This window comes from Quercus lobata, chromosome 4 (genome assembly GCF_001633185.2).
Source record: "Quercus lobata isolate SW786 chromosome 4, ValleyOak3.0 Primary Assembly, whole genome shotgun sequence".
In the NCBI taxonomy this organism is placed as follows: Eukaryota; Viridiplantae; Streptophyta; class Magnoliopsida; order Fagales; family Fagaceae; genus Quercus; species Quercus lobata.
The window spans coordinates 35,457,173-35,528,401 of record NC_044907.1 but is presented as its reverse complement, the minus strand read 5'-3'; the positions used below and the strand labels follow the sequence as shown (position 1 = coordinate 35,528,401).

Here is a 71,229-nt window from a genome sequence, read left to right as displayed (position 1 = left end):
ATTTTATATGGATTGTAAATAATATAAAATGTCTTTTTTAATGAATGTTTTGTGAATTATTATTTATATTAGTTTAAAATATTATTGATTGATGATTGTGAAAGGGGGTTTTTATTTTTGCTTTGTTTTGTGCTTTGTCAATGGGTATCATGGCAACAATCTAAAATCAACCTACCTTTGCAAGTAGAAAATTTAAATGGAAAAAGATTTGTTTTCCAAATATAAATAAATGAATATAATCTCAAGTTTGGATGGAAATTCTACGTAGTTAAGAAAGTTTTTTGACCCTGTTATAGAAACTGACATTAAAATTTAGCTTGAGAAGTGCATATTTTTTTAATATAGCAAAATTACAAATTTGATATCTAACTACTACATGTCGTAATACATTTCTTAATGTGTTTTATTGACAAGCTTATATTAGTGGTACTTCAAATGAATGTAAGAACAGCAAAGGAAGAAGATACAAAAGGTACTTCAAAGTTGTCTTTCAATTTATTGGAAAATGATATTTTAGCATTTATTGGATATATGTAAAGGATTCAAATCCTAATTTTAATTTTAATTTAATTTTGATTTATATTTTCCATTTCGTAATTTAATGTTTCATATCAAGGATAGGAATCCTAATGTGAAATCAAAGATGAAGAAACAAAGAATTATTTAAATCTTCTTACACAATAGCTTTCCCGTGTATTGCACGGGTTAGCGACTAGCGTAATATTTAAAAGCTGAAGCATAGCATTTTTACGCTCTTTTTGAGCCACATGATTGTAGTATAGTATTTCAGTCCATTGGGTCCATTTTAGTCCATTCGGTCCAATTCAATCTACTTGATCCATTTGATCTACTTTAGTCCATTTGGTCCCATTCAGTTCACTTCTGTCCATTTTGTCCACTTTGGTCCATTCAACCCATTATGCTCTCTCTCTCTCTCTCTCTCTCTACTTTAGTTTGATGATTTTTGTGTTAGTTAATATCTCTACTTTAGGTTGATACATTTTAGTATTGTATTTTTTGAGTTCCTCATCACAAGTCCTCTTTCTACCTCTTATAGTTTTGGATTGATTTTTGTTTGAGTCTATCTTTAGTTTGGAAGTGAGAATTTTAGTTTATAGCAAAATACAATCTTCATGGCTATATATTTAAATGTGCTTATAAATTATTTGAGTAATTTCAGTTGTAATTATGTGATAAGTTTTGATCATCACGATAATCTCCTTAAGAGAATGAGAAATTTGAAACTTAAAAATTTTGGTTGTACCAAAAGAAATTAGGAAAATATAGTGTATAATAATAATAGTTAGAAAAATATGGACCACTTCAAAAAAGAACAATATCAATAAAAACACAAAAAATAATAAAACCATATATTTGTAAAAATAGAGAGACAGAAATTACTTTTAAAAATTGTTTAATTTTTAGGGAGAACAAATTATTTACAATAAAATTTAGAGAATAAATTATACATTATACTACATTTCAAAATAATTATATATTTCCACACATCCCATGGGTCTGCGACTTTTAAATAAATAAAATCGCAACGACACATCTTGTTATGCCATTTTTCCAAAGCTAGTAACTGACAGATAAAAGTTGTACATAAAGTAAGAATGGAAATTGGAACTCCTTTTTTTCTTTTCATGTATTTATTGAGTCTTCTTCATTATTCTCCAAGAAAAGATGGGTTCATTGTTAGTCTAGGCATGACTTGGCCATTGATATTTCTTCCTGGAGATCCTTTGCTGCTAAAACCATCTTTTCCCTTGTAAGCGCATCGATTGTGAGCCCAACCATTGCATAAATAAGTTCCAAACATTGAATGCACTTTTTTTCTTCCTATTGATTTGATAGTTATAATAGGAGAGAAGGAATTTGAACCCTGAATGTTTCAATTGAAAACACCAAAAAATGCTAGTTGAGCTATAAGGCTCCTTGACAACATTGAGGCATTGAAGCAAGTAATAACATAAAATCAGGACCATTTCCCAAACATTTTGGAATAAAAAATGTTAACACAAAAGTGCAGTAGGTTCTCATAGTTATAAATACTCGTTCATGAATCTTCAATTATTGTACTTAGCCTCGTTTTAATCATCATTTTTTGTTAGAAGAATCGATTTAATCATCATTGATTGCTCATTGGTGATTGGGAACTCTGAGCTCTATGCATTCATTGTTTTAGTCCATAGTATTCAAAAAATATATCCTCCTATCTTCAACAACTACGTACGTTTGCTAAAACCATTACTTAGATCTAAGAAATAATTGACAAACAACATATGTTCCTCCATGCAGGTTATAGTGATTTCTAGCTTCTGAAACATTGGAAGTAAAAGTTCAACTCTCAAGGAAAGAAGATGTAACATTTACAACATATAGAAGCCACAGAACTTACCCTGCACAATTGACCATTTCCCTTTCTCACATTTAACAAGAAAAGAGTGAATAATATCCTTTGGGATCCCATAAGAACCATCAGAATACACTCCCATGGAAACCCATTTTCCCTGAATTTCAAAGACAAAAGGAAAATTAGAAAAGTTAATAACTAATAAAATAAAATAAAAATAAATAAATTTAAAACAGAATATAAAAGCAAATAAGTTCTGCTCGATCAAATGCTATTTGAGATGAAGGAGAATCAACCTTGGGAGTCCCGTAAACCCAATCATGTATATGATCACAAGCTGCACTTGCACAAGACAGTGCACTGTTTTTTGCTTTTTGAGATCTATTCAAGGCTGAGCCACGCTGCTGCACATTGGTGATGAACTCGGTTTTTAACCTATGACAAACGAAAAAAATGGAGACTTATTGGGAGTGAAGCGAAGTAAATAGAAGACAAGGATGCATAAAGATGTGAAGATTGTCAACATCACCCTGCAAAGGGTTGCAACCTAAAATTTCAACATGGAAACTACTGTACCCTACTTCAATCTAAAACATTGGAGTTTAATAACTCTTCAATGTCAAAGCTAGGTCCTAACAGGGTTCAAGACCAGGTCAAGTATAAAAAAATATCGGAATCCTTGGGCACATGAGATTTTTAACTTTTTAAACAGAATGTAGAGTGGAGATAGTGTCCAAACTCCTAACCATTTGCTTTGATGCTACGATAAATTACCAATTTTATTAAAAGTTTAAGCTATTAAGAAATGATGAGTTTAATCATTTAACCATAATTCTAACATGTATAAACTACTTAATAGACTATTTCCTAAAATATGAATGATAACTTAAGGAGAACCATAATTTCCTTGGGGCACTTTTTGTCTTTGTAGATGATCAATCACTACTAATCTTGAAGAGGATATTGAGTAAAAGGGAGCAACACGTGATAAAAGTACCCAGAGAAAAACTTCTAATTAGACTTCTACAATCTTACCATACCATGCCTTTAGCACTCATTAAATTCGTAAAGAGCTTTCCTTAACTTACATACATAGTTTGGTTGGACTTTGCTCTCAAATCCTTTTGGTTACTTCATTTAATTTCTCAATCCAATTTTTCATGTAGGAAAACATTCTTTACATCTGTCTACCTTAGCTTCCAAGATTTACTTGTTGTCAAGTGCTAACAGGACACTTACAATGGTTGTCCTTGCCACTGGGCTAAACGTTTCATCATAGTCTAGCCCATATTATCGAGAGAATCCTCAAAATACAAGTTGAGCCTTGTATCTCCCTACCAATCCATATGCATGAGACTTTACCTTTTACACCATTTGCAAGAAATGAGTTTCACATCTTTAAGCTTTAGCACAATGTCTCAAGTTTGATTCTTCTTTAGTACGTGAATTTTTTCTTCCATTGCTTTTATCCATTGTTCACTTTAAGATGCTTCTTCATATGTTGACAGCTCTTTTATGTTGTCATCCTCCGTAATTGATGCATTTGCACACTTGGAATATAGTTTTTGTTACCTTGTTGGCCTTTGTAGTTATGAGATTTCTTCCTTCTCTATTCTAGACCAATCCTCCTCTAGTGTCCTATGGTTGTACACTAGTTTGCCAAGGACCTTGAGTAACTTCTCTAGACTGTGGCTCACCTTCATCTTCAAAAAAGTTTTCATATCAGTTGCCGTAAACTGATCTTTCACTGATTGCTCCCTCCTACTCTCAATCATTTTATCTTCAATCTCCCTTGAGATTGGCAATGATGTAATCTCTTTTTACCACAACGAAGATGCTTCATCAAATTTCACATTCTTCAAGGTGTAACAACGATTGTTAGGTCACAGCATCTTTAACATTTTCTTTGGCTATCGTAGCCCATGAAGATGCAACAGTTTCTTTTTAACATACTGCAGAGATGAATAGGCACAAATGCATATCAAACACAATTAAAGACTTTAAAAGGAGAAGCATTCCTACAATTACCAAAATTATGAATGTTAATAATTTTATGCATTTGAATTAGCAATCAACTATGGCTGAATAATGGTTAAATAATTAAATTCATCATTTTCTAATATCTTAAGTTTTTGGGACAAGTGCTAGTTTATTATAGCATTAGAGAAATGGCCTGATTTCTAACCCGTGTCTGCTGTACCTCCCATTTAGAAAGTTAAAAAAGGTAGTTTATCAACCTATGTCTGCTAATAATTTAAACATGTGAAAGTGGCAATAAGTAAAAATGTTGGGTATCTTGAGCTACCAATGATCGTCACCAATGCGTTCTTTAACAGGTTTCTCTTCATTTTTGATGGTGACAGTTGCATGATTGATGTCCGGATATCGATGTAAATAGTGATTGCCCCATATGATTATGTTCTTGACATCGCTAACAGGAACCTTTATCTTCTCAGCTATTAGGCTTAATGCTATGTTATGATCAAGTCGTGTTAGACATGTGATATTTTTCTCTGGAATTGAAGGAGCAAAATCTTTCAAGATGAGTGCATTGGTGTTTGCTGGGTTGGTAACAACTAGCACCTGCATAATAAAAGCAATGAAAAGGCATAAACATTTAGAAATCTGGTTTCCCTTGATTTAATTATAAATAAGTTGGAAACAAACTCAAAAAGGCACAATTGTACTGTCATTTAGTTGGATAGTTCCCTTACTGACAGATGCAATTTGGAACCATCCATGTTAAATCATTTTAGCACCTTTCTCCAATTAATTTTCCTAATCTTGTTATAATAGTTTTGCATCTTTATTCGTTATAACTTTTATTCCCAACACGTTGGTTGTTGCATCTTTATTCATTATAACTTTATTTTCATCATCATAACTGGAAAGTTTCTTGCTAACAATGTGTCCACATATAATGATAATATTGTTAATTTTTTCTTGCACCTCCATATATAAGCACAATGATCTAACGGACTCATTTTGAAACCAATCTCTTATTTTTTTGGAAAAAGAAGTAGGCTTTTTTTTTTTTTTCTCTCTCTAGATGGTGAAAAATATATGCATTAATATGATGCTGATCTTGCAACTCAAACCCTTCGCTAAACTCTCAAGCACTTTGTGCATGGATAAGTACCATCCCACCTACAAGGATAGAAAGTATTTTTACTTCAAAACATCTTGAACATCCGATTTCATGACTTTTAAAGTAAATGGAGCTACAGATGCAAATAATTCAAATCTATGTAATGTGAACAAATAAGATTCTAAACCAGTGTCATTCAGCAAAAAATATTAAAAAAATCAAACCAGTGTCAGAGATGGGTGCCCCAAGAATCTTATACACAAACATTGAAGCTCATTTATGGGGTTTCTTACCTTGCAATCCGCAGCAGCATGCTGCTCCAAGACCGAAGCTACATCCTTGTAAATAGATACATTTTTAGACATCAAATCCTTGGTGTCCAAACCATCCTTTCGTGAGTGTCCAGCAATCATAATAGCAATATTGACATCTTTACAGGCTTCAACATTGTCGTTGGTAGCAACAACTTGTTGAAACATATTCATCACAAGATTTAAGAAACCTCAAGGGAAAGAATAATTCTATCTACCTCAGTATAGCTCTCACAGATAAGAGACATACGTTTCAAAAGAGGAAAGGCAGAACCAAGCAATTCCATTTTTAGTGAATTCAAGGCTTCATTTGTCTATTCAGTATCAAGCAAGTGCAGAATCACAGGCTGATTAGGGCCCAGCATGATTCCACTTGCAATCATTGGAACAATGGCATAACCTATTTACCCTGTTGAGCAAAATCAAAATTTTGAGCTACAGATACACAAACTTTTATCATGTCTAGAAGAAAGAAATTGCCAACTTATATAATTGAAAATAAAATTAGCTTGCTCCTTGACATGTAAAAACAGTCATATTGATATTATGTTTTATATTTAGCAGATATTAATCAAGCTTTTCTTTTAATTATCATTCTTTTCCAACTATTTGGAAGAGCACAATGTATAAGATAATAATGATTTAACATCAACAAAGAACTTATAGTTTTAAGGATTTCTTTGGATAATTTACAGAAATGGCATTTATACTCATTTTCAAAGAAAGCCACAGATTTAAACAGTTTCATTGAAGAATTATATAACAGAACAGTATTGCAGGAAGTCATGAACCAAATAGATATATGGTTTTCAAGTGAAGTAAAGGATAAATTTAAAGAGAAATAATTAAAATACTCTGTTTAGATAACTTTTGACAACAATTGAGACAAAAATCATGAAAACTTTTACAAATTTTAATGAAAATTGAACTTCCGCAGCAATTGGGGTCGATTTGACCTTCATTCCCATCAAAGAAAACTTGATAAATTGCCACTTTTCCTAAAAACTTAAATTGTTAGGAAATGGGAAATGAAATATGTATGAGCTAATGATGCCAAAAGAAGAAACCAGAAAACGACTAGTATCCACAAGCATACAAGAAAATTTAAATTAAGCAATTATGTAAAATTGGGAAATTTTGAGGTTTGACATTTGGAGAACAATCATTTTTGTCAATTTGAATGAAAATCTAGATGACTGGTTCAGAAATTCAGCCAAAAAAAAAAAAAAAAAAAAAAAACTGAAAACTGAAAATTTCGAGATTCAACTATATCAATGTTGGGGACATAATAATATAACAGGTCAATCAAATATTTCTAGCAATGACCAAGATTAACCAAATAGGATATCAGATTGAGCTAGCATGCATGCCTGTAGCACCCTTAACCAACACTTTCATTGGTTCCTTCTCTCTCTTAAAGAAGCTCCAAATGTATCTAATAAGCCACCAATAAAATGCAATATAAACCAAAACAATGTGACCCTTGTGAAGCAATTCAAGATATTTAAATTTTCCTGAAAACAGACAGATCAATAATCAGTTCCATCTGGATTTCTTCACAAAGCAAGCCCAACTTGCATCATGTATATGTATATATACGAATGATATTAAAGGTCCGTACAATAAAGCTTTTCAGATGCTAAAGAAAATTGCATAGCAGCATAAGAGATGCAAAAGTAAAATAGTTCTCCCCAATCCAAAGAAAACAACATATCCTTCTTTTTGTTTTCCAATCGAACTAAGGAAAAAGATAAGAATATAGAATTAAGTTATAAAAGTTCCCATGAACGCAAAATTCACTTTTATCAAAGCACCTCAACCAAGCAAAATGATTGTGCTACACTTAGTTTAGAGGAGGCTTTTACTCAGGGGCGGAGCCACATAGTGGCTTGGGGGGGCCGAGGCCCCTGCAAAAAAAAAAATTTTCCCATTAGCCTATGAAGAAAAAATAATTAGGCCCCCCCAACCTTAGGCAGCCGGCCCCCCCTACCAATTTCTCACCCATTCTCCCAGGCCCCAATCAAAACTTAGTAACATACTCAAATTAAAAAAAAAAAAATCTGTTCTACTTTCAAGCAAAAAAAAAAAAAAAAAAGCCCAAAAAAAAATTGAACTAAAATCTGAAGAAAAATAAAAAATTTACAGAGAAGCCCACGGCAAGCTAAGCTAAGCCCACGGTGAGCCCAGTAGCTCGCTCACGGCAAGCCCATGCATTCTCAACCGAAAAAAAAAAAAATATATATATATATATATATATATATTACAAAGAATCAGAAAATCCAACCATCACGTCGCTGGCAGAGAGAAATCAAATCGGTGACAGCATACCACAATGCCCGATACTGCCTATACAGAGCAAATCAAGCTCAACAGCAAACCAAACTCAACAAACAGCAAACCAAACACAGAGAACACAGAGAGAAACTCAGAGAACACAGAGAGACTGAGGTTTTTATCTAAAAAAAAAAAATCCCCAATACACAGATAAAAACCAAACCCCAGCAAACCCACGGTCACGTCGCCGCGACGCCGCAGCTCGCTCGTCGTCGCCGTCGTCGCTCGCCCCTCATCGCAGATCGGAGATCGGCCTCTGCTCCGGTGCTCCCTCCGGCCCTCCCTCAAGGTATTTCTCTCTTTTTCTCTCTCTCTCTCACTGTCACTAAAATGAAACGAAATCTTTGTTACTTTGTAGATCGTCGACGCCGGAGGGTTTTTCTTTGTAAATCTTTGTAGATCATCGTTGCTTCCTCCGCTCCGGTTCCGGCTCCGGCAGACCGCCCCTCCCTCAAGGTTTTTCTCTCTAACTCTCTCTCTCTCTCTCTCTCTCTCTATCTGAATGACCAAATGGTTTAGACGTTTAGTGGAAATGAATTCTGCCTGACTGCCTGAGCCTTTTTATTCTTTTAACATTAATAGCATCTCACTCTTTTTTTTTTTTTTGCTGAATACATCTCAATCATTCATTGGTTGATTTTTTCCCCTTTTTTTTTTTTTTTTTCCTGTTTGTCTTTATCTTATGCGGTTATTCCTCTTTGTTGGTCAATGGTTAGTGTGTTGGTTTTTAGTGTAAACCAACATTATTAAATAATAATTAATATTTATTCAAAAGTTAATAATTAAATTATTAGCTATTATTTATTGTAATTTTTTAAGAATTGTTTAATTGTTTATTGCTATATTTTTGGAATTGTAACAAAGAATATGTGTTTACTCTTTTAAGGCTATTTCTTAGGAATTGTTTAATCATTTATTACTGTAGTTGACTTCAACTTTATCTCTTTAGTATTTTATAGCCCATATGTTTTCGCAATTTATAACTTTTGTGTGTTACAAACCGGAATGAAACTCTCATTCCAAAATAATGCGTAATTTACTGTACAATTAGAAACAAATTGGCAAACGAGAGTTTTATTAATTGTTATGTATGTACGCGTATTTTACGTGTAACATACGCGTAATTACCAACTAGGATTAAAGCATTATAATTAATGACAAATAAATTAAAGCAATATAGTTTATTGTTATGCTAAACAATAATAATTAAAGTTATATAATTAAATTAACCAATACATTATAAAAGATAAATTAATTAAATTATTTGAGAGGTTATTATTAATTAAAGTTGTATTAAAAATGGGTTGACTGTTTAAATTATAGTAAAAATTTTGTTTTTTCCTTGAGTATGAATAATTTTCATATAACTAAGCAAAAATTTCTAATTAAAATTTTATTTTTTAAAATTCTTTTCAGGTTAATTGAGTCATATTCTTAAAGCTAAAAGAATTATGAGCAAACGAAAAACAATTGATGCATTCTTTAAGAAAAAAGATGTTAGCAATTCAGAAATTAGGACACCTGTGGCTGTAGAAACAAATGTTAATACTTCGATGCTTGATGAACACATTGCAATTTTCTTTGATAATAGTGAAATTCCTGCAACTCTGTGAACGTAGGCAAATTGCCGAACCACGTAAATATTGTCTTGTGTGTGTGATTGTTTTACTTTTGGCATTTTGTTTTCTCTATTTTTTTTGTTTCTCACAGGTTTGAAATTTCGGTTGAATTCCCAACATGTTCAAGTATATAATAATATATGAAAGTTGATAATTTTGTATCCAATAGACTTAAAAATTATATTTGGTATATCTCTGTTACAACCCGGCCCCCCCAAGTATATATTCCTAGCTACGCCCCTGCTTTTACTTTCCTTTCCTCATTATTGACAATCACATTGTGTCATTTTCCTGCACTTTCTAAGCTTCCCAAAAAAAAAAAAAAGAGAGAGAGAAAATATTGAAAATAAAGTCACGTAATAAGAAAAGAATGGTAAGTTGTGCCATGCAGTTTTTTTTTTTTTTTTTTTTGTGTGCCTGTTAGGCTAATTTCCCAAACATATTAGTTATGTGCCCAATTTTAAAATATTTTTGTTATGTGACCACTTTTGAAACTCAAGTACTTGAGTTTCACAAAGAAAATCATAAAATGATATATATTTTTTAAAGTTTTTAGAGACTCGAGTTCCAAACAAAAATGTTTCAAAATCAACCTCTCAAAAAAAAAAAAAAAAAAAACTAATATGTTTGGGAAATTAGCCTAACAGGCCTGCCATGCACTAACTAGAACTGTAACTGGGTTTTAGGCCACTGTTTCAAAGTGTGGTTCTTTAAGCTAGAGAAAGAGATAGAGACAAAAAAAAGGAGAAGTTGAAATATGGTTGTATATAAAGAGAGAGAAAATTGGGATGAGGAAGCAGAATGGAAGAGTGACGGTAATCGAGGACGGAAATTAAAGAGTGATGACTAATAATGATGATGATTAAAACAATTAAATTGAAGAGGTGCTATGTCTACAACATTTTTATAACATTTTCACAACAAATCATAAGTGGTTAATTGTTATTGGTTCAAATTTAAAACTAACACTAAGATTACTTTTTTGCCCCAATAATAACAATCAGTAACAACCTACCACTTAAGATTTGTTATAAAAATATTGTGAAAATGTTGTGGACATATCATTTCTCATTAAATTGCGATTGTTTAAGATTTTAGTGGGTATGGTACTCTAAAAAAAAACACATAGAGGAACCGTTGAATAAGTGTAACTCATATATGTTTTTTTTTTTTTTTTGGATAAAAAGTATGACCCATATACGTTGATAATATAAATTGGATTAAATTGTAATTTACATAGTAAAAATTAATGTAATTTTGTTTTGCCTCCTAAAATTTTTAAAATTTGAGTTCATTATCCTAATGTCATATGGCGTTTAGATTTAAACCCTTCCGTCTTATAGGTTGATGTACTTTCCGTTGAATGATAGTTAAGGTTAAGCTTGTATCCAGTGCATCTGTGCACTACACACATTATGATGTGGATACATGTCCAGTGCACTGATGCACAGGAAAAAGCCGTGTCTTGTTAGTTAAACTCAAAGCAACATAGTTAAATTGTTAGTCACATGACCTATAATAATTTAGCATTTTTTATGACTTCAAAATTTCATATTTTATAGGATTTTTGAAATAATTAATAGAAACTTGAAATGACTAATTAGAAAGTGAATAAAAACATATGATTAGCGACATAGGACTGATTATTGAATTGGGGGAGGGGCTAGGTGAAGTCGTCTACACTTTCGTTAACACATGAAAAAAAGATAAATCAGAAGGGCACATCTTGTTCTGTCATTGTTCCAAAGCTTACAAGTGATGGATAAAATTTGTACATAAAGTTAGAATAGAAATTGGAAATCCTTTTTTATTTTCATATATTTATCAAGTCTTCTTCATTCTCCAAGGAAAGATGGTTTATTGTTCGTTGAGGCATGACTTGGCTAATGATGCTTCCTTGATGAGTTCTTTTGCCATTGCATCCATCTTTGCCCTTGAGAACTCATCGATCTTGAGCCCTGCCAATGCATAAACAAGTTCCAAACACGGAATGCACTGAAATGATCTTATGCAAGTAATAATAAAAAATAATAAAAATTGAACCATTTCACAACATTTTGGAAAATAAAATGCAGACACAAAAGTATAGTAAGCTCTCATAATTATAATTATTCATTCATGAATCCTCAATTATATAACTCTCTACGCTCATTTTAATCATCATTGCTCATCAGTAATTGGGAGTTCTGAGCTTTGTGCATTTCATTGTTGCAGTCCACACTACTCCAAATAACCTTTGCTCTAAACCATTATTTAGATCTAAGACATAATTGACAGACATCATATATTCCTCTAGGCAGATTATAGTGATTTGTAGTTTCAGAAATATTAGAAGTTCAACTCTTAAGGAAGGAAGATGTAACATTTACAACATTTAGAAGCCCCACAGAACTTACCCTGCACAATTGACCATTTTCCATTCTCACATTTAACAGGAAAAGAGTAAGTAAGGCCAGGTTCGATCCCATAAGAACCATCAGAACAAACTCCCATGGAAACCCACGTTCCTTGAATTACAAAGTCAAAGGAAAAATTACAAAAGAATGTAAAAGCAAATAAGCTCTACATGATCAAATGCTATTTAAGATGAAAGAGAATCAACCTTGGGAGTCTTGAAAACCCAATCAAGTATGTGATCACAGGCAGCACTTGCAGCAGACAATGCACTTGATGCTTTTCGAGCTTTGATAATGGCTAAACCACAATGCTGTACAGTGTTGATGAACTCGGTTTTTAACCTATGACAAACAATTTTTTTTTTTTTTTTGAAAAAAGAGGACAGTTGTTAAAGACCCTACAAAGGGTTGCAACCTTAAATTAAAACATGCACACCGCTGTACCCCACGCCAACCTAAAACTTTGGAGTTTAATAATTTTTCAATATCAAAGCTACGTCCTAACAAGACTCAAGAAAAATTCAAGCGTGTGTGTGTATATACCTACACCCTGAAGATTTGAATCCCTGGGTTACGTAATTGGTATGTAGAAACTACTTGACAATACACCCCAAGCTATTACCTAAAAGAAGCATGATAGTCTAAGGAGAGCATAATTTCACTGGGGCATTTTTGTTTTCATAGATGATAAATCACTAATATCTCAAAGGGGTGGGGGGGGGGGGGGGGGGGGGGTGGCTACAACTACCAAAGTCCTGAATGTTAATAACATTATGCATTTGACTCAGCAACAAGTAATGCTATAATAATGGTTAAATAATTATTAAATTTATCATTTCTTAATAGTTTAAGCTTTTAGGAGAAGTAGTAGTTTAATTATCGTGGTATCAGAGGAAGTTTGATGCAGTTTATCAACCTATGCCTCCAAATAATTTAAACATGCAAAAGTGGAAACGAATAAACACGTTGGATACTTTGAGATACGAATGATCGTCTGCAACATGTTCTCGGACTAGTCTCTCTCCATTTTTAGTGGTGAAAGTCGCATGATTGACATCTGGATAATGAAGTGGAAGAGTGATTGCCCCAAATGATTATGTTCTTGACATCACTAGCATGAACCTTTAGCCTCTTAGCTATCTGGCTCAATGCTCTGTTATGATCAAGTCGTGTTAGGCATGTGATGTTTTTCTCTGGGATTGAAGGAGCAAATTCTTTCAAGATGAGTGCATTAGTGTTTGATGGCTTAGCAAAAACTAGCACCTGCATAATAAAAGCAATGAAAAGGCATCAAGTTATGAAACAATATCAAGTCCAAAAATTAACTGCATGAAGTGAAGATTAAGGGAAAAAAACACTAAAAATTTCCAACATTTGAAATAGTTAGAAATCTGGTTTTCACTAAATATGTTCATAAATAAGTTGGAAACTAGACTTGAAAATGCATAATTATCATGACCTAAAGAGGGCATCTCAATAGAAAGGAGGGATAGAACTTAGGAATCAACACTTACAGCTGCCTGGAATTAGTACCAAGCAAAGTAACAGAGATAAGAACCTAGGTTCACTGCCTAGGATTGCTTGTACTAAACATCAAGCGTTGGAAGAAAAACATCCAATAAAATTCTATTTATTCATAATCAACTTGTCTTCTATAGTGAAATTAAAGGAAATAACTTCATAACAAATACATTAAATACTGAAAAAAAAAAATTCTGAAAAATTAACTCATAACAAGTTTTGTTCATAATAAGGAACAAAACGTGTTTATTTAGGAAAAATAACCTAGGTTCCTTGAATTCACAAGAATGGTTATTGGAATCTACCATAAAATTGGGAGACAAAAGTTTGAATATTTATGAATTGCGTTTAAATAGTGAAGCAGTCCTAGGGCTGCTAGGAGACCCTTAGAAACCTTAAAGCACTCCTAAGACGGCTAGGAAAACACCCTAAAACCCTAATTCGCATTAAGTACAAAATTAGGTGACAAAATAAGAAAACAAATACCCAAAAATTGCAAAACTGAGATAATTGCAAAATCAAACTCTACTATCTCTAGTAGACATCCCAAAATAGATGGGACATTATTTTGAATTTTAAATGAAAAGTTGTAACCAAATAAAATTAATAAAATTACTAAAAATGGCAAAAATGAAAATTTCAGGGACTAAATGAAAGAGTTTTCTTGAAAAGTGGCTTTGGTTGTGGTCAGAGACTCGGAGGTGATGAGTTTAGCTCCTAGCATTGTTTCCCTTATAATTTTTAGGGAATTCTATTGCCATCACCAATGAATTTTATTTTTATTTATTTTTTTATACAAGATAGAAATTCTACTAACATAATCTAAGTACAAGTGTGTAAAACTCTCTCCTGGAGAATTGAACTCCGGCCCTTACCCCCCCCACCTCACAAGAACTTTGTACTTGTGAAGTGACTATCATATCAAGGGTGCATAGTGGTCATCACCAAAGATTTCTACTAGTACTTTTCTACTTCCTAGATTTCTTGCACAATAACTTCTGGTTGTCTCTCTACTTAAGGAAAGCCTATGTTGTATGTTCTACATCAATAATCAGCACCAATAAGTCCAATATGGTGTCCGCACCAAAAGGTCTCTGATTTTAAAACTTCAAATCATCTTAGAGCATCCAAATTCATGACTTTTAAAGTAGGATACATATACAAACAATACAAATCTATATAGGAGAATTTATAATATTGTAAACTAGCGTGGGTGTCTCTAAAATCTTATATGAGTTATATCATATCTACACACTCAAGTGCATTTTTGAGGTCACCTTGCAATCCGCAGCAGCATGCTTGCCCAAGGCCAAAGCTTGAGCCATGTACATAGACACATTTTTAGACATCATATCCGTCCTTTCCATACCTTCCTTCCGTGGGAATCCACCAAGCATAACAGCAATATTGACATCTTTACAAGCTTCAACAATGTCCGTGGTAGAAATCACACCTATCCAAACATATTCATGACAGTTTAAGAAACCTCAAGGGAGAGAATAATTCTATCTACTTAGAATTATCTCTCGAGACAAGAGACATACCTTTCAAAAGAGGAAAGGCAGCATCAATCAATTCCATTTTTATCCCATTCAAGGCTTCATCTACCTGCTTGATATTATCAAACAAGTGCAGAGTCACAAGCTAATCAGGACCTAACATGACTCCCCTTGCAATCAATGGAAGGATGGCATAACCTATTTGCCTTGTTGAACAAAATCAAACTTTTGAGATACACACTACACAATTGAAAATCAAATACACCTGGTCCTTGATATAGTGACATGTAAAAACAGTCATCTTGATATAATAAGACACTCTTTTCTTTCAATTCTCATTCTTTCCAACTATTTGGAAAATATATATATATATATATATATATATTTTGGAGAATCTAGAAAAGACTTCAATGTATAAGATAATAATGACTGTAACAACAGCACAACAGTTAAAATTTGAAAGATTTCTTTAGATTATCTACAAAAAAGTAATTTAAACTCATTTTCAAATAAAAATAGTGGCATTATTTAAGCGCTACATTTTCAAAAACAAATAGTAATTATTTAACCATTATTCTAACAAAAGAAATAAATGAAATATGTATATATATGAGCTAAAGATACCAAAAGAAGGAAAAAAGAAAACAAGTATCCACAAGCATACAAGCAGATTTGGATTAAGCAATCATGCAAAAAAGGAACTTTTGAGGTTTCACATTAGGAGAACATTCATTTTTGTCAATTAGAATAAAATCTAGGTAAATATGGTTCAGAAATTCAGCAAAAATAAATAAAGTTCTAGGTTCAGCTATCTAAGTTGGAGATATAATAATATTTCTAGCAAGGACCAAGAAAAGCCAATAGAATATCATATTGAACTAGCATGCCTACAACACCAGTGACCAATACTTTCGTTTGCTCCTTCTCTATCTTCCGGAAGCTCCACTTGTATGTAATAAGCATCCAATAGAAAGCAATAGGACACGAAACAACGAGACCCTTCAGAAGCAATTCAAGATACTCCATGAATACAAACAGATCCTAAGAAGGTTCTATATATGGAATGAGCTTTCAAAATAAAGCAATAGAAAATAAAACAATGAGGCCCTTCTTAAGCAAGTCAAGATACTCCATTTTCTCAAAAACAAACAGATCAATAAACAGTTTTTTGGTAGATTTCTTCACAAAACAATCCTAACTTGCAGCGCATATATATATATATATATGTGTGTGTGTGTGATACATCAATAAAAAATATATGAATGAAAGCAAAGCATATAAAAAGATACTTTTACAACAAGGCATTAATTTTAGATGCCAAAGCAACTTGCATAAGAGATGCAGAAGTATAATAAGAGATCTCCCCAATGAAAGAAAATAACCTATCCATCTGTTTGTTTTTGAATCAAACTAAGGAGAAAAATAAGAATATAGAATTACGTTATGAAATAATTCCATTGAATGCAACACCCACTTCGAACCACCTCAGCCAAGCTAAATACTTTTTTTATCATATGATACAAGTCGCATAGTGCGGGATATGTAATTAATTTGCAACGGTCTAGACTTATTTTTCTTTACAATTTATGCAAGTTAATATATTAGAATTAGGGTCCGTTTGGATACAGCTGAAAACTGAAAACTGAAAAACACTGTAGCAAAATAATTTTTAAATGTGTGAATAGTACCATGGGACCCATTTTTAATAAAAAAGTTGCTGAAAAATGTAATTTGAGGGTCCGTGAACAGTGCACACTGTGCACTGTTCACAGGAAAAAGTCAAATATTACTGCGCAACAGTGAATGAACAGTTAAAAAAGGGCCAGAAACACACGCAAAAAAAAAAAAAAAAAAGAGTTGAAAACGCAAAACGTGCGCTTGGGAAATGCAAACGCGCTTCCCAAACGCACACTTAATCATCTTTTACAAATTATTTATGCTAAAAGAATATTTCATTTTAGCTAGATTTGATAGAACAAACTTGAGTGTATTTACAGCAATGTTATAGGACTACAAGTTTTACTACATCAGTTTATAGTAAAACACTAAAACTCCTAGTGCTTTTAACATTTTCCTTATATTTATATTAGTTTTTGTTTGGGGCTCCAACCATCAACAGGAAGATGACATTTATGCATGACTTACTTAGTCCAACTAATCAAGTGAGTTATGTGCATACAATGTCATTTTTCTATTTGAGCTTGGAGCCAAACCTTTTTCGTTTGTTTACGAGAATCATTTGTGTTTCTGAGGCATTTAAGGAGAAGTCTAAATCTTCTATCCCACTCTTTCTATTCCATTATATACTCCACAAATAAAAACATGCCACATGTCCATTTCTTTTATTAAATGCTAAATTTATATCTTCTATTATTTCAATTACTTAAATATGATAAGTTATTAATTTATTTACTTTAGGAAATTAAAATAATAGAAGGTATAAATTTAGCATTTAATAAAATAGATGAACATGTGGTATGTTTTTATTTTGTGGAGTATACAGTGAAACAGGAAGAATGTGACAGAAGATTTGGACTCTTTAAGGAGAGGTATTGGAAATAAGGAAGCAGGGAACATGAGGAGTCATTCAACAGAAGGAATAAATGAAAGAAGATAAGAAAATAAAAATATGATGTTATTAGGTTTGATGGAGAACTAATACATGGTTGGTAAGAGGAAAATAAAAGAGAGATAACAGATTTTTTTTTGGGGGGGGGGGGGGGGGAATAGGAGGAAACAATAAAAGAGAACGAAGAAGGAAAAAGAAAATAATTTAATGAAAAGCATGAAAACAAGGTTAAAAGAAATAATGCTATACTAATGAAGAAGACTAAAAAATAAGGTAAAAAAATTTAATGTCATGAGGCAAATAAACCGGATTGATGGAGAGGTGTTAAAGAGGAAGGTCTAACATCATGGAAGCATTAAATATATAAGAATGCTTTTAAAAAACTCACATCCATGGACCCACCACACTTATAGCGAAGATAATCAATTTGCGGACCCTTTGGCCAAGGAAGGATAGTCTCTAAGTGATAGTTTTGTTTTGTATTAGCATCCTCCTCCTTGTATTTTGTACTGGTTATCAACTGATGCTTGGTATGTTTCTTATTTTAGACTTTGTAATCTTTAATTCTATTTAATTTAAGCTCAATTTCACCAAAAATAATTTTTTGAAGAACATTGAAAAGAGTGTAATTTTTTTAATTATTAAAGAGGTAAATAAAGCGGTTTGATGGAGAGAGGAATAACTTAATGGGGGAGGAGAATTGATTGGGGTGTTACCTCATTAAGGAGGGAAACCAAAAAATTGTGGACAAATCAAATTATTAAGAATATATATTTTTTATACTTGAGATAGAAATTCTACTCTAGTCTAAGATTGATTTTTTATTGATTAGAGTGATAGAAGTTATCAAATTTATACTCGTATTGACCCCATGCCAGTGAGCCTCCAAGCATTCTTAAAGCCTTTATCTAGAATAACAGCTATATGATTCAAATGAGTAGGAATCAACAAAGGTAGAGAGGGGAGATTTCATTTCAAGAGAACCGGACCTCCTCCTCAAGTCTCACACTTAACTACAAACTTTCCATCAAAACCCAACCAGCACCTTATTCTTTCTAACCATGCTTCATTTGGCCAAGTCTCTGCCAAGAACTCGATCATGGGATCTTTTCCTCGTAAAAAAGTAACGAGCTATTGAACTATTTGCATGGGTTCCCAAGCTCATGACAATCCCAAGCTAGACAATTCCTTGTTCTAGGTGGGGCTAGTAACTGGCCTCCACCGATGTAGCTTCTATAGTCTTGCAATCATATTGCATTGTCCTTCTCCTGCTATCCCCTTCCTCTACCAAATTGTAGATTGTTGATCCTTTGTTTTCAAAGAACCTTTACTCTTAACCCATAATTCACTTTTTTTTTTTTCTTTTTATGGGTAGGTTATCACGTGACTAGTTGTGAGTGATGGAATAAAAATGGTGGGTTGGTTATTATAACACCAATAGCATATAAATAATGCTAGCACCACAACTTCAATCACTCACAACTTGCCATGTGAGCAAGTTGTAACAAAAGTTGTGGATCACGAACATGGAACCCTCTATGAGTTCTCCACGGTGGCTTAAACGTTCTAGCCCCCGCCTCTATGTATAAGGACACGCTGAGTGAAGATTTTTGCCTTTAAGGTTTATTACTCACATCCACCTTAACACCCTCTTTTTCAGATAAGGAGAATTTCACTCGAAGACTTGAGATGAACTACAGTCACCCTCTTCTCCTTCACTCAAAGAACTAGCATAGTTTCGTCTTCTCGTACTAAGGGTTTGTTTGGTTGGAGGTGGAATAGAGGGGATAGAAAAAAAAATGAAAGAAAAGTAGCAAGAAAATGTTTTTAGTGGGTGTTTGGTTGAAAGTAGAAGAGTAAAAAAAATTGGTGGGGCCCGAGTGTTTTCTTCCCGAGCCCACCAAAATGAGCCTACCAAAATGTTTTCTCCCAAACTGGGGAGAAAACATGTTAGAAAATGTATGGACTAAAGCACCCATGTACTACAACGTGCTAGGTTTTCTACTTTTCATGGTTTCTATTTTTTTTTTTCCCTTTCCTTTGCTTCTTTTCTGTTTTGTCATTTTTTTTTTACATGTCAACTGTATCCTTTTATTTATTTATTTTAAATTTCCTTCTTTAGTTTTTTTTTATAGTCCTTTTTTATACTTTTCAGTCGGTTGGTGTTTTTTTTTGGTTCATTTGTTTTTTTTTTTTCCCTCTAATTTGTTACTTTTTTATCTATTAGGGCATGAAAGTAAATTTATACAAACTACATTTTCTATCCCTCAACTTTAACTTGTTATACTTGCCTAATATTAGAATGTATAATTTCACATACAACAAGCATAATCATAACAAATGCCTACTAGTAACTATTAGGGTAAACTACGTATTTGCTCCATATACTTTATACCATATTTCAATTTGGTCCATATCCTTTCAATTGTGTTAATTTGGTCTTTAACCTTTCAATGTCATATCAATTTAGTCTTTACCACTATCTCTCGAAGGGAAATTGCTAATGTGGCTAACGGCCAAAGTAAAAAAATTAGTTTAATAGAAAGACATAATTAAACCAATTGTAAACTTTTTTTTTAGAGAGAGTTTCAATTTATGGCATCCACTCCCGCTGATAGCTTTTTTTTCATCAGACCAAGATACCAATTAGTTTTTGGTGTAGGCAAGAATTGAACCCCAGATCTCTTATTTAACTATCAGAGACTTTACCAGTTGAACTAATTAGAATAAAAAAATCAATTGTAAAATAAAATGCCTTGCTTGAATAATACTTAGTACTTACAATTTCAATTTTTTTTTTTTTTTTTAACAATTTCTTATCATCGAACATAGTTTAGATTTTATTTAGATAAGATCAAACATAATTTAATCAAAATTTGTTGGCTACTCTAGCCGAGCATAATGGTAAGTGAATTCAAATTCTTAGTCATATGACTTATAATAATTCTTGGTCTTTTTCTGTTGCATCCATCTTTGCCCTTGAGAAGTCATTGATCTTGAGCCCTACCAATGCATAAACAAGTTCCAAACACTAAATGCACTGAAATAGTCTCATGCAAGTAGTATTAAAACATTTTGACCATTTTTCACAGCATTTTGGAATATATAACATGCTAAATGCTAACACAAAAGTATAGTAGGCTATCATAATTATAGCCATTCATTCATGAATCCTCGATTGTGTTACTCTTATGCCTCATTTTATATCATCAGTAACTGGGAGTTCTAAGCTTTGTGCATTTCATTGTTATAGACTTATAGTCCATATATTCCAAATATATATCCTTGCTCTCTTCAACAACTACCTTTGCTCTGAAACCATTACTTAGATCTAAGACATAATTGACAAATAGCATATATTCCTCTATGTAAATTATAGTGATTTGTAGCTTCAGAAACATTAGCAGTTCAACTCTTAAGGAAAGAAGAAGTAACATTTACAACATATAGAAGCCATACAACTTACCCTTCACAATTGACCATTTTCCTTTCTCACATTTAATAGGAAAAGAGAATAATATCCTTTGGGATCCCATAAGAACCATCAGAATACACTCCCATGGAAACCCACGTTCCTTGAATTACAAAGCCAAAGGCAAATTTACAAAAGATAATAATAATTTTTTTTTTTTAAAAAAGAAGAATATAAAAGCAAAAAAGTTCTGCATAATCAAATGCTATTTGAGATGAAAGAGAATCAACCTTGGGAGTCCCAAGAACCCAATCATGCATATGATTACAAGTAGCACTTGTAGCAGACAATGCACTTGATGCTTTCTGAGCCTTGATAATGGCTGCGCCACGCTGCTGTATAGTGTTGATGAACTCGTTTTTTAACCCATGACAGACAAAATTTAAATAAATAAATAACAAAAAGGGAAGCAAAGTAAATAGCCTGACAAGGATGCATAGAGATGTGAAGATGGTCAACATAACTATGTTGTTGAAGACCCTACAAAGAGTTGCAACCTAAATATTCAACATGCACCCAAATGTACCCAACACCAACCTAAAACTTTGGAGTTCAATAACTTTTCAAAAATATAAAGCCAGGTCCTAATATAGAAGGACTGATGTGGGTAGTTTTGGAGCTTAAATGTGTAAATTTCACATCTTTTTCTATTATACACCAACTGGTGCGGATGCTTTAATAGGGTGAAAGACAAATTTAAGAATAAATTTGTTTTTTGATAAGTACAAACTCAGGTATAAAAGTTGTTACCACCTACACCCTAAAGATTGGGATCCCTAGGTTAGGTAAATGGCATGTATGTACTAATTGACAGTGCACCCCAAGCTATTGATTAAAAGAAGCATGGTAATCTAAGGAGAGCCATAAATTCACTGGAGCAATTTTGTCTTCAAAGATGATCAATCACTATTTATCTTGAGGAAAGGGATTGCTACAATTACTAGAATCCATAATTTTTTTTTCCCAAAAAAAATTGTTAAATAATTAAATTCACCATTTCCTAAGAACTTAATCTTTTAGGACAAATAGTATCATGGTATGTAGGTGGTCTAAATTTGGAGGATTGAATCGTATGCCTGCTCTACCTCCCATTTAAATACTTAAAGGTACTTTATCAACTTATGTCTCTAAATAATTTAAACATGTGAAAGTGGCAAAAAATAAACATGTTGGATATTTTGAGATACCAATGATCTTCAGTATCAAGTTCTTTGACTGGTCTCTCTCCATTTGTGGTGGTGACAATTGCATGATTGACGTCTGGATATTGAGTTGAAGAGTGATTGCCCCAGATGATTACGTTCTTGACATCAGTAACATAAACCTTTAGTCTCTCAGCTATTTGACTTAATGCTCTATTATGATCAAGTCGTGTTAGGCACGTGATGTTTTCCTCTAGGATTGAAGGAGCAAATTCTTTCAAGATGAGAGCATTGGTGTTTGCAGGGTTGGCAACAACTAGCAATTGCATAATAAAGAAATGAAAGGGCATCAACGTAGGAAACAATATTCTTCTAAAAAAAAAAAAAAGAAGAAGAAGAAGAAAACACTTAGGAAAAAATATTAATTCAAAAACTTAGCTGCAAAATAGTGAAGATTAAAAAAAAATAAAAAAAGAACTCTTTAAAGATTTCAATCTTTCAACATTTGTAATTGTTAGAAATCTGACAATATGATTGATTATAAATAAGTTGGAAATAGACATATAGGAAATCTGATTTTCACTGAATATGTTCATTAATAAGTTGGAAGCTATTAAACTACCGATTGTCCTAAAAGCTTAAACTTTTGTAAAGAGATTATGTAGGCTTATTGGACTTGCTACATTTTATCCAAGTTTCACTTCACGCTTCCTTTTTTCTCTCTTCTTTCACTTTTAGGCCACCTAGGTTACTGTTCTTGTTCCCCTTATAGGTATTGTTCCTAATTATATGCTACATCAAGCTTATGTGATCTCTCCTTTTTACCCTTGTTCTTGACCAAACACTCTTGTCTATTGCAGACACTTATTGGGTTAAGAGAGCGTCCATTGCCTTTTGGTCATTTTTTAAAGATAAAGCTTCTGATGAAAGCTTATGTTAAAAAGTTATCAAATATCTGTTTTTATGAAACCTTAAGTTTTGTGACTCTGAAAGGTATTATATTTTATAAAAAGTTTCTGATTTATGTCAAAGTTACCAATTATCTAATTTAAGTCAAAATGATTATTTTGTAATAAGAATATATATATAAATATATATATATATATTTATGATTTTAAACAGTCAATATTATATTTGGTGACTTTGTAAGAAATGAAAGAAATTTTGTTTGAAAGATTTTGTAATATTATTTTGATAAGAAAAAGGAGAAAAATTAATTTCTTATGAAAGGTGTATAAGTTAAAATTATAAAGAGTATAAAATACTATGCATGAAATATGTTCTCCTATTTGAATAATCATAAAATGAAATGATTTGATTTACATGCATTCTTACTAAATTCTCGTGTAATTTACCCTTATTGAGTTGTGAGGGTGTAGCTCACCCCTTTCACTTTTTCAATCAACAGTATTTATTGTAGAGCAGAGGGAGCCTTAGTTGAGTTTTGGGAGAAGATAGTTTAGTTTTGAAAGTATAGACCCTAATTTGGCAATTTGATGATTAGTTTTGTAATATTATGTATTTTAGGATCTAATGGAAGTTTTGTACCTTAAACTCTTAAAGTATTAAGAAATGTATTATGTGAAATTCAGAATTTGAATAACTGGTGGATTGTGTTATCTCTTAAAGTACATTATAGATGCTCTGAATATCAAGTGAAAAATTATATCAAGGAGTAAAGAAACAAGAATGAAAAGAAAGGGAAGCTTTTGTAGAAAGTTTAGTTGATTCTTGTTAATATCAAGTTTAAGCCATGGTTTTTAGACCCGGACCGTTCAATGAACCGTAAAAGGGAGAAGTTCAAGATTTTCAACGTCAGACCGAGGTCGAATCGTGATAATGTCATAATTATTTTAATAATTTATTAATATAAAAATAATAAAATACATATACAAAATTTAACAATTTTAATTAAAATAATATATAAAGAGGTTAAAATATATTTTAATTAAAGAAAAGATGATATTTTTTGTAATTTATTATAAACTAGTTAGGTCAGCACGTGCTTGCCGTCGAACAAAAGTATTGTAATAATTAAAGTCAATTCTAGATTTTATTTGTATTACAAAACAAAGATATGAATCATTTGATTTTTAAAGTATATAGAGATTTACATAAATCAAAAGTGACATTTTTTTTAGGGTAAATAAAAAGAGATATTAATTTTAAGAATTTTGATAATTATGTCGTAAAAAGTTAATCTCATTCGTTTAAGAATTTTGATCAACCACAAAGTTAGGATAGCTATTTAACATATAAATATTTATTTAACTATAATATTTTTTTAGTACCTACTTGCTAAAGACAATATAACTATTCTCTAAAAACTTCTAAGAATGATAACAAATATCATCATCTTTTAACAATAAATAACTGAGTTTTTCTAAGAAATTTAAAAAAAAAAAAAAAAAAGGATAACAAAAGGCTTGTGTCATCGAATATCATCATTCTAACTTTCTAAAAAATTTTATCATTTAAACTCAAAATACGTAAGGAAAATTTTTAGGATGTTAAAATTTAGCAGGAGTAATTTAGACATTACACAATAAAATATTTTAAGAATCATAAACTCTCATTAAGGTTTAACTGAGAGAATAACAATATGACATATTTGCACTTTTCCAAAATATTAAGGGAAAAATTGCTTGATTTTAAAGTTTAAGGAAGAATTGTAAACTACCCCAAACATAAATGATGAAAAATGTTTTTTTCCTTAGTTTTTGTTTTTGTTTTTGTTTTTGTGTGCAAAACTATGTGTTTTTACTTAAAATAGTGTGTAAAGAAAAAAAAATATACAAAAAGCTAACCCAAGAAAATTGTATGTGGAATAGTGAATTTTGGCTTAACAAAGTTGATTAAACCAACAAAAAATTTCTAAAAACACAACAGAATGACGCAACATTTTCATAATACCTTTATAATTTTGTTATATTTTATTTTAACTTGTAAAGAATTCACAGCTCAGAAGTTTTAAAAATATTGTGACAACATTAAGATGTCTTAACATTTTTCATACAAAAAAATATTATATCCATGACATTTTCACAACAAATAATAAGTAGTAGGTTACTACAAGTTGTTATTGGTGGGCAAAAAAGTAGTTTCATTGGCAAGTTTAAATTAGAACCAATAACAATTTACTATATTTGATTTGTTATGAAAGTTTTGTGAAAATTATTGTGGACAAACCAAAAATAATATAGCAAATATACTACAACTTTATGTATTCACAAAAAAAAAAAAAAAAAAAAGGCCAGCAAAACAGTGAAAGTTAATCAAACAAAAACTATTGTTGCGAAATTACTGTAACTTTTTCCATTCACTCTTTTTTATATATATATATGGAAATATACATTGCACTTACAATGTAAATTTATATTGTAAACACATAAAAATTAGTAAATGTTGCACATATTTGCAAAATTTGTACAATTTTTTTTTTTGCAAATGTATATAATATTTGCTACTTTTTATGTGTATACTATGTAAGCTTACATTATAAGTAAAAAGTAAATATATAAAGATCCTTTAAAAAAAAAAAAACTCAAACCAAGTTGGTGAATTTGAAGGAAAAAAAATGGAGGAAAAAGGAACTAAACCAAAAATACTGTTCATAACACCATTCATGAGCCTATTCGCTCTTTTTATATATAGAAAAAAAGAGCACGAATCGATGACTGAAAAAAAAATAATAATAAAAAAGCGATGAACAGTATATATTGAACAAACCAAAAGTATTGTAGCTTTTACACATTCTTTCAACAAGTGTCACAATATTTTCAAAAAACATTTATTTTCAGTTGTAGTTGGTCACATTTTCATATTTTATTATTTTATTTTGACTTATAAGAAATTGACACCTCAATAATTGTGAAAATATTGTGAAATTTGTTGTGTCAGTATAACAATATATATGCAGGTTCTTATAAATATTTAAAAGAAAAAAAAGTACAAAGAGAAGACTAAAAAAAAAAAAGAAAAACGTTGTAGCTACTGTAGCCATAATGTCACTTGAACAAACCAAAGTGGCACTACAGCAACTATTCAAAACTTGGGTCACTACACCAAAAGGGGCACTATAGAGGTATTGCTTCTTTTTATATAGTTAGTAGAAAAAAGAGTACAAATGGATGACTGTAACTTTTACACATTTACCTAACAAGTGTCACAATATTTTTACAAAATATTTATTTTCAGTTATGGTTGGTCATAATTTCATATTTTATTATTTTTAAATTCTCAGAGTAGCACTATTTTTTCTCAATAAATTGTTAAAGTTGTTAATTTTATCCTTAGTGCTTTTGAACTGGTTGTTTTCCTTGTATCTGCACCAGGATGATCTAGTTGTAAAATGATGTGTTCTGTTATATAAAAAAAAAAAAATATATATATATATATATATATATATATAATGAAATTATATGTTTTTGAACGTGAAGCTCAGACCAACACTATATGACTTCTTTTGTCCACTATCACTTCAAGCTTGGTTATGTTATTTTTCATATAAAAGTTAACATTACAGTTGATGGATGAGTTAGCATATTTGTTGATGCTGGTTAGTTGTCTGAATTTGTCAGGAGGCACTGCTTGCTGCTTATGTGTATCTGAACAGGAAATTTAGATTATTAGTTTTTATAAATTGTTATTTTTTGTTACTTATGAAAAATTAAAAAAATTGTTACTTTTTGTTGTTTTGCTCCCCTCTCTTATCAAACGTTTTGTTGTTGATCAGTGAAAAACAACCTTTGCGATTGAATCCTGCTGAGGTATGCGACGTTATTGCTGCAGTTTGCTCAGAGACATCTTCAACAAATCTAATGACACTATCTTCTAAAGTAAGTAATAACAGTCGAAAGCCGTCCATGGATGTGGCTGTGAGCGTCTTGTCAAACTTGTCATTGACATGTATGTTCCAATGCATTGGTTGGCTGGTATTGTTCAATATGTTCTTGATGTTTGACCTATGCTATGCCTGGATAATTGATGGATTTATCCTGTATCCTGCTGTGTACTTATGAAATTTGGTTGACCATCATCATTTTTTTGCATTTTTTGGAGAGTGACCCTTTGTGAAGCTTATTTCCAGATGATAACTTTGTTTTGCAGAGAATGTACAACTTCGAATATTTATAGACTGAATTTTGCAAGCTTAGCTATAATTATATCTGTAGGGCCTATTGTAAATTGCAAGCTTCAAATGGAATGGACACATAGTCAAGAAGCAAGAGACAGTAGACACACCAAGTGTGGAACTAAATGAGTGCATGCGATTTTTGATTACAATTGAGCAAGGTCACAATGCTTAAGATTTTTGAAGCATTTGATCTTGAAGTATGCAAGACTCTTTTTTTGGTTATTATGTGGGAATTAGGTAATATGATGGTGGAAAAAAATTGTCTATGTATCGTGTTATTATGGCCTTTTAATTGAAGAATATAATTTAATACAATTTAGTTTATTTTTTGGATCAAGCTTCTTTTTTTCTTTTTTTTTCTAGCTTACTTCCGTCTTGGATCCATTGATTTTAAAATATGCTAAGCATCCTTCAAGACTCTTGTTGTGTAATTCCTGTTTTCAAGAGAACATATTGAGCATTAAGTTGTTGTAATCTGACAGAATTAGATTACCAATAGTATTTCCAAGAAATCCCATCATGTAGATTGTCTTTTTGGTGAAGAGCAAGAATAAGACTGTATATAATTTATATAATTGGCTTTTTGCAAATGTATTTAATATTTGCTATTTTTTTGTGTATATAATGTAAGCTTACATTACAAGAAAAAGTAAACATATAAAGATCTTTAAAAAGAAAAAGCTAAATCCAAATTGGTGAACTTGAAGGAAAAAAATGGAAGAAAAAGGCAAGTCATAACACTATTCATGAGTTTATTCGTTCTTTTTATATATAGAAAAAAAGAGCACAAATTAATGACTAAAAAAAAAAAAAAAAACGATGAACAGTATATATTGAACAAATCAAAATTACTATAATTTTTACACATTTATCAATAAGTATCACAACATTTTCACAAAACATTTATTTTCAGTTGTGGTTGATCACAGTTTTATATTTTATTATTTTATTTTGACTTATAAGAAATTGACTTTAGCAAAAGTTCAAAACTTGGGAGAAAAAATGGCTCACTACACCAAAAGGGGCACTGTAGAGGTATTGTCTTTTTTTTTAGTTAGTTAGTAGATAAAAGAGTACAAATGGATGATTAAAAAAAAAAATACATATTGAACAAATAAAAATACTGTAATTTTTACACATTTACCTAATAAGTGTCACAACATTTTTACAAAATATTTATTTTCAGTTATGGTTAGTCACAGTTTCATATTTTATTATTTTATTTTGATTTATAAGAAATTGACACCTTAATAATTATGAAAATATTGTTAAATTTGTTGTGTCAGTATAACAATATATATAAAAGAAAAAAAAAGTACAAACGAAAGACTTGAAGAAAACAAAGCTGTAAACTACTATAGCTACCGTGCCGCTTGGTACCGTTCAAAACTTAAATAAAACCAAAAGACAAAGTAGCTCAATAAACCAAAATGGCACTGTCTTTTATTTTGACTTATAAGAAATTAACATCTTAATAACTGTGAAAATATTATAAAATTTGTTGTGTAGAAAAAAAAGTACAAATAGAAGACCTGAAAAAAAAAAAAAAAAAAAAAAAAAAAAAAAAAAAAAAAAAAAAAAAAAAAAAAACTGTAACTACTGTGGCTACAGTGTCACTTATACTGTAGCTACTGTTTAAAACTAAAAAAAAAAAAAAAACACAATAAACCAAAATAGCACTATAAAGACATTGACTCTTTTTATATAATTAATAGAAATGATAAAATATCTCTTATATTATTTAAAAATTTTCAGAATTTTTTATCTTACTTTTACTTGTTTTCAATTTTCATTCATTTTATCTACCCGACTCCACTCCCCAATATTTTTTTCTTCTCATTCTTATCTCATTCACGTGTTCCCCTCTCTTGCCTTACTCTCTCTAGTTTTTATTTTTTTATTTTTTATAAATTGTTCTCTCTAGTCTTACCAATTAACAAATCCCAATATTCTTACATTCAAAACTTCATCTTCACCGTCAATTCAAAATGATGTCTTCAACTTTCTATCTTCTCTCTTCTAGCCTTCCTAATAGTCTGATACTTTGTTCCTTCTTCTTTTCTCCAAGAATGCCTACAAAACATCTCTGTGAAAATGCATGATTCAACTTCTATTCCTGAAAATCTAATGCCAGCGTAAGTTTTCTCTCCATTTTCCATTACTATATTACTTCATTCTCTCTAATCTCTATTACTCTCGCCTTTTTCTCTCTCCCTCCCCTCTTTTGGTCTCTCATTAAACGCTAGAAAGCATGGACGCGGCTGGGAGGGTGGCGCACCCGAGTTCGACGCGGCGCGACGCGGGACGCGGCGTCCGACGCGGTTGACCGCGAGTCCGGCCGCGTCTGAGTTTTTTTTTTTTTTTTTTTTTTTTTCTCGGATTCGAGCCGAATCGGCTGGATTCGTGCCGACGTGGCTCGATTCGCGCCGAATCGGCTTCGATTCGCGCCGAATCGGGTTGATTTGGCCAGAATCGGGCCGTATTGGCCATATCGGGTCGTATCGGCCGGCGGCCGATACGGTCGAAACAGGCCGGAAACGGCCAAAACGGCTGAAATTGGCCTTAAAACTCGCCGGAGCAGCCGAAATTCTGACCTCAGATGTGTTTTTTGCCTTCTTCTTTCTTTGTTTTATGAATCAAGTATATTAATGTGTTTTTTAAGAATATTTTAATAGTAAAAATATATAGAAAATATAAATAAAAATATTTTTAATAATTTTTTAATCGCCGAGTCCCGCAGCACCCGCACCCTACTTTTTCAAAAATTGCCGAGTCCCGCACCCGCACCCACACCCGCACCCGCACTCGCACCCGAGTCCCAAAACGCACCCGTGCTTCATAGATTAAACGGTGAAATCCAGTGATGTAGTTGACAAATGAGATGAAAGCTGGAGATTTTTAGCAAAATTATGTGAGGGAAAAAACCTAAAAGCCCATACCCAATTCCACAAACCGGATGGTTTGAACGGGGTTTGAACAGTTGCCATGGTCACAAATCTAGGCATCGGTTTGGGACGTGACATTTCTTTTTACTTTTATTAAGTCTGAGTTTTCTCACCTGTGTTTCTTTTGCATAGAGATGATGTGGGCTGATTAGGCTGGCTACTTTTCATCTGGGTTGAGCCCATTGGCTCTTGATGTCCTCATTTCTTGCTTCCCATAAGTTTCTGCTAGGCCGGCCTATTGGACCTTATTCTTTCTTTGTTGGGCATTTTTAAGGCCCATTCTTATTCTTTAAGGAGGGCCATCCCACTGTGGCATTCTCCTATACACTGCCCATATCGTAAAGTGGGCGTTGTAGCTCTTGTTCCTCATGGGTATTTTCTTTCTTGGGGCTTTTGTTTGGGCCAAGCTTGCTTATTTCCTGGGCTTGTGGGGCATAGACCAATTGCCTTTCTTTTTCAGTTATTAGTCTCTTTTTTGGGCTGGTTTGGGCTTTTCCAGCCTTGGGCCTCGGGTCCATATTAGCATAAATGGGTATTAATAAGTGTTAACATGGTTTTTTTTTTTATTATATGAATCTTGATCATGGAAATAAAATATAGGAGCATATTGTTCTTGTCCGTGCAATTTATTTGGTACCAATAAAAAGAGACATCAGGGAGCGAGTAGTTCTAGGGTGGGTCTACGAAGTATTTGTTAGTAATTAGTTATGTGATTATCACAGTCAGGTTCAAAGCTCATTAAATACTTATCCAATCAGTAAGCATACAATAAATTGCCTCCACAGTGACGAGTAGTTATTGGGTGGGTTTACAAAGTAGTTGTTAGTTATAAGTTATTAGTTATGTGATTTGAGCCCCGCCAGCCAGATTCAAAGCTCATTAAATACTAATCCCATCAGTAAGCATATAATAAATTGCCTTCACAGTCATTAGATTGTGTTACTCCCAGAGTTTTGTGTTGTAAAAATGCAAAAAAGTCAACAATATGGGGGATGTTTTTGAAGTTGATTGCTATTGGCAAAGAACTGAGTCAATTTTGTCAAGTAGGATAGGATAAGTGGCAATGTAACCCTGTAGATATTTATCTTGTTTACTATTTCTAAGGAAAATGCTAATATGTGTTCGATTGATTTGCACATCTGGGGTCTACTCCCATAATTAATAGTAGTGATCAAACAGAGACGCTACTGTCCTATCCTTTAATGGTTCTTGGAGGGTTCTTGGTTTTGAGAATGGGTCAAATCTCTTTATGCCATTTTCCTATATAGAGCGAGAACAAGTCCATTTGTCAAGCAGGATAGGATAAGTGGCAATATAACCCTACACATATTTATCTTGTTTACTATTTCTAAGGAAAGGGTGAATGTTCTGAAGCCTGTGCTGTGAATGATGTGTGTATGGTCAGAAGGGCAGAAAAAATATGAGAATTCGTGGGTTTGGTATTTGGTTTTTTATTAACTTGTTCTGGGGATTATCAAAATTGGATGAATGTCTTAGTTGAGTAGGCAAAATAGTTGTGTTAGGCCCAATTTTGCATATGTTTTTCTATTTGGGATTCCTAACTATGAATATTAGGACTCTAGGAGAAGTTTTAAATGCTTCATAATTTGGGAGGGAGTGGTGCAATGATTCGTAAGTGGTAAGGTAGTTGAGAAGATTTAGATTCAGAAATCTACCTTTTTGAAATGTAAATTTATGTTGTTCAGTTTTAGTTCAGGGTTTTATTATATATAACTGAATATACATTTGGCAGTCAAACAAATTCATTGAGAAATTGAATTAATTATTTGATTTTCATTGTTTTCAAGTAGAATCGTGCAGAACACCGAGCTACAGGATGGAAAAAGCTCCATTTTTTGTCCAACAATACTCCTATTTCTTATACCCATCTATTTGGCACACACTACTCAACTTGTCATCACTCAAAATTTTCAACTTTTTGTAGGCCCCATACCTGTAACTTGGTCAGAGCAAAGCTGTTAGCCTACTCGCGGAAGGTTTCACCCCCATTTTTTCTCTTTTCCCATTTCCCGTTCCCTCTTTGTCGTTGTTTTTCCCTGTTGTTTGGTTGGTGAGAAAATAATAAAGGAGAAGTTCAAAATAATTTCTCCTCACTACTACTCTGTTCTTACAAAAAAAAACATCACACAAAATACATCAAAATAATTTCTTTCTTTTCTTTGAAACAAAAACAAACAATTTTGTTGATGACAGATTTCACCACAAACCCATCGGAAACCCTCAGCCAGTACAAACCCCTAAACAACCACCGAATCAACCCAACGCATCAAACCCCAAACCCACGGCCAAACCAAAACTTACAGACACCATCACACCACCATAATCACACCCATTTCTAAAATCTCAAACCAAATACCAAACCCACACCAGTGACCACCACAATCATATCCACTTCTCAAATCACAAACCAGATATGACCACAATCAAACCCACGGCCCACGCCCACCAGAAACCCACAACTTGAAACCCGATTTGAAACCCACGGCCATGACCCAAACCCATAGATGAGACCCACCCCTGTTGAAACAGACCCATAGACGAGACCCACCACCGAAACGCCAGCTATTAATTCAACTCCAGCCACCGATTCAACTTCACCACTGAAATCCACCACCGAAACGCCACACATCAATACCCAACTCCACCATTGAAATGCCACCATAGACGAGAAGAGATAGATTAGAGAAAAACAATGAGAATAGAGAGAAGAGTAAGGAAACGAGGAAGAGAGAAATAGAGAGTAAAGGCAAAAAGACCTATTGGAGCTGCGCAGGGATGGGACGAGATACTGGCAGTGGGACCCGTTTGTGCTGAAGAATTACGAAATTGCCACTGATATCCCATAACTCATAACTCGAAAACAAGCTTCCCTTGTTTCCGAAGTTGGTAACTCAACTCTCAAAAAACTCAGTTTTGTTAACTGAGTTAACAACACAATAATAAGTCAAACAAGCATCCCTACCTGTAGGGTCCAGTGATTTTGGATTATGAGTTAACAAAACCCAGTTTTGTTAACTGAGCTAACAAAATCCAAACAAGGCTTGTCATCCACTATGATGCACATTAAATTAAGCAAGTTTTATTTAGATTGGGAGATGATGAAATATTCTTGAGGTTGGTTTGTATTTTTATAATTAAAATTGTCTTATCAAAGTTAGTGTTAAATTTGATGTCTAAATCTCCTTGATTTTTTTTTCCTGTTAAACTTAGGTTCATGGGTTCAATTTCTTTAGCTGAAGAAGCATTAAGATAAAGGATGTGAAATGGACAACTATCTTGCTTCTCCACCAATTTGCTTCCAAGGAAGGATGATCACACCATTCTCTTTAGCCAGATTTTTTTTTTAATTGCTAGAAATATTTTTCTCTCCATCATAGTGGATGTTACAATTTTAGTTGTTTAGAATAGGCTTAAAAGAAAATCTATTTGTAAGACAACACATATTTTTATGGATAGCATACTGAGTGTTATATACATTTTAAATTTGAAATTCATACCAAGTGTTATTTTTTAAAATATATAAATTCATATGCATTAGCTACATACTTATTTAATTAAATTTATTTAAGTACGACTTTTAAAACAAAATGTTTCTCCAAATATTTACCTAAAATTATTTGAATATATTTGCTTTCTCGGATTCTAATTATTTTTACGTACAAAAATTTATTTGTAGACTCTTACAAAATTTTCATTATTTTTATTTCTATTTTGTTGAAAATAGACATATTTGTTTTTTCCAAGAACCCGAAAATACATGTACTTATGTGATTCCCATGCATTTGCACAGGTTTAAAAGCTAGTATATATAATGAGTGAGGATCAGTTTTCATTGCTTGAGTGGGAGACTTGAACTAATAATGGGTCTTCTTTTCTTTCAACCAAAAAATTTTAATGGAAATGGAAGACTTTTATTAATGGATGAGGATCAGTTTTCATTGCTTGAGTGGGAGACTTGGACTAATCATGGGTCTTCTTTTCTTTCAATCAAAAAATTTTAATGGAAATGGAAGACTTTTATTAATGGGTGGGATCAGTTTTCATTGCTTGAGTGGGAGACTTGGACTAATAATGGGTCTTCTTTTCTTTCAATCAAAAATTTTTAATGGAAATGGAAGACTTTTATTAATGGGTGAGGATCAGTTTTCATTGCTTGAGTGGGAGACTTGGACTAATCATGGGTCTTCTTTTCTTTCAATCAAAAAATTTTAATGGAAATGGAAAACTTATTTGAGTCACATATATATCTTTAACAATTCATAAAATAGAAAGAAAAAAGCATTTTGATTATATCAAAGTTCGGGGTAACAATTTTCAATTTATCATGGATAAAGACACTATTGCTGATATAATTTCTATACGCAACGCTGAAATGAATGGAAAGGGAACAATTCGAATACCATCTACTAGCATCATTGAAAACCTTGTTAAAATACTGTTAAAAGAAGGTTTTATTGAAAAAGTGAGAAAGCATCAGGAAAACAACAATTTTTTTTTTTTTTTTTTTGTTTTAACACTACGACATAAAAGGAATAGGAAAAATCCATGTTGATTTTATTACATAATACAAAACACAACCACAATCACTACAAATATTATTGTATATCATTCAATAACAAATTTCATGAACAATAAATATGTAAATTATATAACACCGCAATAATATACCTCAGACCCAACCAGCCAACAAAAAAAAAAAAAAAAAAAAAAAAAAAAAGCAGTCACAAACCCATTCTCAGCAATATATCACATTCTACAAAGTTTGGTTATTATTTCATTCAATATATTTTTATTGGATGTGAATTTTGATAAATTCATCATTTGATTCGTTTTCTTCTTATATCCTCTATGCTTGCAAAATTTTGATAAGATCAATAATCAATAACCATGTCATCAATTGGTTGTTTAATTTTAAGTTTTTATAACCTAAAATTATGGATAAAAAATAAGTTTATAAATCATATAATAAATAGCATCCAATTAGCAAAGAAATTTACGTGTATTAAAAACGTAAAAAACTTACAAATTCTTTTAATTTTATTAATACATTGAAATAAATGCATTTACCATTACTTAATAGTTTGACATAAATGCTAAATTTAGATGAGGTGGAAGTCTAAATAAAAATGATGTCATACAATGTGCCACTTGACAAAATCTCATACTTTCCCACATTAGTCTTATGTAAAAAAATTGAAAAGTTTTTTTGATTCCTACCTTTCTCATGACTTTTTAGATCCATCTGTATTAATTCAAAGCGTTTAAAGTTATAAATGTATACAATGTGCCATTGATATTGATCTTTTTTTGATAAATGCCATTGATATTGATCTTGAAGTTTACTTTTCAAGTTAGACTGAAATTATTCTTTGTGAGTAACCAATTAATTATACATTTTTTTCCCACGAGACAAAGACCTAGACTTTTTTAGGTAGTATATGGTTGATGACTAACTTTGTTACCCATGTGCCGTTGATTATTGACCTTGAAGGTATCTATGAGGTTGAACTTGAACTGTAATCACGATTTTTACTAGAATTTTCTCCCATTCATTTTTATTGATGATAATTAACGGGTTAATTATTAGAGGAATTGGGTGCCCTGCGATCCCCATGGAAACATTACTATTTCATTGTTTGTACTTTCAGAACATTTGAATTTTGGAAGTACACAACTACATGCTACAGCATTCAAATTTCATAATTATACCAGAAAAAGTAAATAATTGCATGCGGAAACAAGCGTATTTTGCTACACATTTTTTTTTACTAGATAGAATTTCTACTCTAACCTAACCTAAGTGTATATATGTGTGAAGTTCCCTTCTGGAAACTTGAACTCCGACTTTTACCCCCCACACCCCCTACACAATTTGAAAAATGGACTCTTTGGCTACATAGTTAAAAAATTAAGGCTAAACAACCATTTTTCCCAAGAAATTATGCATGATTGCATGACACTTGAATAGAACTTAAGCCACCGGAACATTATATGCATCTCATGAGTCATGACGGAGCCAGCCCAGGCAGCCTAGGTGTACGCGTGTAACCACCTCATAGTTTGGACATGAAATTTGTTAGTTTACAAAGGAAAAATAAACATAAAATTTATTTCAAAATTACTTTTTTCAATTGCTGCTCTTACAAATTTATGACGCAATGTTCTGACGATGGGGAGTGTGATTACAAGGGTAAGTCATATTAGAATTAATTTAAAATAAAATATTTAACAACGTAAAATTAGTATGATTTAATTCAACACATTCTAATATTAGCTATTGGTTGGTTGATCATTTTATTTTAAGCATTGATAATACAAATACATGATAGCTATTCATGTGTTTGTGTGTGTATATATATTTTCCATTCTAATCAAGAAAAAACGTTTTTTTCCATCTTCTCACAATTTTCTCATTTTTATCACACACTACACACATGAAGTAAAATAATTGGATAGAGAAAGAAGTTCAAACAATATTTTAATTGCAATGTGTTCGATTTATACGATGTAATCTTAATTCTATCTTAAAAAAATAAAAAGATATCATCTTAATTAAATTGGCAAATATTCTTTTTTACATACAATGGATAAGTAGTGAAAATAATAGAATAATTATGGGAAAAAGTTTGGCTACTATTTCATTCAATATATTTTTTTTAATGTGAATTTTGATAAATCCATCATTGGATTCATTTTCTTCTTATATCTTCTATGTTTGCAAAATTTTGATAAGATCAATGATTAATAGCTATGTCATAAATTGGTTGTTTAAATTTCAATTTTTATAATCTAAAATTATGGATAAAAAATAAGATTATAAATCATATAATAAATAGCATCCAATTGGCAAAAAAATTTATATGTATTAAAAGCGTAAAAAACTTAAAAATTCTTTGAATTTTATTAATACATTGAAATAAATGCATTTGCCATTATTTAATAATTTAACATAAATGCTAAATTTAGATGAGGTGGAAGCTTAAATGAGAAGGATGTCATACAATGTGCCACTTGGCAAACCTCATACTTTCTCATATGAGGTCTCGCATATATATATATATATATATTGATATGGAGATAAATAATATTTGTCCAATTCACTGAATTTGACTCTTGCAATTATGCATTGAAGTTAGTCTTATGTAGAAAATTGAAAAGTTTTTTTGATTCCTAACTTTCCCATGACTTTTTAGATACATCCATATCAATTCAAAACATGTAAAGTTATAAATGAATACAAATTCTTTGAATTTTATTCTTACATTTTTCATGACTTTTTAGATACATCCGTATCAATTCAAAGCATGTAAAGTTATAAATATATACAGATTCTTTGAATTTTATTAATACATCTGAATAAATGCTTTTGTCATTACATAATAGCTTAACAAAAATGCAAAATTTAGATGAGGTGGAAGCCAAAATGAGAATGACATCATACAATGTGCCACTTGGCAGAACCTCATACTTTCCCACATGAGGTCTCTACTTTTATATATATATATATATATATTGATTGATTGATTGATGTGTCGACTTTAATGTATAACTCTTAATCTAAAGAGTAAATTTCCAAAGTCAAATCACCATTTTAAGAGACACTATATATGGTCTCACTCATTCACATGGATTTAGTCCAATAAAACAAATTAGATGTGTTATAAAATTTGTATTACAATCTTTGATGTGACTGACTTGATCAAAGATTGAAGAAGGGTAATCTAATTAATTAGGAAAACTCTAGAAATACACTTATTTTCACTCCCAAACCTACAATATGCTTTAGTCTTAGCTTATTGTAGTGCACTCAAATTTACTTTTTCATCAATTATCTATGGTAGTCTCATTTGTATGTGCTGATATCCAATAACAAGTTACACCCAGTACTGAATTACTAGTTAATATGAGCAAAACTCATTCACTATTCCAATGACTATAAATTTAGATATATAACCACTTAACGCCCAAAGAATATTATATATTATATAAACTATAAACTATAAATTATGTAGCAATAAATTTCTTATATAAAAAAAATTATAGAATTAATAAATAGTAAATAGAAAATGATAACAGAAATATTATCTATTTATTTATTTTGAGAAAATTGTTAAGTTTGTTCTCTATCTATTCGCGTGACTCCTGTACACAGTGCGGTGCGGCCAGTTATGAGAGTGTTTTTAGCACTGCAACTATAAGGTGCCGTTTCCCCAAGTGCTTGACCGCACCTCACCAGTGGAGTAGTAAAATCGGTCTGCACAAGGTGCGGTGCAAGATACCGGTTTGGTGAATTCCTCAATTTTCTCAGAATCCAAACACAGAATTTAACACTCCCAAACCACAACATAATCATTAGACAACCCAAATATTCTGCACACACAAAAAAAAAAAAAAAAAAAAAAAAAACATACACGAAAGAAAACAAACAAAATATGCACAAATTCACAATCTCTTTAAAAAATATACCATTTCAAATCACACAAAAAAATAATAATAAAAAAATAAACTAAAGCTAAGTCATAAAAGATGAAACAAAACTATCAAAGGAAAATAGATTAACAAACCTGATAGAACAAGGGGGAGGGGAGAGGGTGAAACTCCAAGAACAACGCATCAAGCACTAGAGAATGGTGACAGACTGACAGCAAGTGGCGGAGGCTGAAGAGGGAGGAGAGGCGGAGATGTTTGGGTAAGAAAGACTAACGGGAAGAGAGAGAGAAAGAGAGATACGAAACTGATTGGGATGGGAATAAAAAAATATTTAGGGTTTATAAAACGACAACGTTACAAGTTTTTTTTTTGTTTTTGTTTTAATCTAATATCAAAACGACGTCGTTTTGGAACTGATATTAAAATTAATATCAGGCTCAAACGGCGTCGTTTTGGTATTGTAGAGTTAAAATTTAGAAATCCTACGTCTTATCTCATTCTCTCTTGCGCCGTTTCCCCTTCTGCCTCATCCTTCCTTCCTTACCTCTCTCACCTTCTCTCTACTGAAAGTCTACAGTAAGTTAAAATGGTCGCCGATCGCCGCACCGGCCGCCTTCGGTATGCTTAGATCTTTGCCGACCACCTCTCCGAGCATCTACGGTGGAGCATCATCGGTACCGGTCAAATCCTGAACAGGTGAGAGTTCTTTGAACCACTTAACAGGTGAGAATATTATATATCTTTATATTATAAAAGAGCGAATGCCGTTATAGTGATTTGTTACTGTGCATTCAGTGTAAAAACACTGTTCAATCTACAGTAAAATTTTGGTGAGTCCCTCTATTTTGTCCGTTTGTGGAAGACTAAACGATGCGTTTGGCCAAAGGGTGTAGAACTCTCTTTTCTTTCTGGAACTCTAAAGTAGTTCGTATATGTTCTTATCTTCTTCTCCTTCTTTCTAATAAACGTATTTTTTTTTTCTTTTTTCTTTTCCTCCTAAACCACCGATTTGTACTGTGATTCAACTCCTTCATAACCCAGCCTCAGCACCGATCTCTCTCTACGAATCCAGAACAACAAAAAAAATTTGAAACCCAAGAACATTTGCAGCCGATCTGCATGAGAGAAAAGCCAGAAAAAAAAAAATGGAGCTCAAAGCCTCAAACGATGTTTGTGATCTCGATCTGTTGGTTGGTGGATGTGCGAGAGATAGACGATTGCAGGTTTGAAACTCTATTTTATTTACTTATTTTTGGTTTCTGGTACTACAAAATTATTGTTGCTGTGAAAATTGGGGACAAATGAAAGAAATGGAAGGAAATTGAGGATTTTTGGTGTTCGCTTTCAGAATAAAAAATTCGGAGCTCAATTCTCCCAAAATACTAAGTTTTGAGTTTTTGTGCGTATGTTTATGTGAAAGTTTGGTAAACTCAGATGGGTCAGAATATTTAGTGTTATATTTAGACCATATGAATGAAAGTTTGGATTTTTACTCAGGTTGAATTTGTGTTGTGTTTGCTATTTGTAGGTGTTCTTCTTTGCAATTATCTCTGCACGTGAGATTGAAAGTTTGGATTTTTACTCAGATTAGATAATTCTTGTATGTTAATATTTGCTATTAGGTGTTCTTTTGTCATATTCGTAAGTTTAAATAGCCTCACCAGTTCTGTAAAAATCCCACTGCCACACGCATTCATCTCACTAAATCACTCTATTTTTTCCTCTCTAAGGTCTATCTTTTCAATTTTGTCTCACTCATTTACTCACTCACCCAGCAGAGATATTTTCTCACCCAGCAGAGGGAGAGAGGACTGGGGATTTGTAATGAAAATGGATGATTGAGATTTGAGATAATTGGAGCAAAGTAGAGAGGGTGGCTTTCGTGTTTTCTCTCAACTGGTATTTTCTCTCTAAATTTATCTATGGTTTGATTGTCCTTTAAAGTAGCTTTGAGTCTAGAGGTGGAGCCTCCTTCATCAATTCAGAGAAGTCACATGGAGAATAGTAGATATCCCTTTATTATTGTTGTCCTTAAGGTTTTGTTATATTAACTTCATATTACTTATTAGACATTTCTTAGTTTCAATTAACAGCTATTGGCTTTGGTATTTGCAATCTGTAGGCCTTTCGTATTTACCTGGATAAACTTTTCAATCAATATGTCTCAATTGTTCGCTCCTTAACTTCCGTTCTGGCTTTGGGGGAGGTATGCTTGTTTTACCAAATTTCTTGATTTTGCTAGTTTAGTTGAGATGTTTGAAGCTACTACATTTGATGGATTTAAATGGGATTGATTATCCTGTTATTATTCATTTGTCAGGTCATTCTACAAGCAATATGCGCAAGATATGGACTTACTATCGAGGCCAAGTTCATATGGATTGTGAGAGTTTTAATGATAATTTTCTATCCTATAGCTTGGGTGAGTTTATTTTTTTCAGTTCACTTGTGAATTTAGACTGATGCATGGCACTATATGAATTATCCTTGTGTAAATCTTGAACATAATATTTTTTTATCCCTTTCATTTTGCTGAGAAGTTGATTTTTTTACTATGTGAGGTTGATATAGAAAAAAGCTTCCATTTATTCTTATTCTTTCATGGAGAAGCAATCAACTTAATTATTCTTCTATACTTTGCAGGATTAAACATCAGTCCATGCTTTGTCTTCAAAAAGGTATGACTCTTTAGCAAAACCTTCAAATTGATATTCTTCCCCTAATCATAGAATATTTAATTGTTATGTACCTTGTGCATTCTATGCTGCTTCATTTATTATTTCATTTTTTTTATTAGGTAGAGAATCACATTGTTGGAGCTCCATGTGGTGTGATGGGCCAGATAACTTAAGCATGTGGTGAAGCCAACAAACTTCTTGCAGTTATGTTCTAGGTATGCATATTAGTTATGTAGAAAACTACTCGTCTACTGTTTTTTCACAGATCAAAAAATGATGTCTAAATTTGAATGTATGCAGCCTGCTAAGATATATCAAATTGCTTTCTTAGCTAGACATGATGACCACAGCCCAATGCTTTCGTTGGTGCTGATTAACATCATAAGCGCTTTCTCTAAGTAGCGATAACTTAGACTCATATTCCATGTTAATGGTACTGTTGGAGCAAAGTATAGAGGGTGGCTTTCGTGTTTTCTCTCAACAGGTATTTTCTCTCCAAATTTATCTATGGTTTGATTGATCCCTCTCTCTCTTTAGTATTGATACTCATTTCACAAATCTGGTGGTGAGCCTTTTGCATGTTTGATAAAATGTTTGTTTCATGCTTGGGAATTTCACCAAAACCCAATTCTCCAAAATTTCAGGTGCATTTTTCATTCTTATTTTTGTTATCCTTCTTTCAACCACCTATGTTTGAATTTGTTAGTGTGTTTCTGCGAATTGATGAATCGATGGTATTGAATTTTGTTTGAAGTTTCATCTTCATTTTCATTTCCTTACAGCTTTGTTGTAGTTCCATTATAGAACAAGCTAATCTTTGTGAAAGTGTTTCGGTGGAAATTATTCGTGACAACTATATGTATTAACCTCGAATCTATAACATTAAAGTAGTTGTCAAATGGAGTGATCTATCTAGCTTTGTGAAAATCAAGTGTGACTATTGGTCTCAAAATTCAAACTAAACGATGAGAGTTCAATAGTCATGGATTGCTACTCTAGATGCATTCCTTCTATCCTGCTTTTAAGGATTTAAGTATTTATTTGATGGTAATTAAATTTAAATGTACTAGGATGTACAGTAGACAGTGAGGTGCTGTATGATTACGCATGGTAGAAAAGTTTTGATTTTTTGTGATCAGTTTGCAAAATAGTTGTTAAGAAAAAAGTTAAAATATTTTCCGGGTCTTCACTCCACAAACATTGTAACTGCACCATTCTACTGCAAGAACTTTGTCTGACCTGTGCGTGTGTGTGGGTGTCCATGTTTATTTTTATTAATTACTGGTCGTGACTAAAATTAATATAAATTAAACAATATTTGTCATGGGCCGCAACTCCCAAGTAAGAAGCAACATATTCCATGGATAGGGCAAATGTTTAGTCAGTTTACACTAGGTGTATTGACAGTTTAGTCAAAATATGGTTTGGTAATTGGAAAAATTGCCACCCTCCACTCGGTCACTTTGCCAAGATTTGTATTAATTCACTCTATTATTAAATTATTAATCCTGCTATCAGACTTACGAAGAATATTTACCTATAGATTTTATTTTAAAATATGTTTAATCTGACCAGGAATGCTTTGGTCTGCAGGGGTATTATAATGCAGCAACATGAAGAGTTGCCCAGCAAGAAAGCATGTTGAGAGATGCCAAGAAGAGTTAGGCCTTTTGTGTGTGTAATGTGAGTTAATTAATAGTATTGAACCAATAAGTAATTTCCCCCTTTCCCATGTAGTATAAAGTTTCCCAAAAAAATAAATTTATCAAGATTACTATCTATCCATAAATGAGAACTTCATGGATATCCTTTATTAAAGGGGGAAAAAACACTCCAAAAATTCTACTGCCAACTTTTCAAATACAATTAAATTTGAATTATGTTTTGTTATAAATTGTTCCTATATATAATGTGACTCAAGTTCAACTCATCAGTAATAGCAGAAGGATCAGTTGTAAGTTAAATAGGATTTCTAAGTCCTGTTCAGCTTTTTGTTAAGTTTGGTTTGAGCTACAAACCAGAATTTTTTAAGGCCTTCTGTAGGGCATTTGGCTTAAAAATTTCCAAAGCTCTTTCTCAAGGATCAAGTAAATTTTTTCCCCATTTGTAAAATATGTTCTCCTTAATTACTCCATTTATAAATAATCTTCAGCTTGACAATCAAAGATTCTCTTATCTTATGACTGATATATAATTCTATGTTCAATTCTCTTTATTAACATGACCAAATATATCTACAAAATGTATTGAATGAAAATTAATATTTGGTTCTATTTCAAGCTGTTTGGGCTGACCAGTACCAAAATATCTAGCTAACATGGATACTAGAATTGTCAATTTTCTTGCTGGTATGTCATATGAGAACGAGTTTGTGTATGTCTATGAAATGATGGTGGTCCAAGTGAGAATTACAGTTCCAATCACATCTCAATTGCATGTATAAGGTTATTGAATGAATAAAATGAAAATATTAGCAATAAAGCAAATTCCAGTAAAGTTTATCAGGAATTTGAGCTGTAGTGCAAGAGCAAAAGAATTAGTTAAACCCCCCTTCAAAGTAGATTTTGTGCACAAAAATCCCCCACCTCCCAATAGAGACTTTTCATTAATTTGATTTTTTTTTTAGGGACATAGAAACTTTAGGATGAATATTTTATAAATGGTTATTGTGTATATGAGAGCTTTTGGAGCATGCATAGCCTTATAGGGTAAGTCATTTCGTTGTTGTAGTAACATCTTTTTTTTTTTTTTTTTTTGGTCTACGTTGAGCTTCTGTACCGCCCAAAAATTTCCAATTTCCATTTAAATTATACTAATTAGATACCTTTGTGGATTGATCCATTTGTTCAATGGTTGGACTTATTATGTCCCTCATTCATTCTCATTAAAGTTATCCATAATAATAATAATAATAGAAACATAATATTTGTCCCAAAAAAAAAAATTAGAATTATATAAAGGGACATTAAGGTGCCTTTCAATTTCTTTAAAAGGTTTTAGGGGGCTACATCTTTCAATTTACATCATGTGGTTGGCTCAATTTAATATGTTGATGATTCATAGTTGACCCTAAATTTGGAGACTAAAGCTTTGTAACTGTTGTGATATTTAGAGGATGCAAATATTCTTGAGAGAGAGTAGATAACTAGGATTGGGAGCAAAGAGCAAATCTTTTAAGATAGACTTCAGGAACATGTCCAAAAATAATATATTTCTCCTTGGCCACTTTTATATTTAAATAAACCATTTTTTAATTTTTATTGGATAACTTTTTATCATTCTATTTTTCTATTTTTAAATTAATATAAAAGAAAGTCTTTTTTTTTTTTTGAACAAATATAAAAGAAAGTCTTTGAATATGCATAAAGATGCTAAATAACCATTTGCGTTATGTTTATCTTTTTATTACAAAAAAATAGACCTCTAAATACAGGAGCAGCACGTGCCTTGCACGTGCCTCTCCAACTAGTATTATATAAACTATAAACTATAAATTATATAGCAATGAATTTTTTATATATAAAATATTATAGAATTAATAAATAGTAAATAGAAAGTAATAATAAAAATATTATCTATTTATTTATTTTGAGAAAATTGTTAAGTTTGTTCTCTATATATTCGCGTGAGAGTTCCTGCTTATGTCAGTATCTCTTTCTGAAGAAGCTAATTTCTTCCTACAAGATGGATCATCTGCTTATGAATACACGACCACTCTTCTCACTAAACTACCATGCCATCTTTCTTCTGTTCCTCTCTTTATCCATCTCTAAATTTTCCTTAGCTACCACACTTTCAAACGAAACTGATAAACTTGCACTGCTCCAATTCAAGTCCCACATAGATGGCCCTCTTAATGTCCTGGCTTCTTGGAATGACTCTTTCCATTTCTGCCACTGGGTTGGGGTCACTTGTGGCAACAAACACCAAAGAGTCATCGGTTTGGACCTAAAAAACAATAAGTTGGTAGGCACCATATCACCCCACATTGGAAATCTTTCTTTCCTTCGATCCCTCAACCTTGCAAGTAACTCTTTCCATGGTGGAATTCCCTCAGAAGTTGGTTACTTGACCAGGCTTCGAAATTTGAACCTGAGTCATAATCCAATATTGGGAGGGGAAATTCCAGTCAATCTTTCTCACTGTTCCAACATACAGTATCTTGATCTCCGGTACAACGATTTAGTACAAGGAATCCCTTCAGAACTTGGCTTTTTGTCAAAACTTCAGGTACTAATTCTTTACAACAATCATCTAAGTGGAAGGTTCCCACCTTCTCTGGGGAACTTGTCCTCTCTCCAAAAACTTTCGTTTGGAGATAACAATTTGGAGGGAGAAATCCCAAATACAGTAGCCCAAATGAAAAGCTTGACATATTTTAGTGTAGCAATAAATCATCTTTCTGGTGTGTTTCCACCTTCCCTATACAATTTATCATTGCTCACATGTATTGGCTTGACTGATAACAACTTCACTGGTAACCTCAACCCCGACTTGGGCATTGCTCTTCAAAATCTGCAGATACTTGATATAGGAGGAAACCAATTTACAGGAACAATTCCAGTTTCATTGTCCAATGTGTCAGATATTCAACAGCTTGATATACCATATAATCAATTTACAGGAACCATTCCTATGAGTTTTGGTAATCTACTAAATCTTCAATATTTTGGTGCTCAATCTAATCTTCTTGGAAATAACCCAGTTGATGATTTGAGTTTTCTGAGTTCTTTGAACAATTGCAGCCAGTTAAACAATCTGCATGTCAGCGATAACCAGGTTGGAGGTGAGCTGCCTAACTCCATAACAAACCTCTCAATCCAATTATTACGTCTTCGGCTAGACGGCAATTCTATTGGTGGGAGCATACCTACACGAATATCAAATCTTGTTAGCCTAACTGAACTTAACCTGGGATCTAACTTGTTAACAGGGAATATTCCATCTTCAATTGGAAAGCTCACAAACTTGAACGTTTTGTCCTTGGGTGGAAACAAATTGACTGGGGTGATCCCGTCTTCCATTGGCAACATGACTCAATTACTAAAGCTCTACTTGTTCAATAACGGCTTAGAAGGGAGCATACCCACTAGTCTTGGAAGGTGTAGCGACCTGCAAGAGGTATACCTTTACCATAATAAATTAAATGGCACCATACCCGAGCAACTTTTTGGCCTTCTTCTGGTCCAAATTGATGTGTCTCATAACTCCTTGACCGGTTTTTTACCACCAGATTTTGGAAACATGAAACTTCTAGTTTTACTAGACGTTTCATACAACAAATTTTCCAAATAGATTCCAGCCCAGCTAGGGGACTGTTTGGCCTTAGAAACACTTTGTATGCAAGGCAACTCCTTTGAAGGAACCATTCCCGACCTAAGTAAGTTAAAAGGTATTCAATATCTTGATCTTTCCCACAACAACTTGTCCGGCCAAATCCCAAGCTATATGGTTAATTTTCCCGTGTTGCAAACTTTAAACCTGTCTTTCAACAATCTTGAGGGAGATGTACCTGTAGAAGGGGTCTTCAGAAATGCTAGTGTAGTTGAAGTCAAAGGCAACACTGGTCTTTGTGGGGGGATCCAGGAGCTGCATTTGCCTGCATGCCCCATTCAAAGATCCAAGAAACACAAAAAGCATTTTGCTTTTAAATTGATACTGGCAATAAGCATTGCAATTGCTTTCTACTTGACATTGTTTTCTTTGATGGTTCTTTCCTGGTTGAAAAAGTCGAAGAAAAAAAGCCTTTCCATTTCCACCTTTGGACCCTCCTACCAAAAGATCTCTTATAAAGAATTACACAATGCAACTGATGGATTCTCTTTGGAGAATTTGATTGGTTCAGGTAATTTTGGTAGTGTCTATAAAGGAAAACTTGGTCTAGATGAAACACATGTTGCAGTCAAGGTACTCAATCTTCAAAAGCAAGGAGCTTCCAAGAGTTTCATTGCCGAATGTGAAGCCTTGAGGAACATCCGACATCGAAACCTCGTTAAGATTCTGACTGCTTGTTCGAGTATTGATTTTAAGGGCAATGATTTTAAAGCTTTAGTATATGAGTTCATGCCAAATGGAAGCTTGGAGATGCAGTTACATCCTAAAGATGGGCTCAAGCAATTGAGAAGTTTAAATCTTCTTCAAAGAATCAACATTGCTATAGACGTGGCTTCGGCTTTGCTTTATCTTCATCATCACTGCCAAACCCCTATTATTCATTGTGATCTAAAACCAAGCAATATTCTTCTCGATGATGATATGATTGCTCATATAAGTGATTTTGGTTTGGCCAGACTCCTTTCGAAATTTGGGAAGGAAGCTTTTCTTAATCAATTAAGCTCAACAGGGATTATGGGAACTATTGGATATGCTGCTCCAGGTAATGTATCATGATTTCACTCAATTGTAAAAGTATTAACGTATAATGAATGCATCAATAATCAAAACAGGGACGCCCCGTACGGAATATTTATATACAGACTTCACCAAATCACTAGTTTAATAGCATTGAGTAAGAATTGTTCTTAGTGCATGAAAGTGCTCTAAATTTTTGCAGAGTATGGAATGGGTAGTCAACTTTCAACTAATGGGGATGTGTACAGCTTTGGGATCCTCTTATTGGAGATGTTAACTAGAAGAAGACCCACTGATAAACTATTCAAAGATGACCTGAACCTTCACAACTTTGTTAAGTTGGCATTGCCGGGACGAGTGATGGAGATTGTGGACCATTCAATTTTCAACAAAGCAGGAGAAAATGATAACGTGGTTTCAAGTTGGAGTGACTGGACAAGAGGACAGACTGAATGCTTGATATCGGTCTTTCAGATTGGACTTGCATGTTCAGCACAATCTCCTATAGACAGAATGGACATGAACAGAGTAGCCCTAGAATTGCTTTCAATTAAAAGGCAAATTCCTTTGGAAGCTTAACATTACAGGCGAAGCCCAATAATAGGTATCCACAGTAGTTAATTAGGTTTTTATATTTATTTAGTTATTCTATAGTCAAGAACTCTCTATTCTCTTCCGGACACTGCTATTACCGATGAACTTGACGACCAAGTCAGATTCAACTTTCAAGAATAACCTTTTGTCTATTCTCTTTCTTTAACCCCCCCCCCCCCCCCCCCCCCCCAACTAACTCTCTTTCTCTCTGTGGCTCTCTCTGCAGGTATTGGTTGAGGGCAAAGCTTGGTCTAGAATAGCAATTCTGAACAGGCCTACTGTGCTCAATTGTCTTAGTACTGCAATGGTGTGTTTTTTACTAGATACTATGTGTGTTTATGTTTTTGGCTATTGGGTTGGTACCCAATTTATAAGATTGGTTCAGTTAAAGATTTGTTTTCTGGGTCTTTGTTTTTATAGTGTTTGGTTGAGAATCATTATGTTTAATTGGGTTTACTTCAGTTGTGTAATATCCTGTATCTGTGTTGTTATATACCCTCCATTTGGTTCAATTGAAAACATTACTTGGGTTATTATTTTTATGGTGTTTAATTGACAACTATTATCTACTGATTAATGTTACAAACACAAACTATTTACAACATTTTTACAAATTGTTGATATGACCATTTCTTAGTGGTTTTCATCTGAGCCCACCACTAATATCATTTTTTCATTTACCAATAACCATTCACCAGGTCAGCAGTTTGTAAAGAATATTGTAAAATAGTTTGTATCTCTAAAATTTTCCTTATTAATTTATTGTGTTCACACCAATCACAACTTGCAAACTTACCAGTAGTGGAAAAAGTTGGGAAATTCATGGTATGAGTAGACTTACTGTTTTGATTCCTAGTTTCTCAATTTATATGATTTGAGTTTGTTATATGGGTTTGAGTTGTTCTGTATTACCAACTAGAAACATTTATCTGTCTTTTAATGAGTTGTCTTTGGTTTCTAGGGGGCTAGATTGCAAAAGTTGTATACATCTTGGGAAAATAATCCAGATATTGGTTTTGTGGCAATGAAAGTAAAAAAACATCTATGCTGTTATCATATATTGGATTCATTTACATGTAATATTTCTAGTGGGAAAGATAAAGTTTAGTTGGGTTTACTTTTTGCTCAAGAACTAGTTAAGAACTTGAACATTGTTTTGCATTTTCTGATGGGCAGTGGCAGGGCATTTTGTGCTGGCGGAGATTTTGTGTCACTTTATCATATGATAAACGCAGGTAATAGACTCATCTTACTTCTGCTTTTAAGATTTATCTGGAAAAAATATTTTACTTAAAAGTTAATTATTATTGTGAATAGATTATTTTTCTTCATCGTATATGATTTAGAGAAAGCTAGGCTAGCTAGCCTTAATTAGAGATGAGATGGGATTGTGGAATGCTGTTGTTAGCACTTAGCAGTAAACCTAAGCTGGAACTATAGCGAATATTTAGTAGTAATGGGATCTTCTATGTCCAAACAAAAGGATGCCAAATTTGATTGTCGCTTTGTTTGGGAGGAAGTGGAGGAAGTCTTAAGGTTAGGATAAGCAAGAGTAAGATAGCCAAGAACCTTGTAATTCAATTGGTTGGCACTTCTTGACGTTTCTAGCAGAGACATTGAGGGTTCAAATCTCCCTTCCCCCATCTATCTAATTATAAAAATGAAAAATGGATAAGCAAGAGTAAGATAGGGAATTAGTAAATATAGCTTTATTAAATCAAAAATTAGAAATGAGGTGACAATACTAGTATTAAATGACCCATAGATACATGTATCTCAGAATTTGTTTCTTTACACTACCTTGGATTGATCTTTCCACAAGAATTGAGAGTTTGAAAATATTCCTAGTGTTTACTGTATAAGAGTGGGATCAATAAAGTATGGAGGTGCATACATAATGTTTTGTGATGGTCAGTTATTGATAAAGCTAAAGGAAACTTTATACTAAAGTACTTCACAAATCTTTAAGTTGCTAATCTTTGTTATGGAGTTGGTGCTTGTTTCTTCATTAGAATCATCCTTTAACCATTGGTTAACTCTATGCAGGGAAAATGGAGGATTGTAAGGAATTTTTTAGAACGTTATATACTTACATATACATTTTAGGTACATATTTGAAGCCACATGTAAGTTTTACTTTTCTTTCTTTCTTTTTTTAAGCATAGTGGTTAATAAATTGGGGACTCTTACGTTTGGAGTGTTATATTACCATCAATATAGCTTTGATATGGTCATTTATGGAGATTTTTCTTTGAGATACTTGGTTTTGTTATGGCTAAGAGTCTTGTAGCTCAGCTTGCATCTCCTAGTGTTTCCAACTAAGACGTCCAAGGTTCAATTTACCCCTCCCTCAACTATGAAATTATCAAAAGATACTTGGTTTTTTTAGTATATTGATCTTTGGCTCCTATTCTAGCACTGAACAATTTTCTTTACACTTATTTTTATTTTATCCTTCCTTCTGCTAGCATACTTGGATTTCCTAAATTTTCCCAAAAAGTTTTGAAGTTGTTCCCCCTGCTATACTTATGTTAAAGAAGTCATTGAGTTCTGGTTTAGGGAACTATGGTATCTATTCAAAAGTCTCAGATCTGTTTTTTTTATTTATTATTATTTTTTTTTTTCCCTTTAATGTGGGGATGATTTTTATTAGCCCCAAGTCCCTGTGGTAGAATGTTGGACATTAACTTTCTGTTTATTATAACTACATTAGTCAGAACCCAGTATATTCATGGTAGTGTAATAATAATCTCCATGCAGGTGGCTCTTTTGAATGGAATTACTATGGGTGGTGGGGCTGGAGTTTCAATCCCTGGGATGTTTAGGGTTGCAACTAACAAAACTGTATGTAGCAACTTCGCATGTACTTACGTCCTTTTCTTCTCTTATCTTTATTTTTTTAAAAGAAACTTTTCTTCTCTTATCTAGTTGTTGGTTTTAATGATTGTTTCAAATTTTTTTCCTTACTTTCTTTTGTGGAAGAAATTTTTTAATTATTTTGCACCCTCTAGATTAGACTAATTATTTAATATTGTTACAGGAAGTTTATTTTTTTAACTTAAATTTGTCATGCATTAGGGTTGATTTGGTTTGTTGACTTATAATTGAATTACTGAATGCTCAATTTTATTAGATAATTGAGGAGTATGACCTTCTACTTTCATTAGCATACACATATTGTCATGACCCAAGGAAGCACTAGCCACATCTATGCTATACCTTAAAAGGATTAGTCAAGTTACAATTGGGGTTGCTTGTGATCTTCGATATAGCCCAAGCTTGGTAACACCAGATGTATGGCTTAACACACATCCGCACAACACATACCTAACCAATCCACATAATCTGAGTATCACAATCTTTCCACTCAATTCCTTATGTTATTGTCAAGTCCCACGTTGACTCTTAACACTATTTGTATTGACTCAAGTAAGCGCTAGCCAAATTTATACTATACCCCAGAAGGACTAGTCGAGTTACAATTGGGGTTCTTCATAATCAATATATAAGCCCAGTTCAACCTAATAAACACTCGATATGGGACTTAGCACTTGTACACATTACACACACCTATCCAATCCATGTAATCTAGGAATGAAACTATATGTTTGATTCTTTTTGCATATTAATGTGATTGGAATAATAGTGTTGAATTTCTTATGTGTTTCAGATTCCTTATTTGCTATACATCATTTGCTCAAAAAGGTTCAAAAATAATTTATTCTCACAATTCACAGGTTTTTGCTACTTCTGAAACTCTAATTGGTTTCCAACCTGATGCTGGCACATCGTTTCTCCTCTCACATCTACCTGGTCACCTGGGTATGCCTGTAGTGCATTGTAGTTTTTCATGTGTAGTCAAAATTTTCACTGAATTCCTTGTACATGGTTTTGTTGATTTGGACTATTTCTGGTTCTTGCATAAGTCTGATAAAAACATCATGTAAAGCATTGATTTTAAGATGAACATTCTGCCCTAATATGAATTTACCTCAATCTTTTATGATTTTCTTTTAATGTTGCATTGGAAGAAATTTAAGGGATATATGAACATGAAATTTTTTAAAAGGCCTCTAAAATTAAAATAAAATCACTCAATTTTTTTTTAGGAATGGAGTGAATGTGGAAATGAAGTGCCTCTGCAAAATATTTTTATTTTGAAGTATGCTCGTCATCTCTAGAAGTACACAATGGCAGTTGGTTCAGCAATGTTCTTTATACAAATTGCATTAGGACTCTTGTCATGAATTTGTTGTGTGGATGTTGGATAACAAGCTCTAGCAAATTGCTTTAGAAGTTCTGTAGTCTAAAATTTGTGTTGAGGCACTGTTATGGCTGTTGGTAGTTGACATATGGGGAGCTGCATTTGGTTTCATTGCACCATAAGATGTCACTTCCTATGTGACCATTATACTGAAAGTAGATGTTGCAATGACAAATATTCTAATGCTGAAGTTTACTATGGATAGCTGGGTGACTTTATTCAATGTTGTTTTCCGAGACAACTTGTGGGGTTAACTTGACCCTTTCTACATATCAAGCAATGTTGACAATGTAATTAGGACTCGATAAATGAGAAATCAATTAGTAGGATGAATCATTGATGGCACCTGTATTTGCTTCTCAATTAAATTCTTATATAGTTTGTATCTTTTCTTTTTTGCAGGGGAGTACTTGGGTCTCACAGGAGAAAAACTTAATGCAGCAGAAATTATTTCTTGTGGGCTTGCTACACATTATGCGCATAGCTCAGTTAAGATTGTTGGACCCTTTCATTGTTTTAATCATCTTTCCTGTTTATATAACACTGTATTGTCTCCTTTTTTCCACAGAAGCTTGCATTAATTGAAGAACAACTTGGGAAATTGGACACTGATGATCCTTCTGTCATTGAAACTTCTTTAGAAAAATATAGTGACCTTGTCTATCTAGATAATATAAGTGTACTTCACAGGTATGTCTATTATCCCCTCAGGTGTGTGAGTATTTATGTAGCAGATATAAAATGCTGATCTATTTATTATGCAATTTTGTCTAGGATTGAAATACTTGATAAATGTTTCAGCCATGACACAGTTGAAGAAATTATTGATGCCTTGGTAAGAACATGTTGATTTGCATATTTCTTTTCGTTTTAGAACTATTAAGTATTATCCCATTACAATATAACAGATTTCCATGATACTTTGTATGGAACAAAATGTTCAGTATGTCTGATTTCATACTCAAATCTCTTTCTGTTATTTTTAAAATTGATGGTACGAAAGAAAATAACAGAAAATCTTAGGCATGAGAAACCATATTTCTGGAGAAAAGGAAACTTAAATGAAATAATATCTATACCAACTCTTACCTGGAGAACTGTATCATTTTTAAAACTTTTTGCCTCATCAAGGAGACACTTTTCAATTAGTCAATCTGAGTACCCTGTAGATGCTTCCTGTCATCTTGATCTTTACAAGTGGCTAGAATGACTGAAGCAGCCATATAGCCAAAATCATTTTTTTGAATTTAAAAAATACAACTTAACAACATTATGATGAATGTCTTTAGCTACCTCACAGTTGATTGGAAAGCAATTTTCAAGAGAAACATTTTATATACAGTTAATGGAATTGCTAATGAGCCCTAGCTCAAATGACACTTCTTAACTTAAGAATGGGATGGAGGCTAAGGTCATGGGTTTAAGACCAACCCAAAGTATGTAAAAAAAAAAAAAAACCCAAATAATGGAAGTGTGTCTTGAATTGGTTACTTCTTCCTTTTGACTTTTTGGACTATATATATATATATATAGTGTGTGTTGAGTCTCTTAAGTACTAATCTGAAGGTTGGGCTGTATGAGTTGTAATTGTTGCATACTAGTATTACCATATTTATGGCAATAAAATGAAACAAAATATATGGGTATTTCTCTAAATTGTTACTCCCTATACTTTTCTGGATGAACCTTGTGAGTTGTGATTGCGTTTTTAAATTAAACAATTCTCTCAGGAAAGTGAGACAAGTAAAACAAATGATGCATGGTGCATTTCCACCCTAAGGAGACTTAAGGAAGCTTCACCATTAGGCTTGAAGGTTTCTTTGAAATCTGTGAGTCCTTGATACTCAGAACTGGGCCTTTTTTCCCTTGTCCCCTCCTCCTCCCCCTTTAAGAAACTATTGCATTATGACCTAACCACCATACTGGCTCAGAAACGAGAAGGTAGATTTTAGACCCTTGATCAGTGCTTGATACGTGAGTACTGAATGTGGCAAGGGATATCTAATCAGGTTTTCAGAGATTTTTGTGAGGTATACATTCTCCTGATTATCTTCTTAATAAAACAAACCCTCATGATCCTAGTTACTTTTTTTCTGTACTTTTTCTTAAGGGTGTTCGGGCACGAATGGTAGACAAGGACCTGGCACCAAAGGTATCATCAGCTTATGTTATCAGCCTTTTGGACAAGTGGGGTAGCAATATTGCAAATATTGCATTTAAGAATCCAATCTAAAATTCTTTTTTTTTTTTAAACAAAGCAAGTTGTTGTAAGAGGAGATGGTACTGTGGAAGACTGGGGTTCTATCATTGATAATCAGATTTGTCAATTGCAATATTGCTAATCTACTTTTATTATTAGTAGATAATTGTCCATCGATTACATTCAAATTGTTGAATTGTCATGTTTTATTTGCAGTGGAATCCTCCGAGCTTGGAACAAGTGTCCAAAGACATGGTAGAGCACTATTTTTCACCACTCAGCAAATCTGAGCTTGATCTGAAGCTACCCACAGAACTGCAAGAAGCATTCACATAGTTAATCAAATTGCAACAGTTTTGCTTAATTAATGGAAGAAGCCAAAGGTATTTTGGATGAATCTGCCTAGATTGTAGCCTTTCATCATTGGCAATTATCAATACAAAGGGGAGAACTAACCCATTATTTTGTAGCTTATTGTTGACCTTGGAATGAAAGAAAAGTAAAAGAAATAAATAAAGTTGTAGACTTTGTTTGGACTAGTGGATGTGGCCTACAAAGAACATCACAATTACACAAGAAACTCTAATCAGAGTATGTTTCTAGCTTTAAGACTAGTAATTTGGGTTTGTTGTCATGGATCTTTTTTGTGACAGAAGAATGTACCTCATTGAACAGGGACTAGATTGAATGCCGCAGTGTTGAATATTTCTTGAAGTAATAGTGGATTGCTAGGGATGGGGCAATTAAAAAAAGAAATTCAGTCCTGTTGTTTGGTTAGCGCCAAAGTCAATGGCTAAAGTAGTATTTAGTTTTTTAATATAATAAAAACACAAGAAATATGGCATTTCAATTTGTAAATGTGTAACACAAATTGAATTTGTTTTGCTTATCTTTCTTTATTATTCAGCTTGAAACTCAAGTGGCATGGCCCTCTTAGCTGCTAGGACTTGAAGCTTGAGTACAGGATATTGCTAGTCAAAGAACCAAAAAAAAAAAATCAGTTTCTTTCCTGAGAATTTTATTACTTTGTTGGGACACCTGATGTAATAATTCATGTATCTAATTTCTTTTATATGTATTTACCATCATGACACCAAGGACACCTGTGTACCAAATTCCTTAGTTCTTGTATTCTTGCATCTCTCTTTTACCATATAAGAATGCCATTCTTTTTGTTAACAGTTATCCCATCTAGTGCTCTAGTACGTTAGACGGAAGTCTTACGCCCACATATTTCATATGCATGTCCATGAATCATCAAAGAATCTGCTGTGAAATTTTACATATTTCCTTGGAAAACATGTGTTAAGGAGAATGTCAAGTTTGGTGGGGAAGTAATATCAGAAACTGAATGACTAAAAGTACTGTATAGTGCAGAGCTGCTTGTTACTAAAAAATTTAGCTTCTTAAACTTGAGAACAGAGATCATTTGGTAACATTTTTCTTTTTCAATAATTAAAATTTTATGCTGCTTGGGTGGTTTCTTCCCTAAGTTACTCAAAAAGATAACTATCAACTTCCCTTCGGTTAATAGACTAGTGTCTCATTTCTTTACTTTCAAGTTGTGCTCGATTTATGCCCATGTCGGCCTTACAAATAGAAAAGAAGTTGATCCAAAAGGATTCCTTGATTGGATAAGTTATAACAAGAGTGTGTATGGGTCAAGTTGGAGAGTTTTTTTAACCCAACGTTGAGTTGATAAATTCTCAACCCAACCCAACTCATTGGACATGTAGAAACCAACCCAACCAAACCTACATGAGTTAGGTTGGATTAGTGGGGTTGTACACTTTTACTTACATGTTTCATGTCTTATAAAAAATTTGAACTTTTATTAAAACTAGTCGCTAACCCGTGCAATGCACGGGACAGTTAAACAAAATTTATACACATTCCCTTTTATTGGTATAATCATTTGAAAATAATTCTAACTAATACCCAAATGTAAGAGACACATTGACTTACTATTTAAAGTAGCATTCTGAAGAATTTACACATATTGTGCAACTGAGCCTTAATTTTTCATCAACAATAAAAACATGGAAATTCAAAACATGGAAAGAAAATAAAAATTACAACAATTAATTCTATTATCTTTCATGCTATACTTTGTAATTGTACGGAATTAAGTCAACTCAATTTAAGTAGTTGTAATAAAATTCGCTTCTACTATTCTCTATTCTATAGAGATATGAACATATTGGATTTCTCAAACAATTACTGGTATTGCAATAAAATGATTTATTATTGAAAATAAGAAACAAAGAAAATCTGTCTATAGCTTAAGAAACAAAATATACTAAAATTAAAGAGATAAAATTTTCGGAGGACAAAATATTATAGATAATTTTAGAAACAGATTATACACTTAAAAGGGTTAGTAATTTATAGTACTTACCCCCACTATCAGTATACAGACACCAAGTGTGGTCGTCGTAACCCTTTGAAAGAACCTTCCCCAATTGGACCCTATCAAAAAAAAAAAAAAAAAACACCCAATTAACAAAATTGACCCAAAAGGGTCTAAAAAGCACACAAAATCAATTCAAAAAACAAAAAATATGAGACAAAGTAATTACTTTCCGCTGCCAATGAAATCCTCTTTTGTATTTCTATTCCAAACTGCAACACTTATCTCTCTAAGGCCTTCAATTAATGAAAACACAAACTTCTCTTAAAATACCGGAGTATTATGACCATCTATACACACACACACACAAAAAACAAAACCAGCATAACTCACTATAACTCTACAGGAGCCTCAAAAATATAAAGAGAAATTAAAGGGGTTGAATTTAATATTTACGTTTGGAGAGAGAGAGTTTGTAGAAACTGTGGCTTTATATTTCTTAACTTGAGAGAGGAGTAAAGTTGCTAGGGGTTTGAGGTGTTATAATGTTTTTGTTTTTATTTTTATTTTTTAAATATTGTGCTGAGGTGGAAAATTGTGGTGCCAGCAGAGGTTTCGGTTTTATATATATATATATATAGACTATTTAAGAATTTATTTTTTCCAATAAATTATCATAATTCACATGATAGACCTAAATTATATTCCAAATATATCAAAACTAATTCTCAAAATACCAAAATAAATCAAACTAAAAAACCGAAATATAATTAGGTATATTATGTGAATTATAATATTAATTTATTAGGTTTAATAATTTAGCCACTAATTGGGTTAATTTTATTGAACTATTTTTTTTGGGGGGGGGGGGGGGGGGGGTTAATACTAATTTATTGGGTTAGGTTTAGATGAGTTGAAAAAGTTATTAACCCAAACGGACCAAACCCAACCCAACCCAACTTATCAACCCATGAAAACAAAAACAAATCTCAGGTGTTGGGTTGGGTTGAATTGGCTCAGTGGTTAGATGCACACTCCTATAAGCATTAAGAATTTAAATCCAATTTTACTCAGATAGTCATCTGCCACTATTACACGATCAAATACTTTACATCTTCACGGATATTATTATGTACAGTCATCTGTAAGAATTTTTATAAAAATAATGGCAACTATAAAGCACTAAAAAAGAGAGTTGTTTAGGACCTTGGGCAATTAAGCTTAGACGTGGCAAAACAAGTTGGTTGGGTTGGGTCGGTCAATCGTGTTTGCAGGTTAAATGGGTTGCGAGTCAAAATGAGTCATTTTTAAATGGGTCAATCGGGTTTCGGATCAGGTTGACCCATATTTTTCAAACAATTTTTTTTTCAATTACAAAAACAAATTAATGACAATACGTTTAAAGAGAATGAATAAAATCAATTAAGCAAATGGATTGCCCTTAATGCCACTTGTTAATATCCTTCCAATTCTGACAGTTTTGAGCATGACAAAAATTATTTATAGTCATAAATTCATGATGGAAAAAGTCTTCAATGTTAATAGTTCACTGTCAAAAATGCATATAATTATAAGTTTACATCTTCAAAAAGAGATAAATCTTAAAACAAACAAAACAAATAAGCCTGCAAAATAGCAAGTTATCGGTCTTCTTAAGTGCACATATTCTTGTTGCATTTAAAATCATAGTAAAGTTAGATTACTTACAAATATAAACTAAACAAAACAAAAAAAAAAAAAAAAAAAAAAAAAAAAAAAAAAAAATAACATATTAAGTAAAGAAGAATAAGTAAATATTTTATAAAAATTACACCTCAATCTCAATCTACTCAATATTGGTAGCAAATTCAGCACTGCAAATATTCATACTTGCAAATTGTTGCTCAAGTTAGCCAATTTCGTCAGCATCTTCATCTACAATACAATATTTTAATATAGGTAATTCTACAGTACCCCCCTTTTTTTTGGGGGGGTATGGTACCCACTAGTAGGCAACCTGCTATATCAAGTTACCAAAACATCATATTTGATGGTATCGTCCTCATATTGTGTAATACTAACATTACATGTGATTGTAGTTTTGTCACATTTGGTGGTTCTCTTATTTTTTTCTCACATTTAATGATACCATCCTCATATTGTGTAGTACTAACATCACATGTGATTGTACTTTTGTCACATTCGGTGGTTCCTTTATTTTTTTTCTCACATTTGATGGTACCATCCTCATATTGCGTAGTACTAATATCACATGTGATTGTATTTTTGTCACATTCGATAGTTTCCTTATTTTTTCTCATATTTGATGGTACCATCCTCACATTGTGTAGTACTAACATCACATGTGATTGTACTTTTGTCACATTCAGTGGTTCCCTTATTTTTTTCTCACATTTAATGGTACAACCTTTACATTATGCAATACCAATATCACATGTGATTGTACTTTTGTTACATTTGGTAGTTCCTTTATTTTTTTTCTCACATTTGATGGTATCATCCTCACATTGTGTAGTACGAACATCACATGTGATTATACTTTTGTCACATTCGGTGGTTTCCTTATTTTTTTCTCACATTTGATGGTACCATCCTCACATTATGCAGTACTAACATCACATGTGATTGTACTTTTGTCACATTCGGTGGTTCCTTTATTTTTTCTCAAATTTGATGGTACCATCCTTACATTGTGTAGTACTAACATCACATGTGATTATACTTTTCTCACATTCCGTGGTTCCCTTATTTTTTCTCACATTTGATGGTACCATCCTCACATTGTGCAGTACCAACATCACATGTGAATGTACTTTTATCACATTTGGTGGTTCCTTTATTTTTTTTCTCATATTTGATGGTATCATCCTCATATTGTGTAATACTAACATAACATGTGATTATACTTTTGTCACATTCGGTAGTTTTCTTATTTTTTTTCTCACATTTGATGGTACTATCCTCACATTGCGTAGTACCAACATCACATGTGACTGTACTTTTGTCACATTCAGTGGTTTCTTTATTTTTTTCTCACATTTGATGGTGTCATCCTCACATTGTGCAGTACTAATATCACATGTGAATGTATCTTGCCACATTTGGTAGTTCCTTTATTTTTTTTCTCACATTTGATGGTACCATCCTCACATTGCGCAGTACCAACATCATATATGACTATACTTTTTTCACATTTGGTAGTTCTTTTATTTTTTTCTCACATTTTACGGTACTATTCTCATATTGCAAAGTATTAACATCAAATGTGACTGTACTTTTGTCACATTCAGTGGTTGCCTTATTTTTTTCCTCACATTTTATGGTACCAGTCTTACATTGCGCAGTACCAATATCACATGTAACTAAACTTTTGTCACATTCGGTGGTTCCTTTTTTTTTTCTCATATTTTATGGTACCAACCTCACATTGTGCAGTATCAACATTACATGTGACTGTACTTTTGTCACATTCGGTGGTTTCCTCTTTTTTTTCTCATATTTGATGGTATTATCCTCACATTACACAATACTAACATCACATGTGACTATACTTTTGTCAGATTCTGTGGTTTCTTTTTTTCTCTCACATTTGATGGTATCATCCTCTCATTATACAGTATCAACATCACATGTGATTATACTATTGTCACATTTGGTGATTTCTTTATTTTATTTCATATTTTATGGTATCATCCTCACATTATACAATACCAACATCACTTATTACTGTATTTTTGTCACATTCTTTTTTTTTTTTTTCTCCTTACATTTGATTGTTCTTTCTCATATTATAGGGTACCATAAATTTTTTTAAAAAAACTACACTTTTGGCTCATTGTTCCTTTATTTTTTTCCCACTTTGATGTTTCCCGTACCGTCTTCGAGGTATTGTGCATAACATCATCCATCAGCCATTCAAAATAGTAAGTTAGGAACGTTTAAAAAGAATTAAGAAAACTAACATCTCGAGTTTTAGAAACTCGAGATCCATATTATAACTCGAGTCCAAAAGACTCGCTTTGTGAGTGTGAAACTGCCACATAGATCTCGAGTCTTTAAAACTTGATTTCCATGCAAAAAAATTTCACCTATAGTGACGTTTTTAAGCCTTACAGTGACGTTTTAAAGCCCTATAGCGGCATTTTTCTGCAAAAATTTTTTATAAGTACAGGTTTAGGAGGTCCTATAGTGGCGTTTTTAAGCCTTATAGTGACGTTTTACAGACCTATAGCGGCGTTTTTTCTCAATTAATGGAAATCGAGTTTTTAAAACTCGATTTTCAGCCTGATTTTTTTCCCACTCGGGCTTTTCTTGGAACTCGAGTTTTAGACACTCGAGATTCTAGTTTTTAAAATTGTTTTGAAATGTGACAATTAACTAAATTTTTTAATATTTATTGTTATTTAGAAAAAAAATTCTACCGTCTTCAGTACTCAGTTCCCGAGTCTCTGACTTTCTTCTCTCTCTCAGTCTTTCTATAGTCTACGCTTCTCTCTTCAGTTTCGTCTCTCTCAAATTCTTCTCGTCCAAACCATTCACAAGAACCCATCTAGAGCGACGATTACTAAACAAAACCCTAAGCAAGACCCACAAAAGAAGAAACAGATCCCTAAGCCATGAACGGTACCTCACCAGCTCTAGCGAGGGAATTGTTCTCGCCAAACATTAAAAATCCATTGTTTATTTGCTGTCCTCGTTCCCTCTCTCTCTCGACCGTGCTCTCTTTCCTCTCTCTTCGACTTCGCTCCATTTTCAGAAAGGACCTCACCATTAATTGACCTCGTCGGCGCAGGGAAAGGGGTTTTACACGGCGACGATCGAAACCCATTTCAGGTGCTGTAGAGTTGGTTTGAAATTTCCCCAAATTTTTTTGATTTGTGCTTCACTTTTTCACCAAAATTGCTTGATGATGGCATTTGTGAGGTTTGTTCTTTCCAAGTTGATTTTTTTCCCCCTCTGTTCTGTTAGAAGAATTTGATAAAGTTCGCATTTTTATTTATTTTTCGTGAGGATTTGTGTTTGTTTGGGGTTTGATTTTGATGGGTATTTATCGTTTTGGTGATTGGTCGTTTTGTTTATGGTTATTTAATTTTGCATGCGTTTCGTACTTTTGGTATCCTCTGTTTGGTTGCTTAGAATGTATTGGGAAAAGAGAATAAAATGGAATCTCAAATTTCAATGTTTCGTGTATGACTTGTGATTGATCATGTTCTTGCAAAAAGAATTGGAGTTTATAGGAATGATTGGCTTCTGGGAATACACATAAACATTTAGAGTTTGTGTTGGATCATTAGCATAATTGGCTTAATATACTGTTTCTTATTAGATTGAGTGAGTTCTTTCCAGTTTCAATTTGATTCTTTTTAATAATAATTTCAATAAAAGCTAACATAAAAATTTAATCGCTCTATTATTATAAATATTAATTTCAATAAAAAGAAAGATGGTAATCAGTATGCACTGTACCAGACTACACCTAAATGATTACAAACTCATATTTAGGGAGTCAATGAAATCTATAAAAAAAAAAAAATGTTAGGAATGAATGGTTGACAATAACAGTCTTCCATTCATAAGAATATCTCAGCATAGGCTTTTTGAGAACATGAATAGGATGTTCAACCCCATCAAAAGTCCTACTATTACACTAATGCCACAGTGTCCACATATAACATTACGGGACTGCCTTCCATATTTCGCCACCACTATTGACTATGGAAATTTTCTCTCCAACAAGAAAGCATTCTGGGACACCATCTTTGGCATAACCAAGAGTCTCCAAATGATGCAAATATCTTGGGCCAGATATCCTTGCCATTGAACGACTCAAAAGATCAGTTTCAAAATGATTTTTTCTACTTCTTTTATTGTTTTTTGTTTCCCTTTACTTTGATACGTTATTATGGGTAGGTTAACTAACAAGTTGCAATTTTATTTGCATCAATTTCTCCTTTCATGTCGTTACTTAACAATTAAAGGAACTATTTTGTTTTTTTGGTTGCAAAACTTAAGTTTCAGACTAATATTTTAAACTACCTTCTTATCCATAATTTTTATGGGCTTTTAGTAAAATGTATTTACCTGCTTAGTGAAAGTCTTTGTTGGTTTTAGGGAGGCCTTACTGCTACAGATGTTTTTGCGGTTGAGTGGATTCAGACTGGTGTTATTCACTTTGGGATGACAGTCTCATATTTTGGTTTTGTTAGTGATGGTAAATGATGATCCTTGGAATTTCCTTTTTTAAAATCTTAACTTGTATTGTGGTCAATTAATTTCACATCAGGTCTACATTCCAAGTAGCAAACACAGTGAAATAGAGCACAGTCACAATTTGGTGCTACAAGTACCTGCGTTTTGTTTTTTCATGTTTCTGGATCACCTGTATTTTTTAATTTTCTTGTTCCTTGAATTTTGCTTTCTAGTGAAGTTTGAAGAAGAAATGCTTTGTCGCCATGCTTTTGAAGTTTCAGACTTGTAAGCGTGTTTAACACTTGATGCTTGCCTTACATCATTGTCAGGCATTTACCCTAGAAGTGATTCATAAGCTTACTTATTTTGTTAAAAAAAGAATTGGTGAATACATTTTGTGGTTAATTTCACACTATGCTTAATTGGGTGCTAAAGTAGGAAAAGGAATAAATTATTGTTTTATAATTAACGTCCTCAACAATGCATACTAAATTATCCTAATGTAGTTGACGATTAATTTCACATATTTTTCCATTTGGGAGCTGGAGATATTTATATTTTTCGTTTGAATTCAATCAATGGTACAAAACAATGCCTAAGCTTATTTTGTTTTGGTAATGTGTCATATAAGTACATGTGTTTGTACTATCAAAACTACAAATCTAAGTTTATTTGCAGTCTTTAGAATGATCTATATGGTTGTATTTGAGCTAATTATGGTGACTATGACTCTTTTGGTAAATGAGTGAACATTAATCCATGTATGATGTAGTCCACTATATCATATGGTAGTTAATATATGTGAGCTTTTCATGAAATGACATGTTTCTTCTTCTTCTATTAGCATGGTCATACTGCTTCCAAATTATTTTCTATTTTTATTAAACATGTGAACATGATTGAATTGATCTTTTAGCACAGTTCCAGACCTGCCATTGCTTGTTAGCCTGTTAATGCACATATATGCTCCCTTGTTGCACTAATCAATTTTAATTGGTGTCTCCAAGAAGTGAGATTGATTCTTATTCTGTAATCATTGTTCGTTCTGCGGTGTTTGAATTTAAAGCAATGATTTGTTGTCAAAAAGATGCTGATTTTGAATCTCTTGTATACAGGATATTTTTGTCATTTAGAAAGCCTGTAAATTAGCTAATGTTGTCTGATTAGCAGTCCTTTGATAACATTGAATTATATTGATTGCACTTTGATCCATTATTTTAGTTTTTAATGATAGATTGAGTAGTGAAACAGGAATACAATTACCAGCTAAATATTAAATGGGACAAGTTACTTTCTGTCAATGGTTATGTATCACATGCATGTTACAGTAATAATTATCCACCAAAAAAAAAAAAAAAAAGCATGGTTCGGTAATGTCTGATTAGTTTTTGAGCATTTGTTGCTCATGTGTCTGTATTTCAACTTTGTTGCAGTGTTGGAACTTTTTGAGAAATATCAGAAGCGCTTTGGTCCTCTGCATTATCTTGTTGCTGGATTTCTAGTTCTTATGCTTGCTAAAGTACAACTATGAAATGGAATATCTTCCGGCATCAAAAGAGGATCGAGAGGGAAAGTTCTCAGCTGACCAGGAGGTAGTTGACATGTCAGAACTTTACACTGACATTATGAGGAGATCAAGCAAAGAGCATTCCTAGAGCCTCTAGTCTATCTAGTATTGACTTAATAATGACCCCTAGTCGAATGTCTGGAGAAGATTTGGATACAACCTGCAGTAGTACCCATGCTAGCACTGAACCATCTGACCATGTGCGTGGCCTAGATCCAAAAGCGAAACGCCTATCATCTGGAAGGAGCAATGTACAGCAGAGCCAGAGGTTATTCATCCTCAGCCACCTCTGTCAACAACTCCAAAAGGAATGACTCATGGCTACATGATCAAAAGGAATCTATTTTCAAAGTGGGCATATCACATGAACAAAAGTCTAATCGAGTAATGTAATAAGGAGGGCCTTGAAGTGTTATAAAAAAAAAATAATAATAATAAAAATGAGGGTCTTGAAGTACTAGGGGTGTTTCTCTCTCCTTGTTAAACCCTTTAACCTGATGGTTATACCTTTTATGATATAAATAAAATCAAGTACAAAAAAGTCTAAGAAACATGGTTCTTATGCATCAACTAATAATTGCTCCCTAATGAGTTGGTTCTTAGGAATTTGATTGTGCTGCTATTTGAAATGAAATTAGGAGCTGAGGCAGTAATATGGAATGGTGGCATTTATTGTGGTTTAATTGGGCCGTTCCCAAACATTCATTTGTTGGTTGGATGCTTATTATTACTAAGCTTTCAACGAAAGCTAGAATCTTGCAACAGGGTCTTCCAAGCTCCAGTGGATGGTTTGTGTGTTTTCTGCAGCTCTAGCATTGAGTTCAGGGACCATTTATTTTTCAGTTTTTCTTTTACCAAGAGTGTGAGACCAAGAAAACATGGGTGAGATTTAAGTTTATATTTTTTCTATAATAGAATTTTAATTTTAATAAAATTTTAATTTGTTAAAGATTAAATGTATAACATTGATTTACTAATTAGCAGCTCTTAAAATGTCGATAATAGACTTTTACTTGGAGAAGAAGTCAAAAGATTGGGTTTTTCATTTTATTTTACTTTTTTTTTTGAGAAAGAAAGCATGCACTGTTGTTTGGGAGTTTAGTTTTTTTTTTTTTTAATTAAAGTTTTAATTTGAATAGATTTTAAATTTGTTGAAATATTTAAGTTTTTAGAATTTTTTATAAGAGACTTTTAGTTTGAATAGAATTTAAATTTGTTGAAGTTTAAATGTGACTGCCAAATGTGACAAAAGTACAATAACATGTGATGATGGAACTGTCAAATGTGAGGAAAAAATTTTCGAATGTAACAAAAGTACGATAAAATGTGATATTGAAACTACCCAATGTGATAATGAAATTGTCAAATGTGAAAAAAATAATGCTCTCATGGAATGTGACAATAGTACGGTCAAATATGATGTTGGTATTGTCCAATGTGATAATGAGACTGTCAAATATGAGAAAAAAAATTATGAAAAATTTGGGTACCATCGAATGTGACAAAAGTACGGTCACATGTGAAACTATTTCAGTAAGTTTCTAGGTTTTAGGGGCATTATGGTCGAGGTAATGTGCAGAATAGTTGTGTAAAGGGGTTGTATATAGTTAGTTACGTTTGAAAGAATAATGGAAAGTAGCATCTCGAGTTTTAGAAACTCGAGTTCCACCATTGATCTCGAGTTTTTAAGACTTGAGATGCTAGTTTTCCAGTTTGTTTTGCAACAGGACAACTAACTATATTCTTAGAAAATTAACGCTAAAAGGAAAGAAAATTCCATTACGGTCATTTTTTTAAGTTCTAAGCATATTTAAGTAATTTTTTAGGTTACAGGGTTATTTCAGTCATTTTTTAGGTTTCAATGTCATTAAGTTAGTTTTTAGGTTCTAGTAACTTTTGAGGGTTTGGAAAGTATTTTGGTCATAGGTTTAGGTTTTTTGGTTATTTCAATCATTTTTTTATGTTTTAGGTTAATTTTGGTCCTTTTTTTTTAGGTTTTAGGGTCATTGGGTCATTTTTTTAGGTTGTAAGGGTATTTTGATAAATTTCTAGGTTCTAAGGGTATTCCTTGTTGAGTATTTTCAGGGGTATTTTGGTCATTTTAAAGTTTTATGAGGTATTTTAGTCATTTTTTAGGTTTCAAGGGTATTTCAAATTTTTTTAAGGTTTTAGGGTAATTTTGGTAATTTTCAAGGTTCTATGGGTATTTCAGTCATGTTTTAGGTTTAAGGTACATTGCGGTCGTTTCTTTAGGTTCTAAGGGCATTATTGTCACTTTTTAAGTTACAAGGTCATTTTAGTCATTTTTAAGGTTTCATGGTCATTTTTTTAGTATCTAAGGGTATTTCGCTTATTTTTTAGGTTTAGAGGGTATTTTAGTGATTTTTTAGATTTTAAGGTCATTTCAGTCATTTTTTAGGTTTTAAGGATATTCCTATAATTTTTTAGAATTTTAGGGTCATTTTGGTAATTTTCAATTGTTAGTATGTGGTTTGATAATTTTAGAATATTTAAGGGTATTTTGAGAATTTTAGAGATTTTAGGAGTACTACTTTTGTTATATATATTCGTCAATTAGTAGGTAATTCGGTAGGGTTGGGTTGGGTTAGCTATGCCTATATGTAATATTGGTACGACTTAATGTGACGATGGTTCTCTTATTTTTTTACTCACATTTGATAGTTCTATCGTCATATTGGGCAATACCAATGTCACAAGTGATTGTACTTTTGTCACATTCAATAGTTTCCTTATTTTTTTCTTACACTTGATGGGTCCTTTATCACATTAAGTAATATCAACATTACACATGACAATACTTTTGCCACGGCATTTTCTGCTTGCTAGTTTAAAGCTGCTTCTGCAGAAGACACTTGTTTTTTGGTTCCATCTGGGTTAGTTCCAATAGGGTTTTTAATTTTCCAGATATGTTTGGTATTGGTCTGGGGGTGATCAAAACTTTCTAGTGGAGGAAAGTTTTGAGAATAAGAAGGTGAGGCTTGGTCAAACATGTAACAAGGTGGAGGATTATGTATTTGGGTAGTTGGGAGTGACTGGTATTTTGGTATTTGTGGAAGAACTTTCTGGTAATATGGAATTAATGGAGGTTTCTGGTGTTGGTTCAAATTTTCTTTGCAGGGAGGGAAAGAAGGAGGGGTTCGTTTTCTGGTTCTCGGGTAAAGAACATAATAATCAAATTTTCCAGATGGTTCTCCAAGGAGGTCAACTTCTGGGTCTCCTGCTTCATATCTTTCTTTGAGTTTTTGCTGGAAAGATTTTTTTCCTTTTTTGAGTAGGATCTGCTTCAATCATTTCCTCTTCTTGACAATCAATACAATCACAAACATCCCACCAGATGTGGCCAGTGGATGATTTTCGTTCATAACAAGGCTTCCCATCCTCTCGAAATCCTTGAATCTTAAGGCCATCTTCTTTGTCATACGAGACTGGTTGGAGCATAGCAATCTGCGTTGGAAAGACTGTTACATCTTTCTTTTCTGGAGGAGCTGTCAGAAATTTTGTCTCTACTTCCCCATTCTCTTTTCTGATGAAAAGGGGAGTATTTGATTGGATTGGTTTAGCCGCTTGATGGAGCATCTCATATTTCGTAATCCATGACTCTGGAAAGAGAGAAGTCATCTGTTCTCTATTGAGTTGTCTCGGAACAAAGGTGCACATAGGTGTCATTCCCGGATCAACTTGAATTAATAAGGCATCATTAGATTGGGCCATATCTGGGACCGCCATGTCGAAAGCATAGTGTTTTTTCTTCCAGGAATATTTCTTGAAATGATCTCTTTTCTTTGTTGAACAGGAACAATTCTTGTCATAACACTTTATCTGCAAATCCTTTCTTTTGCAATTATCCCTGAGCTTGCTATGAACTTTGTTTATTTCTGAAAGAAATTTTCTCTGGTTGCAGAGTTTTTCAAGGGCAATGAGTGCATGCTGGTAAATTTCTCCCAAGGAGGCTTGTTGCAGAGTAATTTTCTGAAGATTCATTATGCGAAGTGTCTCATCCCCTAATGGTTCTGGAAGGGAATTGAGGAAGGTATGTTTAGCATTAACATCATCCATACCATTAAAAGAGTAATATCTCCTAGACATCTTGTCAAAATGTTTCTCCAGATCTTTTCTTTGAAATGAGCAACATTTCATCAGCAAAAACTCTTCCCGTGCCACCTCTTTATAATGAGTTGGTGCACCCAGAAATTCGTTATGGACAATTGTAAAGAAATCTTCCAATGTTTTACATTGGGCTGCCTGCCTCTGTCTGTATTCTCCGAGATTGATCCACCATTCTCGTAATCTTCCTGTAATCCTTGCAACAAACTTGGCAATAATCTGAGGACCTGGAATTCAGCTATGCACCAAGAGTACATGTTAAAGAACTCATCATGCCATTTGGAAGGAGGGACATTGTCAAGGGTAAACAAATGTTTTGAATCTATGGTTGATGAATAAGACAATCTGGTTTGGTGATCTGGGACAAAGGGTGGTGGAGAAAATATTGGTGGCGGGGATGGAGGCTTTTGAGGACGGAGAACATCATCTTCCTCTTCTTCTTTTGGGTCAGTCATGAATATTTCTTCCAAGCCAAGATCAGACAAGTCTAAGTCTGAGTCTTCTATTATAGGAATTACAAAAGGTTCCTTGGGATCTTGGAGGGTAAGGGATCTGAGAAATGAGGAGATTGGGTTTGGGGGATCAGGATTCATGGCTAACATATTCATGTCTGGAGGTCTTGAAGAGGCTCCTATGGTTGGATCTGGAGGTTGGCATATAGCAATCTGCATTGGAAAGACTGTTACATCTTTCTTTTCTGGAGGAGCTGTCAGAAATTTTGTCTCTACTTCCCCATTCTCTTTTCTGATGAAAAGGGGAGTATTTGATTGGATTGGTTTAGCCGCTTGATGGAGCATCTCATATTTTGTAATCCATGACTCTGGAAAGAGAGAAGTCATCTGTTCTCTATTGAGTTGTCTCGGAACAAAGGTGCACATAGGTGTCATTCCCGAATTAACTTGAATTAACAAGGCATCATTAGATTGGGCCATATCTGGGACCGCCATGTCGAAAGCATGATTCTGTAGTCTGTAAGCAAGCTGATAATGGAGAGTGGCAGCAAATGTGTCTTGTACCTGGGAGGCTCCTGTAATTCGGACCTGTACCTTAAGAGCATCACAAAGATGGGGATCTTTAAGGGACATATTAAAATTAGGGAAAAGTGTGACAAAAACTGTCCTCGCATTTAAAGTAGTTTGAACTGTCCCTATGACTGCATTTTGGTATTCCAGAAATCTGGAATCAAGAAGTGAAACTCTAGAGACTACTGGGAGTCCTTTTCTTCCATGGAAAGTTAATGCTAGCCTTACTGTTCCAAAATGAAGATGGGTGTATCCTTGTTTCTGCCATGGGACTATAAATTCTCTAGGAAGGGCAAGGGTAATGAAATTTTCTGTTTCACTTGCTGGGATATTATATTGGTCAAACTTTGAGGCTTGGACATATTCTTTTACAGTAGAAGGTTGAGAAGGACCTAAAAATTTTTTTATGGATTTTTTGAAAGAGACTTGGGGTACCATCTTCAAATTGTGTAGTACCAAAATCATATGTGACTATACTTTTGTCATGTTTGATAGTTCAATTTTTCTTTTCTCGCAAATGATGGTTCTATTGTTATATTAAGCAGTACCAACATCATATTTGATCGTACTTTTCTCACATTTAGTTGTACTTTATTTTTTTCTCACATTTGACGGTGTTGTCCTCATGTTGTGCAGTACTAAAATAACCACGAAACCTTAAATATGACCAAAATACCCTTAGAAAAGAAAATGACCATAATAGGCCCTATTCGTAGAGAATATCTATACATACCCTTAGAAACTTGATAAATATCGACATACCCTTAGTTAGGGGTGTGCATGGGTTGAGTTGAAAAGTTTTTTCAAACCAATCCACCATGGTGGGTTAAAAAAAATCTAACCTAACCCAACCCAACCCATCATAAGGGTTCAACCTAACCCAACCCACGTGGATCTGGCTGGGTTGATTGGACCCATGGGCTAGACAATTTTTTTTTCATTATTATTAAATTGAGCATTCGAACAACACCACTACAAATAAGAGCAAATTTATAACCAAATAATCATGAGCATAACGCAAAACAAACATAGACTATATAAGAAAAACT

The 71,229-nt window shown here is 32.9% G+C and overlaps 1 protein-coding gene, 1 long non-coding RNA gene and 5 pseudogenes across 15 annotated transcripts; 4 read left to right on the top strand and 3 right to left on the bottom strand.

Annotated features, from left to right (window-relative positions):
• Nucleotides 1–1,633: 1,633 nt before the first annotated feature.
• LOC115986575 lies at nt 1,634–6,165 on the bottom strand (annotated as a pseudogene).
• A 5,254-nt stretch (nt 6,166–11,419) lies between these two features.
• Nucleotides 11,420–16,619, bottom strand: LOC115986566 (annotated as a pseudogene).
• A 4,009-nt stretch (nt 16,620–20,628) lies between these two features.
• Nucleotides 20,629–22,657, bottom strand: LOC115985100 (annotated as a pseudogene).
• Nucleotides 22,658–39,300: 16,643 nt separating this feature from the next.
• LOC115986574 lies at nt 39,301–42,001 on the top strand. 13 transcript variants are annotated; one of them, XR_004090789.1, is made up of 9 exons: nt 39,322–39,536; nt 39,636–40,063; nt 40,369–40,440; nt 40,619–40,739; nt 40,963–41,046; nt 41,161–41,223; nt 41,484–41,518; nt 41,638–41,733; nt 41,819–42,001. XR_004090789.1 is itself a non-coding variant. In XM_031109718.1 (7 exons), exons 2-6 carry the CDS (start codon nt 39,986–39,988, stop codon nt 41,689–41,691), a joined length of 309 nt encoding a protein of 102 aa, XP_030965578.1. In that variant the 5' UTR covers nt 39,314–39,536; nt 39,636–39,985; the 3' UTR covers nt 41,692–41,733; nt 41,819–42,001. The 13 variants fall into 13 exon arrangements, 5 of the variants coding, with proteins under 5 accessions (XP_030965579.1, XP_030965578.1, XP_030965576.1 ...); XR_004090790.1 differs by having other exon boundaries at nt 40,616–40,739; XR_004090791.1 differs by lacking the exon at nt 40,369–40,440 and having other exon boundaries at nt 39,324–39,536; nt 40,616–40,739.
• Nucleotides 42,002–45,056: 3,055 nt separating this feature from the next.
• On the top strand, nt 45,057–48,999 carry LOC115986558 (annotated as a pseudogene). Its single transcript, XR_004090783.1, has 3 exons — nt 45,057–47,894; nt 48,072–48,473; nt 48,690–48,999. The product of XR_004090783.1 is annotated as a putative receptor-like protein kinase At3g47110 (transcript).
• Nucleotides 49,000–49,099: 100 nt separating this feature from the next.
• LOC115986570 lies at nt 49,100–55,599 on the top strand (annotated as a pseudogene).
• Nucleotides 55,600–61,722: 6,123 nt separating this feature from the next.
• Nucleotides 61,723–65,493, top strand: LOC115986576. The gene is made up of 2 exons (XR_004090794.1): nt 61,723–63,488; nt 63,705–65,493. It is a non-coding gene; the product is annotated as an uncharacterized LOC115986576 (long non-coding RNA).
• The last annotated feature ends 5,736 nt before the right edge of the window (nt 65,494–71,229 follow it).

Coding starts and splice junctions, on each gene's coding strand:
- LOC115986574 (XM_031109716.1), top strand. CDS start 39,986: ATGGAGCTCAAAGCCTCAAACGATGTTTGTGATCTCGATCTGTTGGTT. Junction 41,224..41,483: donor AGGCCAAGTTCATATGGATT/GTGAGAGTTTTA, acceptor TATACTTTGCAG/GATTAAACATCAGTCCATGC. Junction 41,519..41,637: donor CATGCTTTGTCTTCAAAAAG/GTATGACTCTTT, acceptor TTTTTTTATTAG/GTAGAGAATCACATTGTTGG.